The 72,089-nt window shown below is 37.3% G+C and overlaps 3 protein-coding genes and 1 pseudogene across 3 annotated transcripts; 2 read left to right on the top strand and 2 right to left on the bottom strand.

Annotated features, from left to right (window-relative positions):
• Positions 1 to 24,275: 24,275 nt before the first annotated feature.
• LOC126691226 (polygalacturonase-like) lies at positions 24,276 to 25,237 on the bottom strand (annotated as a pseudogene).
• Positions 25,238 to 28,408: 3,171 nt separating this feature from the next.
• Positions 28,409 to 31,126, top strand: LOC126691225 (major allergen Pru ar 1-like). Its single transcript, XM_050386284.1, has 3 exons — positions 28,409 to 28,450; positions 28,557 to 28,641; positions 30,915 to 31,126. Exons 1-3 carry the CDS (start codon positions 28,409 to 28,411, stop codon positions 31,124 to 31,126), a joined length of 339 nt encoding a protein of 112 aa, XP_050242241.1.
• Positions 31,127 to 37,599: 6,473 nt separating this feature from the next.
• Positions 37,600 to 38,319, bottom strand: LOC126692976 (uncharacterized). Its single transcript, XM_050388806.1, has one exon. The coding sequence runs from the start codon at positions 38,181 to 38,183 to the stop codon at positions 37,827 to 37,829; it is 357 nt and encodes a 118-aa protein (XP_050244763.1). The 5' UTR covers positions 38,184 to 38,319; the 3' UTR covers positions 37,600 to 37,826.
• A 25,052-nt stretch (positions 38,320 to 63,371) lies between these two features.
• On the top strand, positions 63,372 to 65,347 carry LOC126692974 (vacuolar fusion protein MON1 homolog). Its single transcript, XM_050388804.1, has one exon. The coding sequence runs from the start codon at positions 63,488 to 63,490 to the stop codon at positions 65,303 to 65,305; it is 1,818 nt and encodes a 605-aa protein (XP_050244761.1). The 5' UTR covers positions 63,372 to 63,487; the 3' UTR covers positions 65,306 to 65,347.
• The last annotated feature ends 6,742 nt before the right edge of the window (positions 65,348 to 72,089 follow it).

Here is a 72,089-nt window from a genome sequence, read left to right as displayed (position 1 = left end):
TGGGTAACGGAATGAGGTGGTGACAGGCCAACATCGATGGGTCAACTGTCTTTGGGCGTTGCAGCTAGCTAAAAGAGAACTCTAGAGTAATATCCTTGTTGAAAGTGATTCAAAGAACAGCATTGATGCCATTCTTGACAACATGGGTTGCTCGCTGTGGACCATTTCCACCCTTGTTTCTGATATTTGTTTTTTGGCAAAGTCTTTTGTTCTCTGTTTGTTTTGTTGGGTTAAAAGAAGTGGAAATGCTGTTGCACATGAGGCAGCACAGTACGCATTAAGAGTCTTGTGTCCTTTTTGTTTATCCTCAGACATTCTTCTAGATTGTGTTGGTCTTGCTTGTAAGGAAGATGTCCGAATCTGTTAGTTTTTTTTTTTTTTTTTTCCTTTGAATATTATTGCAGTTTATCAAAAAGGTTTGAAAAAAATTTGATTTGAGCCAGATTCATATTCTTGGGTTTGAAATAGCATGTTTTGATCTTATTTTCTTTTCTTCTCTTTTCTTTTGTTTTTCTTGCTGGTCGGTTAGCTCAGGGATTGGGCCTGTGTTGGATATTGTTTTTGGATTCAACTTCCTGTAATTTTTCAGATTTTTGGTTCATGTTCTTCATGTTCAAGATTTGAGTGAGAGTGTTTTGATCTGTTTGGGCTTCTGTTTTTTACATATTCTGTGTTAGAGTAACGGTTAAGGGAGAGGTGGGTTACGACATAGTAACGGTGGGAATCACAGGTGGCTAAAGTGTCAAAATTTAAACCACGGGTAGGCACATCAAATTAGAGGCAAACCACAAGTGGGTAAAGTGTAATTATCCCTAATTTATTTTAGATTTGTATTTCAACAATACATCATACATCCCATACTCTATTTACAATATATTGCATTAAAATAATCTAAAAATTCTACTTTTATAATGAGACCAAACTGAATTCACAAACAACAAAAACACAATACCCAAAGCATTATTTAAAAAAATTGTAGGAAGATCTAAATATAGATCTTCATAGTAGCATATTGTATTTATTTTTGCTGTCCCACTCCATTTTAGCTCCTCGAATGTTGTAGTTTTGTGCATTTTTGTGAATAGTAAGAGTTATTTTGGCTCACCAAATTAAAATGCCGGTTTGAAAAAACAAAAAGAAAGAAGCTATTTCTCGTCTGACCATACACAAACCCCAAAGAGATTTAAAGTTTAAACAGGTCCAACCCTAAATAGTATTTCATATCAAATGATACTATATTAATGGTCTCAAAATACGATAAGCTTAAAACATATTTACTAAAAAAGTCCAAATTAGACATATATTCAAAAATAGATATGTATTACAATTTTAATATATCTTTTATTTGTTAATGAGATAATTATATATATATATATATATATATCTCTTGTTTATTAAATTTTGATTAAGCATTATTTGGTAAGCAATACAAAATACTTTTCTTAGACGAGGACAGGCTAAGTGGGTAGTAGGTGACGTCATTGAGCCAACGTGGCAGACGAAAATAAAGAAAGCCTGTGAACAAACAAACGCACAAAGAGAGTATGTATTCACAAGGGACAAATGTATGTTTGGATTTGGTTTCCATGGATCCATTGAATTGAGTTATGGATGACATGCGTGCCAACTAGCAAAGCTCCTAAAAGTGGGTCTTGAGATTTCATGTTTAAAGACGGGTGTGAATTCGCACCAAATCATATCTTGGAGCAATGCTTGATGACATGGACAAACAAGAAAGAAAACATGTATGAACAAGAAAAATAAGTATGCAAAGGTGCAACCAACATAAAGAGATCACACAAGATGGAACAAAGAAAGACAATAATCACAAAGGAGGCAAAACATGTTATCACACTCAAGGATAAAAGCTACTCATGTCATAACATACAATTAAGGCTAACATGAGAAACCCTAACATGCAAAGCTAAGCAAGAGAGAGAGGCAAGGTAAAAGCATGCCAACATCATCAAGATATGATCTCAAACAAGCGATTACACCCAACACAAGCAATAAAGGGAAAAGATGCAACCAAACATAGGCAAGAAAAAGCACAAAAGGCAAAGGAAGCGTGTTAAAGATGCAAGAAGCGAGATCTAAACATGCAAGCAAGGATCTAAAGATGAACACGGATCTAAGCATGGAGTATCCAAACATGGCATCACCAAAACCCAAACCCAGCAACCCATGGCCAAGGACACCCAAACAATCACCATAGAATCTGATCATTACATATCAAAGTCAAAACCCTGGCTTGGCCCATGGAGAAGCTTTGTGCTTCAGTGAATTTTCTATTACAAACCTTGTTTTAGGTGGCTATGATTTGTTAAGTTTGGGTTTGGGTTTTGTTGAAGGGATCGAGACCACAGCGAATCTTTGGTCATTGTTTGGGTGGCAGTGGGTTGATGGGTTTTTGAGATGGGACGAGACAACGACGGGGATGGGTTTCGGTTGCTATGGGTTGGTCATGGTCTTTTTGGTTTTGGTGGCCATGAGTTGGTTTTGATTCTAATCTTGAGATTCAAGTAGGTTTGGGCAACCATAGAGATGGCTTTGCCCTTAAAGATGGTTTGCAACTATTTGGGTTGATGTGGGTTAGTAGGATACATGGAATGATTTAATTAGGGAGTCTAAGAAACTACAGGCAGGGTATTGTATCTAAAACTCATCTAAAGTATTAATGTCTATTTTTTCTTCTAATATTCACTTTTCTTTTGCTATGTATTACTCATTAATATTAGAAGTATTTAAAGCATGTGTTTATAAAACACATGAGTATTGAAGGTCCCCTCCATTTAAAAAAAAAAAAAAAAACATTTTGTACATATACCCATTTAAGTATTAATGTCTCATTTTTTCTTCTTCTAATATTCACTTTTATTTTGCCACATACAAATAATTTATTTTAAGAGTATTCAGAGCATATATTAATGAAAAATCATTAATTTTAGAAGTATTTAAAACATGTTTTTTATAAAACACATGAGTATTGGAGGTCCCTTTCATTTAAAAAAAAAAAATGACAAAGTTTAGCTACAAAATTGGTTGTACCTAAGGCTACAACTTCCTTTAATAAAATTAACATTACTACATATTTTGAAAATCTAACTGTTAAATTACATGTTCTTTACGCTTTTAATTCACTTGTCAAATTTTGTGTTAATCAAATATTATTACTATATAATCTATAAGCTTATATTTTATGGATAATTTTAAACTGCAAAAACTTGAATTTAAACAATTTATTGATAACATAATTATTGATCTTTAATTTTTTAGAAATTTTGTAAGCATGGAGGATATAAGAAGAAAATGCAATCTAATGGTGGATTTGTACTTCAACAATACATCATACATCCCATACTCTATTTTACAATATATTACATCAAAATAATTTTAAAAATTCTACTTTTATAATGAGACCAAACTGAATACACGAACAACAAAAACACAATACCCAAAGCATAATTAAAAAAAAAATGTAGGAAGATCTAAATATAGATCTTCACAGTAGCATATTGTATTTATTTTTAATGTCCCACTCCATTTTAGCTCCTCGAATGTGGTAGTCATTTGTGCATTTTTGTGAACAGTAAGAGTTATTTTACATTTTGGCTCACCAAATGGAAATGCCGGTTTGAAAAAACAATACAAACACAAAAACAAAAACAAAGAAACAATTTCCCGTCTAACCGTCCACAAACCCCAAAGAGTTTTGAAGTTTAAACAAGTCCAATCTTGGATGGTATTTTGTATCAAATGATATACTATATCAACGGTATTAAAATTCAATAAGCATAAAATATGTTTGCAAAAAGGGTCTGAACTAGGTCTAGTGTTTCCAGTGTGCTGGACTCGGTTGGATGGTAACACGTATTCAAAAATGGACACATATCACAATCCTAATATATATATATATATATATATATATATATATATATATTTTATACAAGATAGAAATTCTACTCTAACCTAATCTAAGTATATATGTGTGTAAAGCTCTCTCCTAAAAACTTAAACCTCGACACTTGCCCTCCACATTCCATAAGCACTTATACTTATAGAATAATCATCGCACCAAAGGTGTACGACGGTCTAGTATATTTTTCATTTGTTAACGAGATAGTTATTGATGATGCCGTAAATATCACCAGTGAGCTACACGATCTTCGCATGCTCGTAACGATACCTGTACAGAAAAGAGAGAAGATCTAATAGAGAGCACCGGTGTGGTGCTGGCCGAATATCCTCTGAAGGTCAAGTTAGGACTATTCTCACAACTCTAGAGTGCTAGAGAAGGGTAAATTATATGTACCTTGATTTGTAAGGGTATTGGGGCTTTTATAGTAGTAGAAGGTTGACCTCTCCTCCTTGGTGTAGAAGTCTTTTCCTCCTAGGAATCATCTTGAATAGTCCCAAACGTGATGGACAAGACATTTCCTTATAGAGAAGATATTCATTAATGCGCGTATCATCCAAAATCCTCTTTGTGATAGAATTCCTATTTGCCTTGGGGTCCTATGGTGGTTAAGTGTGTGTTGCAAGTATTTCCATCTAGGGCTTCTGGCTGCCACGTGGATGTTTACGTGGGCACTTGATCTGTTCCTGTTACATCTGTTTATGTAGAATCAGCCCATAACAGACTTTTGCACAATTAGGCTCACCCTCTATCAACCCTCAGACGTGGATCCGTCAGGCCCACTTCATCTAGGTCCATCAACCTAGATTTTTACCCTCTTCCGTTGCCCCCTCACCCTATGGGTTCATCATCTTTGAGTGGAAGGACCCGTGGGGTAACGGTTCAAGGTTTAGGGGATGACAGTTCAAAGGCCTGTGGTTTGACGGTTTCAATACGGACGTCGTGAATTGTGCCAACCCCTAATAGGCTGTTCGGAAGCCATTTATGACGCGTGACACGTGTCACTCTTCCATTGGATCTTATCTTGGATCAAAGCATTGCTTCGTCTTCCGTGCACTTCCTCTATAAATATCATACTCCTTCTCCTCTCATTTCTCTACTTTCCGCTAAAACGCACTGTCAAAGCACATCTGTCATACTTGTTAAAGAACACTCCGTTCAGTTTCTGCATCCGTCATCAACGACCTTCATCCGTTCACTTGCTAACTTGGTAAGTACTCATTTCTTCACAAGTCTCTCTTATCCTCGGACATACTTTTTTTATTTTCCTAGACTTTATACACCCGTCACCCCTTCTAGACCCATCAGAGTCTTAGATTTTGTTGTCACATGTAGGCAATGTCTAGTGTGTCAAGTAACCAGTCAATTGTCCATGACGGGGCGAATTACGAGGAAGTATATCCGTCAGGTCATAAAGACCAAGAGAGTTCAAGTGAAGACAGGAGTCTGTCTGCCTTTTCCTCGTCCTCAACAAATGAGGATATGGAGATGGCTGATCCAGAGGTTTTTGATGACGTCGAGGAACTAATAAAATCCGTCGTAGGTGCTAATGGACTTAGGGAGTTCATTATGCTATCGGAGTGGATGGTGCATAATTTTAGGTCCACCATCAAGGAGAAACACTTCAACATTCTTAGGGCCAATTTCCAAATTCTAGATAACATCCCCATCCATCTGCCCTATAAGTCCGAGAAATGCTACTATGAAAGGGTATATTTGAGTAGCTCCCTTCACCGTGAGCTTCTCAAATACCTAGGCCTATCTGTCAACTAAGTTTCCCCAAATGCCTGGAGGGTCTTCATAGCAATGGAGGTCCTATACGACATTATGTCAAATGGTAAGAGAAGGTTGACGGTGCGAGAATTCCTTCACTGCTACCGTCCAGATGAAATAGACAAATCAAAGGGGATGTATAATTTTGCGCCTAGGAGTCCATTGTTGAAGGTTATATTTGAAACCCCAGACTCTAATAGGGATTGGAAGAGCCGTTATTTCTTCCTAGAAGGTGACGAGTGGATGTGTCGTCCAGGGGATATGGAACACATGCTCGTCGACACGACTTGGGGCATATTGCCTCCATCCAATATGCACCCGTCCTAGTGTGTGAATTCTTTATTACCGTTCGGTTTATTACAACATTTTTAACCGTCTACTTCTTTGCAGTTAAATGTCGTCCACAAGTTGAACTTGAGGAGTTCAGCTTTCTTGAGAAAATTTTTGCTAAGACCAAGCCAGAAGAAAGGACTTGGGCGAAATTAGTTACACTAAATACCATCCATTGGTATTGTGACGGACCTAAACCAACACCAGCAGCCATCAAGTACGATGCCAAAATTTGCAGATGTAAATCCGTTGTTCTCGTTCTATTTGAACGGTTTTGTCTTTTTTATTTTTATTTTTATTTTTATTTTTTTTTTATCTTTAGTAATTAACTTTATCCATCCACCTTTACAGAAATGGATGACGCTAAAAGGAGGGTAATGATCAAGATGCAGGCTACCAAGAAAAAGGAGACCAGCAACGTGGCTCCCAAGGGTCGGCTCAAGCAACCCGTCCACAAAAAGAAAGTAGCTGCCAAAAGGGGACCGTCCTACTAAGAAACCCAAAGTCCCTTTGGAGCTCGTTGTAGGGTTAATGGCCGAGGGTGCGAAGACGGTCACCCCAGTGAAGCACGGGGCTGGCAAAGGCCCTATGAAGGCTCTGTCCACCCATCAAGAGAAGCCGCCTATCCTCCTTCGTGAAGACTCTAAATATGCCTTGGAGCAGCTTTCGTCCATCATGTCGGAGGAGGATTATGAGGACTTGGGCAATCACTCCACGGAAGCCATTGGGGAGACGGGTCTTTTTGCAATCGCTCAGGTAATCCTGCCCGTCAACTTTCAGTCTGTCCTTTCCACTTGGTTTTCCGTCTAACCTCACTTTTTTCTTAGGTTTCAAGCCATGATTATGATGAAAAGGCTGATGGGATGGTGTCTTACCCACGAGACAGCCTTGGAGTGCGTACGGGCTAAGGCAGAGCTGACAAAGGATGAGCTGAACTAGCTCCAAAATTGGAAATCAAAAATGGAGAAGAAGTTTAAACTTTCGGAGAGGGTGAGAAAAGAGCTTGAGCAGAAGACGGAGGAAGCGAAGAAGGCCCTTGAGGATAAGGATAAGGAGATTCGATACCTAAAGGATCAACTCCGTCAGGTTAAGGAGGTGGCGAAACGCGAGTACCGTGACTCTGATGCCTTGCTGTCCGAGCTCGGAGATTCTTATCTTCAGGGTTTTGACGATGCCTTCCGTCAGGTTAAGAAGGCCTACCCTGATCTAGATGTTTCAAACATTAAAGTTGAAGATCAAGCACAAACCTCTGTCATGCCCGTCGCCTCAGAGAACACTGACTATCTTTTTGCTGAGGATGTAACTCAAGGCGACAGAGAGTCAGCCCAGGCACAAAATACCCAAGGTCAAGTCCAAATTGTGGTTGATGACACTCGTCAGGAGAAGGATGTAGACCCTCAAGAGTAGTGATTTTTTTTTTTTAAATTTTTATTATTATTATTATTATTTAATTTTTTTTTTTTTTGTAAATTGGGAGAACAATCTTTAATTTTATCCGTCATTACATTATCTATGTCGAACAATTTCCCTTCAAGGGTTGTATATTTCAATCTGTCCATTTTGGTTTAATTGCTTGTTTCATGGATGCTATGAATGTAGTTGGTCAGTTTTTATTCGATCTGTCCACTATATGCTTTAAAGGCCTTTAATTTTATGGCCATTTAGTTAAAAGCCCGTCCTTTAAAATGAGTCCGTCCATACAATGGTCTGTCTTAATGTCTAGAGGGACCGTCCTCCTTATGGACTGTTAGACTCCCTTCCTTAATGGACGATCCGTCCACTTTATGGATTATAATTTTCATCCTCCTTGGTAGAACCGTCCACTTTGCAGACTTGAATAGAATTTGCATCTTGTATGGATGAACCGTCTACTTAATGGACTAGGTAGTATTTTCATACTTCATGGGTGAACTGTCCACTTCGTGGACTTTAGTTTATTCTGTCCATTTTTGGACTTGGAATTTTCATCCTCCTGGGATGGTCCGTCCAGTCTCTGGACTCTAGTCCATACCCGTCCACTTTTGTGGACTTAGAATATTCATCCTCTTGGGATGGTCCGTCCAATCTGAGGACTTTGTTTATATCTGTCCACTTTTGTGGACTTAGAATTTTCATCCTCCTAGGGGGATCCGTCCAGCTTATGGACTTTATTTATATCCATCCACTTTTGTAGACATATCCGTCCACTTTTGTGGACTTAGAATTTTCATCCTCCTGGGATGATTCTGGATAGAGGTAATAGGGGGGTTATTCCTTTTAGAGCTTAAACAACAACCAAGGAGTCGCCTTCAACGACTATGTTTTTTAATCCCTGGTCCCATGCTAACATAATTCATTCTTCCATTGCTTTCGCTTCAGCCTCAATTGCTCCCAAAGGGAAGTGGATTTTCTTGCTCATTGCTCCCATCAATTCTCCTCGGTCATTCCTGATAACTACTCCCACACCAATCTTTCCTCGATCTCTAAACACAACACCATCCACGTTGACTTTATACCAACCAGGCAACGGAGGTGACCACCTCTTGGGGGGTGGTGTGGCCTTTGGGGGATTGATAGGTATGGTTGCACGAAATTCTTTGACATACTTCTGCACTTCCGTAGCTATGACTTTCCCCCTGTTTGCATTGCCCACCATGTCTTATCGTGTTCCTGTTATTCCACAAGCTTCACGCATTAGTGGCTATCACCTCCCAATCTTTATCCCCTTCATCTTCCCAAAGCAACCAAACCACGTCAATGAACCTTCTATGGATGCATTTAGGTTGGTGACCTTGATGTTTAATACATCCCACGTCTCCCTAGCGATCTCACAGCTCCACAGAATGTGCCCTAATGTCTCTCTTTCCCCACATAAGTTGCATTTGTCGTCCATAATCACCTTTCGATGCTGTAAGCAATGCTTTGTGGGTAAGATGTTCCTACAAGCTCTCCACACAAAGTGCTTAATTTTGCTAGGGCATTTTAAATCCCAAATAGCTTTCCAAAGTGCTCGCATTTTGGTATTGTCTGAGCATCCTGGGATTACTGTCCATCTCCTTAACTTCCTTGAGCAACTTAGATGTGACTTTGTATGTGCTGTTGACTGTAAAAATTCCATATAGGGTTTTGGCCCACACCTGAGAGTCTCTCGGAGCCATGGGGCTTATGGGGATACATAGAATCACATCTGCTTCATATGGTAGAAAGGTGTTCCGAACTAGGTTTGTGTTCCATGCTCCTCTCTTTTCATTCAGTAAACTTGATACCATTTCTCCTCCTCCGCTGATTGGGACTTTTGGGCTCATTACTTTATATGTTTTCGCAACTAGGATCCATCTGTCATTCCAGATATGCACATTCCTCCCATTACCAATCACCCACCTATATCTCCCCTTAATTACTTCCCTAGCTGCTAGGATGCTCCTCCATATGTAGGATGGCCTTTTTCCCAATTAAGCTTCCATAAAAATGTCTTCGTGAAATACTTTGCTTTGAACACTTTGTGGACTAGTGAGTCTAGGTTTTGTTGGATTCACTAGCCTTGTTTTGCCAATAGAATATTAAAAGCCTTTAAATCCCTGAACCCCATTCCACCTTCAATCTTTGGGGAGCAAAGCTTTTTCCACAAAACTCAGGAAAGTTTTCTTTCTTTTTACTTTCTGCCCCCACCAAAAACTTCCCATCATAGAGTTCAAATCTGAGCACAGAGAGTCCGGGAGCTTGAAGTAGCTCATTGTGTATATGGGGGTAGCCTAAGCCACCTCCTTTATTAATACTAGCGTTCAACTTGCGCAATGCGCGGGATCATTTTATAATTTAGGCTTGCCTTTACTTCGCTCACACCATAAAACTCCTTTGATAGGTTTGACCTTTGTGTTGCATATAAGACATGAAAAAATAATACCCCAAATATTGTTAACATTAACAATCTTGGCTTTGCACGTCACCAATTAATTTGATCTATCTGTGATAAAATTGTATATATGTTATGATTATGCTATTCCTTTTTATTTATTTAACATATTAACAGCTTTCCTAATACTTGAACAACTTGGACTTCAAAAAAGGAAAAAAGTAAGAGACCGAGCACAATAGACTAATAGGTTTCCTGATATTTAGTTTTCCAAAAGTTGGCGATCTCCTGTAATGGTTTTCATTTTGATTTTCTCAACTCCAAATATTTGCCTTGTTCATGGCCTTCAGTTGTTATTTGTATAATATCAACCTAAAAGGTCAACAATCAAGCTCATTACTTAAAATTAGGACTCAGATTCATTACTTGAAATTAGAAGCTTTTTAATTACTTAAAATTAGGACTCAGATTCCTTACTTGAAATTAGAAGCTTTTTAATGTAGCACCTATAAAAATGCATACTCATAGCATTCTCAATTTCATCAATCTTGTATTCCCAAAATAAGCTGCACTGAATAGTGCGGCAATCTAATAGAGGCAAATGAATTACAATCTACACTTATGACTGAGTTCAAAATTAGAATCACATATATTACAACACTTAAAATTTGTGTTGATATAAGAGTCTTAGGATGCTCAGATTACAAAGCCATAACCTAAATACAGAAAATTAAATCTCTCATAATCTGAAATAAAATAGAAAATTAAGTAAATAAGAAAAGGGTATGAAGAAAAGAACTTGGTGCATAATTCTTAAGAATTTTTTATGCTACAATTAAATGAATTTAAATTTCAGGTGTAAATTAAGTTGTATAAGCACAATTAATATCTTTGTCTCTAAGTTCCATTCCAAGTCTTCTATTTCAGAACTGTTTTTCTATTATGTAAGAAAGTTATCCATCCAGCCATTTAGGAGGTCCTTTTGGCATAATTTCCTTTGTGATTTTTGGAATGTCAAAGTTGATGTAGAGCTTTGTTGCCCATGTGAATGATAGTCGATATTACCTTCAAAATTAAAAAAAAAAAAAAAGGTATTAGGATTATTGATGTTGAGGCATTATATACTTTTTAAAGAAATGTTACGTCTATAAGTTTTCACAATAGTTGAAGTGACTATTACAATGAATGACCCTTAATTTGTTTTATAGAAACCATCATTCATGTCTTATCTACCTTTGTGCTTCTACAAAAACATGTGGAAAGAAAAAAGTTTTAGAATGCATGAGGCTCTAGAAATAAATTTCATTTACTGTCTATATACCAGGTTAGCAATTATAGTTATCTAAAATCTAGAAAAGCTTACTGTGTTTAAACAAATGAACCATAAAAACACTTTTGAACTTTGTTTAAGACCAAACTCAAGTTTGACTACTTAATTTAACATATATATTTTTTGATTCGTAGATAAGTGATCAATAAAATGGAACATAGTGGTTATAATGAAGTCCATACATATTAGAGTAGAATACTAAAGTCACAAAATAAAGTATATATTCTTGGACAATGAAAATGAAACTTAATGTTATTTTGATTACTGAATTAAAAAAAAAAAAAAAAAAAAAAAAAAAACCATAGAACTCCATATCCAATCATTTTGATAGGAAGCCAACTTATCTAGAACTAACGCCTAAAAATTAAAGAATTAAGATACCTACTTTAGCATTATAGGGTATCTTAAGAATTTCAATATCATTGGAGTCCTAAATATGCTTACAACTGCAAAATGATGTAAAGAATATTTTACATGGTATTGACATGCATTGTGGAAGATCGAAACCTATAGTAAACAAAGATGACCCACTATCCAAACATATATGATCATAGCTACAAAAATAAATAAGTATCAAAACAATTCTCATTATGGTCAAATTTTCTTTAAAATACTAATTTTCAATTGGAAATCTTATAAATTATATGTTAGCAATACTATTAACCACTCTTCAATTGGCATATCTGATCCACATAAAAGAAAACAGATATAATAGAAAAAGCTTTGAAATTACAAACTAAGAATAAAATATTTTTTTGATAAGTAACTATGGATAAAATTGGACAAACAATAGTTAGTATTACTTTTTTTAACCACAGTAAAACACATATATGTTCAATCTACAAACCTCACCAATAATGGAGGATTTAGAGAATTTAAAGGTTCTCTCAAAGAGAATGCATCAAATTTTTTATTTTTTTAAAACATTAAAGCATAAATATTTTCAATTGGTGAAATTCCCCAACAATGGATAATTAAAAGGCTTTCTGAGATATAACTCCCAAAGTAAATGAATATAATCTATTCTAGCATGTTCTTATGTTGCAGTTAGCCATGACGATGAGCCCTACTTATTATCCATTTTCCTTCATATCAACTCCTGGAAATGTGCTACAAAATTTAAAAGATAAGTGGCAAATGTGAACCCAAAACTTTTTTTCTAATTAAAACATGATAAGTCACTAACCAAATTGAGTTTTAAGAAATGAAAATGATCTCTACCATATTTAGATGTACCAAAATCAAGGGTTCAAATATATGGTAATCCAATAACAATAATTAAATTGAAGATCGTAATTATAGCATTTGGCAATCATAAGCTCATAAAGTACTGTCTTTTGTCTTTTGTAATTATAGTTGTAATGTGAATTACTAAATTTTAGGTATAAACAACACTTCATGTGTGGGAATTACTAAATTTTTTCATAAAACTTAAATCATGCATTTTCAACACTTATAGAATAATCACTACTAGAACTCAAAAACCTTAAAAGAAAGACAATGTAATCATTGAGTTAGACTGAATTGGAAAAACTCACAAACACACAAATAAGCCAACTTGATTACAAAACATAGCAGAAAAAAAAAAAAAAATCAAAGAGAACTCTAACTATCTATTTGGCTATCGGAAGAAGATTGAAAAAGATTAATGGAATCATAATAGTGTTATAGGTCAATTGAATCCAGAACAAAAACCAATTCAAACCTGAGTCTACTCACACCTAGATATGAAAAAACATCTTGATCTACCTTAAAATTAGCACTTGAATCAAACCACACTTACAAACCAACAATTTTGAGTATTACACTACTTATTTAATAGGAAGAACAGTAGCCTGAGCCTATATGCAAAAATTAGTGAAATTAAGATGGATGCACAGAGTTCCAAAATTAAGATACTCAAACTTGTAATAAATATTTGGTTATTTGAGTTTTGTCATACATTAAAGCATTCATTCAGGCTGTGTTTGGTTTATGTAAAATATTTTCTGGAAATGCTATTTTCGGGAAAGGAAAATATTTTCAAGTGTTTGGTTGCATTCCAAAAAATGCTTTGGAAAATATTTTCTAGTGTTTGGTTGTGTTGCTGAAAATAATATAGAAAACACATTTTCTTCTTGTTCTTCACATTTTCTCAGCTTCCAAACAAATATATAATACCATTTCTCAATAGATAAACACAGAAACAAAACCCAACCAAAAAAAATTCATCAAATCTGGTCAAATTCATCAAAACCTAACCATTTCTCAATTGCGATCTCAGTGCGATCAGTGCTGACAAAGTCGAAGGGTGCGATCTGGGTGCAATTCGAAGTCAAAGTCGAACGGTGAAGTCGAAGGGTGCGAAGTCAAAGGGCTCTGGGTTCGCCGGTGAAGTCGAAGGGTGCGATCTGGGTGCAATTTAAAGTCGAAGTCGAACGGCAAAGTCGAAGGGTGCGAAGTCGAAGGGCTCTGGGCTCTGGGTTCGATCTCTCTCTAGGTGCGATCTCTCTAACCGGAGCTTGGCTGGCCGGGGGGTGTGCTGTCTCCCTCTTTCTCTCTCTTTGTTTGTGTTTTCCAAAATCCATTTGAAGGTAAAATAGCAATTGAAATTGATTTCCGGCTTGAGAGGGGAATTTTCGGTCAAAGCTGAAATTAATTTCCGTTGACCCTATTTTCCTGTGCTTACCAAACACACATTTTTACGGAAAACCATTTTCGAAAGTGGTTTGAAGCCAAAACAAACGCAGCCTCAAATACAAAAACAATATATATAGTCTGTTAGGACATATATGATTCACTTGTTAGGAACATATGCCACTATTTTATGTAATTGGCTAATCCTTTAACAAAACGCACTTTACTTGTATTTGGGTAGATCTAGAATGTGTTTAATACTTCAAGAAACTATGTTTCAAGATCAAGTGTTGAAGACATGCAAGTCTATCCAAGATTCAAGCTGAAGAAGTGTTGTTCATTAAAGCTTGATAGCTAGCTCGATAGTTAGCTATCCATCGAGCTTAAGAAGCTGTTTCAGCCACGTGGCTTGACAGCTGCTCAACAGCATCTCGATAGACAGGTATCTATCGAGCTTTATGAAAAATTGAATTCCAGTTCTATTTTGAATCCAATCCGGTTTTATGTGTTTGGGCTTTCTTTTCTCAGAACCCTAGACATATAAAAGGATTATTTTAAGGGTCGTCAAAGTGTTCACAAGTTGCACAAGTGTTAAGCAAAGTTTGTTCAAGCAAATTGTGACCAGAGACAGAATTTGCCCTAGTTCATCGTTTGTGAAGAAGTTGTTGTGTTTATGCACCGTAGGGTTTTGTGACCAAGCATCTTCTTGATCTTCATTGTTGGGATGAACTAAAGAACTTTGTAGCCAACAACCTTCTCTAGTTGGTGATTGAATTCGTGTACTGGGATCCACACAATTAGTTAGTCACGTACTTGGGAGCTGTGCATCGAAAGGAGAAATTGTCACTACAGAATAAGTCCAATTGGGTATTGGGGTAAGGGTTCAACTGTAGGTTGGTATAAGGTATTGAAATTCTTTTACTTGTAATCGCTTGTTGTGATAATAGTGAAATTTCAGAAGTGGTGACCTGAAAATCACTTGGTGGAGTTTTTGCCGTGTTGGTTTTCCCCATTCGTAAACAAAACACTGTGTCAAATTTATTTTCCACCGCATACTTAGTTTATTGGTGATTTGTTTGTGCTACCATGCGTTTGCATGTTAATTAACTTAATTAATTCACTTGGCTAAATTAATTGGTTAATTTATCACAAGGGGTCAATTTGTTTTTGGCCTATCATAGTCCTTAAAATATATATATATATATATATATATATATGGAGTCTTTTAGGATAGAGAAAACAAATAGTGCCCTTAAAGAATAAAACCTCTAATTGTTAGTCTTCCAAGGAGAGAGGAAGAGATTGGCATTAAATAGTAGACATCTTTTGTATTTGCATATTCCTCTTTCTCCTATCGAGGCGAACATTTTCAGTATTGCATTCAAACTAACCAAGCTTGATTTAAAAAACTGGAGTTGTGACGGTAAAAAAGGGTAAGAATGTGAAGTCTTTTGCTATTAGCAAGAGATCTAGAATTGATAATATTTGAATTGTAGGCTAGATATATTTCATGGGTCCCTAAAACAATTCCAGTGAATAACAAAACATTAACATTTGCAAAGGAAAAAACAATGATATCAAAAAATCAAAACAGAACAAAGAGCGTGATAAATTTTTTGGACAACAAAAAATAAAGGAAGAGACATAGAGAGAAGGAGACTAAATTTCATACCACATTAAAAAAACCCTATTGTCTTCTTCGTGAACTTCAAAGTTCAACCAAAGCCTCTTTCTGTTGCTTGCACCTACTTTGTTTACATTTCTTTTCCTGCTCTCTTTGCTGCCGTGTGACCTTGTACAATGTAAATGAAATCTAATATAAATTAATCAAATATAAACTAAAAGCCTAAATCTAAACGAATCTAATGAAAAAGAAAGACATAGATAGGTAATTTAAGAATTTACTTTGATCAAAACTCTGTATAAAAAAACTTATTAATCAGTATCATGTTTTATGAGTACATCAAGGGTGACATCCAAAAACCCCATATTTGCTTATTTTTAATATTCTGTAGGGGGAAAAAAATTCACTAAGGTTATATCAAATTTTGAGAAAATAAGTAATCTTTCAAAATAAATCACTCAATGCAACATGTATTAGAAGTGTAAATGAACCTAAGTGCTGACAGTAAATTAGTAATCATCCTCCTACCTATTTTCGCAATAAATTTATTAGAATTATTACATGCTTAGGGCACAACATACTGATCGAATCTAACACTTTGAAATTGATATCGACATAAAAACTTTTACAAATGTAATAGTGATCATAAGGGTCCATGTTGGAAGTGCATTTGCCCATAGAGGATAAAAGAAAACAAATCAATGAAAAGGTAGCAATAATAAATATTTATAAAAAGAAAGAGTCAAAACAAATGAAATACAAAGTGGAAAACATAGAATTATATATCAAAACCACCATGGAGTATATGGAGCAACTGAAACTTTTCTTCTTTGGAAGTTTTAGATAGAGATAGTATGTTGGGGTATTTTTTTTTTCTCCCTTAAACTAATCAAAGATAACTTGCATTAAATACTATTCATATTCATTACATCAGTGTTTAGCCAATCAATAAGCAAGTCACACTAATAAATACCTCTCACCTAGAACTGCTTTACCTTCCATGGTTTGAACAAATTCTGTTAGGTTCTAAAGATTTAGGATTTTATGTATTTAGAACTCTAATTTGTATTGTTGGCAAACCATGATCAAAGCAATGTGTTTAGAAGTGTTTTAGTCTTGCTCAAATTTGTGTGTTTATGTAAAGTTGGAATCGAGCTTAATGCAGAAAAGATTAATGCATTTCGGCCTGGCTCGATCGATCGAAGCTTAGGCTCGATCGATCGAAGCTCGGGCAGAATGTTTTTCTGCAGAATTTTCCAACTCAGCCCTAGTTGTTTTAAAACGTTTTTAGGGTTTCTTATTTGTCCTAAGTATAAAAGGCAAACCCTAGCCACGTTTTAGTATTGCTCATATTGCGGTTTGTGTAAATCTCTTGTGAGATTTAGAGGAGCTTTCCTTTACACAAACTTAGGGTTTTCAAGGAAAAGATTTATCTACACCTTGATGATCAACTCAGTTGCTGCCATTGAAGTTTAAAGAAAACACAAGCGGGTGTGCTTGTATTTGGTGGTGAATCCAAGAAAGAAGGAGTCCGTGGATTCGGAGTTTGTACGTGGTCGTGTCAGTAAGTTCTACTGGTTGGTAGTAATAAGAAGTCAAGCGTGGAGGCTTGTAAGTCTTATTGTATGAACTTCGATTCTTTCAAGATAGTGGATTCAAGTTTACCTTGAGGATAGCTAGGTCAAATCCTCCTTAGGTTTTTACCGGTTTGGTTTTCTAGGTGATCATATCTTGTGTTATTTATTTTCTGCTGCTTTGCATGATTTGATCTTTGTTATTGTGATAATCTAGACTTGTTAAATTGGACTAAGTAACAACTTGGCTAATTACCTAGGTTAAATCAATTGGTTTTAAGGGTTCTAAAAACTATCAAGTGGTATCAGAGCGGGTAGCTCTTTTGTTGTTGATCTTTTGATCACTGAGCTGATCCTTGACCCTTGTTGTCATGGAACACGGACACTCTCTAGTTATTCCTCCTCACTTTGATGGGAATAATTATGCTTATTGGAAAATAAGGATGAAAGCATTCCTGAAATCTATTAATGAGAGAGTGTGGAACTCCGTTGAATACGGATGGGAGAAGCCCACTACTCCTGTTAGTGAGTAGGAAACTTCTCAAAAAGAAGCAGCTGCGTTTAATAGCAAGGCTATGAATGCTATCTTTAACGTTGTTTCTATGGAAGAATTTAAGAGAATCTCTAATGTTGAGGTTGCTCATACTGCTTGGAATATCCTCAAGACTGTGCAAGAAGGCACAAAGGCTGTCAAGATAAATAAATTGCAGCAATTGACTTCTAAATTTGAAAGCATTAGGATGTCTGATGATGAATCTTTTGATGAATTCTATGCTAAATTGAATAATATTTTTAATTCTGCTTTTAACTTGGGTGAAATTTATGATCAACCTAAAATTGTTAGGAAGATACTTAGATCTTTAACTGAAGACTTTAGACCCAAGGTGACTGTCATTACTGAAAGTAAGGATGTGGACTCCATCCCTGTTGATGAACTTGTAGGATCTCTTCAATCTTATGAGTTGGATCTACCCAAAACTATCAAATCCAAATCAATGGCTCTCAAGTCAGTTGATGATGTTGAAGGAGGTGGATTTGATGATGAGCTCTCTGCTACAGAGATTGCTTATCTTGCCAAGAATTTTAGAAACTTTCTCAGGAATAGTAATAGAAAGGCAAGAGGTACGAACACTGCTGAACCTAGAAACTTTAGGAAGCATGATCCCACTAAGGTTAACAATAATGATAAATCTAGAGAAAAAGTAGGTCAAACTTCTAATAATTCTTTGGGTTCTCAGTGTTTTGGATGTCAAGGGTATAGTCACATGAAATCTGAATGTCCTACCTATTTGAAGTCTAAGGGTAAGGTTATGGCTGTAACCCTTAGTGATGGTGAAGTTTCAGATAATGAGTCTGATTGTGATGAGGATGGAAACTTCATTGCTTTCACCGCTACTGCTATAGTCGATGAGAGCATATCTGTTGAAGAGAACCCTTCTGATGGGGAACTCTCTGAAGATGCAGATCTTCAAGAGGCTTATAATAAACTTTACAAAGTTGCTGCAAAGGATGCTATGAATGTTGAACTTGGCCTGAAGGAAATTGAATCTCTTGAGCTTGATAAGAAGAATTTGCTTGTTAAACTGTTTGATGCTAATGAACTTTTGAACAATGTGAAAACTGAGAATATGCTTTTGCTTGATAAAGTTAAATCTTTGGAACTTGATTTATCTGTTGCTAGATCTGCTAGTTCTAAACTTGATCAAATGTTGAGTGTTCAAAAGTCTTCTTCTGACAAAACTGGATTAGGTTATATTGAAAGCATCTCTGTGTCTGCTCCCCATTTCACAAAGTTTGTTCTTTCATCTTCTTTTGAACCTTCTGTGAGTGAGATAGTGAGTGAAACTGTCAAACCCCCTGTGAGTGAGGTTGTCAAACCTATAGAAGTTTCATCATCTAGGAAGATTAGGGTTGATCTGAAAGAGTTTAAGTCTAAGAAGCCTACCCTATCTAAGGACAAGACACATGATAAGCCTGCATGGGTTTTGCATTTTTGTGGAAAGTCTGGACACATACGTCCTAACTGTTACAAGTTGCAAGCTGCAAAGAAAGCAAACAAACCAAAAGTACCTGTGCCTCAAGCACAAGATCCTATGGTACTTATTGGTGAATTGGTAAAGGCTTTAAACCTTTATTCCAATCCTGGAGTTGGTAATCATTCCCATGTGAATAAGAACTCCAATGCTCATGGTGCATCTAAAAGGTTTTGGATGCAAAATACTTGAACTAACTGAGTGTTTCTGACATGGTCCTTGTGCTTCTTTGTTCTACCCTTTGTGACCATTGTTCTTTGGTTTTGTTCTTTTTGTTTTTCTAGGATTTGCATTGCATAACATTCATGCATTTCATTCTAGGTGTTTTTTTTTTTTTTTTTTTTTTTTTTTTTTTTTTTTTTATAAATAAAAAAATAAAAAAAAGGAAAAAGGGAAGAGAAAGGAAGTAAATTGTGTTTTGTACTATTCTTCTTGGTTTTTGAGAACAAGGTTGGTCAATTTATTTTCACATAACATATCATTTGTACCTTGTTTAGCTTTGATGAGCTTACTTTTTGTACTTTACTAGTTGAAACTTTGTAGTGCATGTTGTGTGGGAAAGATGTTTATGGTTTTTGATTACTCTATCTTAATTTTGAAGTCACATGTTTTTGAAGTTGGACTTGAACTTTTAGAGAAAGGCATAAATAACCATCTCACCACTGTTCACTAGCCAATCATGAACACCTTAGTGCATATCATAAGATTTTGTGCTCGAAAAAGTGTAGCACATGCACAAAAAGAACATAAGGTGAAGCCTTGGTTTAAATTGCTTAATACTTAAAATTGGTGTGTACTATTAGGTTTGATGCCAAACTCACATGACTTAAAATTGGTGTGTATATTATGAGGCATAAATTCAAGAAACTTACATGATTGCAAGCTTATGATCTAGGAGATGTGGGAGTTATATGATGTAACTCTTTAGGTGATAGTCTCTTTTAAATTCTTTGTGATGAATTTTGTAGACTTTGTGATTGATTGCTATTCACATATTACCTCACATGTATCTCAAACTTTTGCTAGTTGCACACACTACACGAGTTACTCTTTGCTAAATTTTGTACATGTTATTGTGTGTGTTTATGGTCTGACCAACCAAGTTTTGCAAATGCTTTGAATTTTGTGCAAAATTAATTTGTTGCTTGAAAATTTAGGGAGAATGCAAGAAATTTATTTTTGGGAAATTTGGGCTTAAAATTCTTGTTTTTGAAAATCACATCATCACATACTCATGCATTTTGTTCTTAAATTTCAATGCTTTGAGTTGATTCTAAATGTTTTTCAAAAAACTGTGTTTTTCCTCAAATTTAGTGAGCCTCTGTCCATTCTATTTTTCAATCAATCGAAAATTTTTAAATATGTTAGAGAGAGCCTCTGTCTGTTTCGATCGATTGAGGAATCATGTTTTTTTAAAAGTCAGATTGGACTTTTTCAAAGACACTTTTTCAAAACTTTTCAAACTTTCCTCTCTCTCTCTTCGACTTGGCTAGGCTCCACTAAGGATTTTTTCTCGTTTTCCTCCGGAATTTTTGCAAGGTTTTTGTCTCCCAAGGCCGGTAAGACCCTTATGCCCTTCCTTTTGCATTTTATTTCATGTTTTCATGCATTGCATTGGGTATTTTCGGAACTATTCATGTTTGGGGTTTTTGATGTTTCAAGCCATGTTTTCTGAAATTGATCATTGGGTTTTGTCTCTATATTGTTATATTAATGATATATGTTGGTTAATTTGATCAATTTGGTGGTTTGTGAAAAATTGAAAATTCTAGGGTTTGTAATTGCTCCGAATTGGGGATTTTGTCAAATTGGGTTAAATTGATGAAATTGGCTTGTTCAATTGATGTAATTGGTCATTATTTTCTGAAATCTATCTTGTAAGATGATCAATTAGTCAATATCTTTCAAATTGATCAAGTGGTTTTCCAAATTTTGTGGTTTTGTGTTAATACCTCTATGTTCAAGCCAATTTTGTGAATTTGAACTTATTTGGACTTAATTGCACTGCATTAGGACATGCATCATACCATTTAAATTGTTCATGCATCATATAAATTTTTGTTTTATATTTTTTTGTGCTAAGTTGCAGTCTGCCCTTGGTTTTTTCTTTTGTGTTTTTGTTCCTTTGCTCTGTGTTTTGGTCCTTATCCTAGCACCATGCCTAGGAAAACTAGAGCCCATAGGACCCCTTCCACTTCCTCTGAGTCTCCCTCTGGGAGTGAGGTGTTTAGGAATGATAAGTGTAGAGAGGCCTTTGATACTTTGAACAGTAAGCGTAAGATTTAGGCTGAGCGTGCTGTGGTTTTAGATGAGATTGATCTGGCCATTAGGGCTAACTTTGAGTCTAGAGGTTGGTTGCCTCTCTTAGAGATAGATCATCCACCCTCAACCGCCCTGATTAGAGAGTTCTTCTCGAACTTCTCTTGCCACATCTATGATTCCAACACCCTTGTTAGGAGTTGGATACGAGGTGTTGAGTTCACTATTACCCCTCGGGTAGTGGCTGAGGCTCCTGGGATTCCGGTTGTTCGGGAGCCTGACTATCCCTATGATGAGTTACCCTCTTTAGATGTTGTCCTGTCATACATCATTGGGTCATCTATCCAGTGGGGTTCTGATCCTCGGATCATGTCCGTTGAGCTTATTGAGACTGCCTATCTTTTCTTTAGGATAACGTGTCATTCGTTGTGGCCTATTTCTCACTTCCACACTTTCCCTCTTGAGCGATGTGTGTTTTTGTATACTTTTGTTTCTGGTGGGTTGATCAGTTTCCCTCATCTGTTCCTTCGCTCTTTGAACGAGGTTCATAGGAGTTCTGCCGTAGGGCATGCGCTTATTCCTCCTATTTTTATTCATAGGATTTTGCTCTTTTTAGGTCTAGATGGTTTCCCGTCTGGTGAGCCTGTGCATGTCGTTGCTCCCATAGGTGCCACCTTTCTTAGACAGAGGGCTGCTCACTTGAGAGTTGCTCCTTCGCGTCCTAGAGGTGCGACATCTAGTGCTGTTCCCCCTCCTCCCTTTTCTACAGGTGCTGATGCTGCTGAGACATCGGGTGCTGCTGCTGTTGCTGATGCTGATGTTCCTCCATCGATTACTTCGAATGATTCGGACATTCGACGTACGTTGGATCATGTCTTGACCGTTCAGGCGGCTCATGGACAGATTTTGGTGGACGTGCTCGATGAGATCCGTGCCTTGCGTGTGGAGTTGGCACAGTTTAGAACACCTCCCTTTTGATGATGGTGTTTGTTTGCCCTTTGGCATTCCGTCACAAAAAGGGGGAGTACTTTGTAGAGTTTTTGTTTTCAGGGGAAGAGTATTTTCAAACTGTTTATTGATTTATATTTATGAGTTATTCATTGATATATGTCTTTATTGTGTGTTGTTTGAAATCAAGAATTTAATTTGTTTACTTGTATTGTTTCCACACATGCGGTTATGCATTTTGTTTAATGTTTCAGGAAATATACAGGTTGATTCAATTGAGCTGCTGTCTACACTTACAACTGATGGATAGTAGTTAGGATTGAATTTGTTTTATGAGCATTATTTTTGTAAAGGGCTTTTATTTTGTAAACTTTGAGCTTCTAAGTTGTGTTTTGTCACGGATTGCCAAAGGGGGAGTTTGTTAGGTTCTAAAGATTTAGGATTTTATGTATTTAGAACTCTAATTTGGATAGCGTCTTTAGGTGTGGTGTATATACTTAGGCCCTTCTAGAATAGAAAATTTATGTATAATGGCCCAATACAATTAATTTGTTAGAGAGTGAGCTTCTGAGGTTAACCTTGATATGCTTATATGGTCTTAGAAGCAAGTGAATGGAAAAATATAACATAAGTTACCAGAGAGTAGCAAATTCTTAGATTAAAACTTCCTTGGGTTAGGTCGAGGGACATCAGTTCATATAATATTCAAGTTTCAATTACAAGATAGTGCTACAGAGGAAGTGTTTCTTTTCAGTTTTTTGTCCCTCGTTTTAGAGGGGTTTCCTTTCTTTATATAGTCAGCTGAATTGCATCCCAGCTCTCCATTTCTATAGTCATTGACCTTCCTTTGGATGCTTGTCCCTTCAGTGTTTTGCTAGAGATGGAAAAATGTGTTACAAGCTATGAGGACACTGTTCAAGGGTCATTCCTCCATTAATGCAACAAGTTGAGTTGGTGCATTGCATTGAAAGCAGAGGTGATGGCTGCTTTATCTATATATTTTCCTTATTCTTTTCTTGCACATCTCTACTATCTTCTTCATTATTTTGTCTTCTGGTGCAAGTGGCCTGCTCGAAGTAATCTAAGGAACGCTCGCTCTTCGGGCTCCTCAGGGAGTTGGTCTCTTCATCTCTCCTCCTCAAATTCTTATCCTTGTGTTGAGTCAAGACTGATGTGTGGGTGGGCCCCTCCACCTCCTCGGACTGGGCCCATGGGTTCTATTCCTTACTCGGACCTTACCCTCCCACAGCGTCAATGCAGTCGAGCCAATTGCAAGTTTTTTTCAGCTCAAGGCTAGCATCCAAAGATAAGGTTGAAGGAGTTTTGTATACCTTCGTCCATGTCCAATGCTTTTGCCAACATCCTTCTGCCTAACTTTGGATAGTTAGGTGTCAAAGCTCCTCCTAGAGACTATACAACAATAATTGGAGATGGAATTTCAACTAGATCATAATTAATTGTTACTTTCCATGTAAAGAGTAATTTTTGTCAAGGAAGAAGATGGTTACTTAAACCATAAAAGGAGTGGATGACCATATATTTACAAATTTCTCAATTTAAAAAAAAAAAAAAAATTTGACCCAACTTATGGGAAAAGTTATCACCACTTACCATGCCTTTGATCACAGAAAACCTTAGATGAGATTCATAAGAATGTGTTCTATATCATACATGATACATCTATAGATACATATCTTTTACTTTTTTCTTTTTTTTTCAACAATTCAATATTCACAATAATGAAATAGGAGGATTCAAACTTTGATTATCCTTACCTCATAAAGAGAAGAGAGGGGTATGTAACATGCGAATAAGCATTTCCAAAGCCCAAACCATTGGGTCACATGCATTTTATTGATAAGGAATAGGAAATCAATACATATAAATACAATTTAAGTACAAAAACTAATAAAAAATTAAATGACACATAACGGTTTGACCTCGGTTGAACCCTGATCCAACCTCAAAATCCTCTAACTTCTCCCTATTCTGGTTTTTTAAACAATCCAGATTTCAAAACCATGCTCATGTATGCCACTATCATTTTATGTACAAACTTGAACGAAACTTAAACAAAGAAATATTATTTACAGTTGAAGGCCTGAAATCAAGAGGATTGTTCTAGTGTCTTGATTGGTGATCAGACCATCTCATGTTAACATTTTCAACCTCCAAACCTTCAATGTTTTCCATGATGATCCCAGCAATGCTGTGATTAACAAGTCCCTGACATCCTGGTTTGTAATCTATCAATCCACTAGAATAATTTTTCCATCATCGTAAGTCAGGTTCACATTTATGAATCTCAAATTGCTTATTAGCCCATGTTTAGAACCTGATAAGAACACACCATTTTCAGAATTTGTAGTGATGTTAATAAAAACTACATTTGAGATTGAACCCTCCTTTGCACTGGAGTACCTTGGGCATGTTGTCACATATATAGGCTCCACTCTTCCCCACCAAGAAGGATCATAGTATCTTGTGCTTATGTTTATGTTTGAGAAGGTAATCTCGCTTACATTTCCTACACAGGGTGAATACTTAAAACTTCAGAATTAAAAAAGAAAAAAAAAAGGTGTAAAAGTGAAATGGAGCTTAATTTGTTAATCATTCAAGAAATATTCTCAATAATACAAGAAAAGCGTATTACCTCCATCATGTATCTGCAATTCCATCCCTTTATGAGACTGTACAATTTTGATATTGTCAAAAATTAGACCCTTAAAATCGAATGAACTAGCACTACCAAGTTTGATCGCTGAAGATTTTGTTCAAATCCAACAGTTTGTCACGGTCAAGTTATAAAGGGGGGCAGTGTATGTCTTTGGACAGATAGCATCATCTCCAGTATCGATGTGACACCTTGTAATGACTGTATTTTTTGAATCCTCCATATCAATCACATCATTGTTAGGTGTATTGAAGTTTCCATAAATCGAAACATCATGAATTGATGTGTTTTCACACCGTACTATATGCAAGCTATTCATTGAATTCATGGCTATGATTAAGAGTGAAACAATAGAAAAACAAAGCAATTGACCAATGAATCATAGTTTATAAATTGAATAGCAAGTTGCAAGCACAAATACATAGAAGAGGAAGATGAATGACTCACGGACTAAAAAACCAAGGCAATTGCAATCAAACTTGACTATCAACAATATAGATTATGAACACCAGCCTCACAAACAACGCTCAAAAACCTTATAAACACAAACAACTCATAATCATTCATAGACACAAAATAACTCAAATCCTGATCCACCCAAAGCACACTCAATTCAGTTACTGTAGGTATCTTTTGACCCCAAATTGTAATAGACATCTTTCAATCTCAAAAATATATTGATCATATATCCATGGATCACATACTATAAATCTCCCCAGGGCCTTTTGTCTCTAAAAGCACCCTTCATTCTAAATGCTTTGGTATCCATCTAATGCACTTTTTCAATCTTGTACTACAGTACAATGTACACCAACCCAATTTCAAGGGGAAAAAGAAAAGAAAAACTATGAGCAACTTATCGAAAACCTCTATTCCTAAAAGTGAATCTTCTCTTTCAAAAGTTGGCCTTGGTAGAAATAGCAATCATAGGCCTATGTTCTCACACTATGCATAGATTTTAATGCATGCATCTTTCAATCTAAGTAAAACTACAAAGATTTTGAGCAAAAATAAAAATAAAACTACAAAGTTACTTCCCAGATAAGGGGGAATATCTTGGATTGGACTTTGGAGCCACCAAACTCTTAACAAAGTAATTATATGTAAGGCTTTGATTTTAATTTCTTAGTAGTTAAGTGATACCAAATTACTTCTTTAGCAAATAAAATACTTTCCTTTCATGACCAAAAAAAAGAAAAAGAAAAAAGAAAATGTAATGAGTAACAAAGTTAAAATAGCAACTTGAGGCAATTTCCCATAAATCTCCACCTTAACTAATCTTCTTTATTGTAGTGACATCTCCACATTAATCCAAGTAAAGCTCTCTTTGCACAAGACAATCATTGTTTCTGTTGGGTATACACGTTTGAGTGAAGTCCCACTTTAAATAATAATGAAAAAGAATGAGTGGTTAATATAACATAGTTGAGCTCATACCCATTGGGCTTAGGTCTTTTGGGTTAAGTGTGTCTCTATATACTATATTAACTACTCAAGGAGCCTCCCTAAAGTGTTTATCTCCACAACGAAATGGTATCAGAGCTTAAGTGGTGAGTATATGTTATATTAACTATACGCAATAACCTAGTAAACCACAAGCACACTTACAATCCCTCACCAACACAAACTAAGGAAAATCTCAATACATATAAATCACACCCTAAAAGTTATTAGGCATCTTCTAGCATCCAAACATAATCACATTTTGCATATATTTCAACCCCAAAATTCCTATTATGATCGAGCCCACCAAACACATAATAGCAATGCCTAAATATAAAACTTTAATTCCTATTTCTTAATGGAAAAGAAATACTGACTTATTTCTATGTAAAGAGAAACACGTTCTTTCTATTGCAAGAAAAGTCTAATAAATAATCAAATCAAATCATATCTATAATGTTTTGAAAGTTCACATTTGTCCTCATTATCATTTCATATGTGTGTGTGTAAGGGAGAGAGAGAGAGAGAGAGAGAGAGAGAGAGAGAGAGAGAGAGAGAGAGAGAGTTACAAATAGTGCTAAACTATGTTAGTTTAAACTAATTTGAACTCACTATCCTTTGGTATAAAACAGCCCAAAATTTAACAAATTCTAATTGAATTAGGTTTCTAAACAAGTTCTAATTGAGTCAAGTATGTTCTTTTTTACAATATGTAAATATAAATCTTTTTCATTGAACTGTCCTGCATAGGTTAGTGACTAGTTTAAAACAATTTCCAATGCTCTAGTAGTCAGTCTCTGTCCCACTACCTAACAATTAAGTATTAACATCTTAACCCCTAAGGAAATAAAGGATAAAAACATAAGTATTAAATTGAAATATCAATCATCTCTTCTCTCTTTTCTTAATATAAATTATCAAACTTAGTAATAACATTTTGCCTTAATCTCATCATATCTTCTCGATTAAATGATTAAATTTTCTAATCCATTACTAATTTCATATAGGTTGTTTAACAAGCACCCCCCCCCCCTAACCTTGCCCAAAAAAATTGGACGTCCTAGATTTAATCATATTTCTTTTGTGTTTCAAAAACAAAAGCTCATTGGCATGATTTTGACCGTTCCCCTTAGTCAAATCTATTCACAACCAAACAAAACTGATTAGTAAACTTCAAAACTCGAATATCAATACCAGAAAAGGTCCCAATCAAAAGAAAATTGACTTGAGGATGTTTTGTGAAAAACTCCCTCTTTGATTCACTATTTCTAGTGAATCTTAGGTTTTCCCTTCGGATTTTCTGTGTCTTTGAAATATACCATGTAAGGCTTTATATAATTGAAAAAATGGGGGTTTGGAACAGCTCTCAGATGATGTGAGATTCATTCCAAACCTCAGCTTTTAATGCAGAAATCTTCATTTCATAGCTTCTGGAAACTTAGCTACATATGCAAGCCTGTGTATGCGTACACATACATTAAACCTGCGTACGCATACATGTGTATTTGTACGCATGCCCTAGGGTTTCTATGGCATTTATTTTCCAAAAATAGCTTTATTTTATTCATAAAAGAGTTATATTTTCCATAGAAATCTTCCTCAAGTCAATTTATAATTTGATAGGGCCCTAAACCAACCTTAAGCTTTAGCATTTTACCATTATTGGGAAACGGGGTCTCGAGTCATAAGGGGTACAAAATGCGGTGTCTACAACTTAGGACCCTTGTATTGGGATTGGATAGACAAGTTGTTGAGGTTAGTTGTGAGGTGGTTTGATGTGCCAGAATTTGCAAGCCATTTATTTTATTCATAAAAGAGTTATATTTTCCATAGAAATCTTCCTCAAGTCAATTTATAATCTGATAGGGCCCTAAACCAACCTTAAGCTTTAGAATTTTACCATTATTGGGAAACGGGGTCTTGAGTCGTAAGGGGTACAAAATGCGGTGTCTACAGCTTAGGACCCTTGTATTGGGATTGGATAGACAAGTTGTTGAGGTTAGTTGTGAGGTGGTTTGATGTGCCAGAATTTGCAAGCTATGGATCTTGAGTGCCAATGATTGCTGCATTGGAGGCCATAGCCATTGCTGCTAACTTGGTAGGTGGATTCTTGCCTTGATAGGCAAAATCCATCCTATGGTAACTATCAAGGGCTTGGTGACCTAATTTGCGACAGATCTGACAGATTAGGCGTGTATTCTCAGGTGAATAGTTCTGATGTGGAGAATAACCTTGATTCTGAGGTGAATAGCTCTGATGTGGAGAATGACCACCATTGTGGTTACTATTGTATCTTCCACCACCTCTACCACCTCTATTACCACCATTTTTGCCTCTTCCTCCACCAGATCCATGAGTCTGAGACTAGGAATGGCCATTAGATTCGCTACTAGAAGCAAACATAGCCAAGGCATGTGGTATTGTCTCTGAGTTCTCCACCATAGCTTGTTCCTCACTTTGTAGCATGATAGAGAGTTGCTCACAAGTGATGGGATCACTTTAGGTTCGTATGGTAGAGCATAAGTGTACAAATTCCTTAGGTAAGCCTCGAAGAACAATATAAAGTAGTACTTCATTGTCAACAGCTACACCAACTGCAGCAATTTATCTCTTGCAATCTTGATTTTCTAAAAAAAATTGTTTACAAAATCACTTCCTTTCTTTATGCTTTGAAGTTCAAGTTTCAGATTCAAGATGTTTGCTCTTGAGGTGGAAGTGAACCTATGTTAAAGAAAATTGTTTACAAAATCACTTCCTTTCTTTATGCTTTGAAGTTCAAGTTTCAGATTCAAGATGTTTGCTCTTGAGGTGGAAGTGAACCTATGTTCAAGAGTATTCCAGACCTCACAAGAGCTTGTGATTCCTACAACAAGTGAAAACACTTATGGAGTCAGTGTTGAGTTTATCAAAGAAAGAAAAACCTTATCTTTGATTTTCCTTGCTTGGAATTCAGGATTCACACTAGCAGTGGAATTTCCTTGTGCATCAAGAACAAACTGAGAAGGTTGTAGCATTGTGCCATCAATATGCTCTATGAGAGAGTAAGCCTCAAGTATTGTAACTAGCTAATGCTTCCATGTTATGTAATTGGTATAGTCAAGCTAAATTAACATGAGATTGGACATATTTGAGAGAAGTAGAAAAGAGGAATGAGATTGGGAGTTGTGTGTAGTAGGTTGAGAGTTAGTGCTTGTTGAGGATGAAGAAGCAGAAGTCATGGTTTGAGCTCTGATACCATGAAAGAAGATGAGCTTCAAGAAGTGTAACATTGGTGGACTGTAAGTAGAGAGAGAATTCTAGAGTACGGAATTCTGTGAAATTATATTAAAGCTCATAAGTTTGGATACAATATAGATTAGCTCTATTTAATACTATGAAGCACAAGTGCGTTTCGGGACTCGGGTGCGGGTGCGAGACTTGACAATTTTTGAAAAAGGTGGGTGCGGGTGCAGCGAGACTCGGCGATTAAAAAATTATTAAAAATATTTTTATATAGTGAATTTAATATTTTTATATAAAAAAATTCAAATAAATGGTAGAATTTATTATTAAAAAAAAATTATTTATGATTTGTTTTTAATAAAATCAATACTTTTGGTAATTGTAAATAAAAAACCACATTTCAAGTAGGTTCCTTTACTCATTTTCCAATTCCCAAGCCCACCCACATTAAATAATTGACTTTTCCACCTACTTAATTTATATTTTTTCTTTACATACCTTTATTTTTCTACCATCCTTTGTTTTTTTTTTTTTTTTTTTTTGTGTTTTTTTTTTTGTTTTGTGTCTTCTCATCTTCTCCTTCCTTCTCTTCTTTTTTTTTTTTTTTTTTTTTTTTTTTTTTTTTTCCTCTCACAAGGCCACATGAAGTAGAAGAATGGCAGCCGCTGCCCATTTCGGCGGCTGTTTTCGGCCGGAATCGGCCTATTTTGATGGCCGTTTCGATCGGAATCGGCCGTATCAACATGTTTCAATGGCCATTTCAGCTGTATCGATTCTTGTTTCCGTCGGAATCGGCTTGTTTTGGCCCGAATCAACGTGAATCGGCACGAATCAAAAAAAAAAAGAAAAAAAAAAAAAGAAAAAGAAAAGGGAGAGTCGGCGAGTCGGACACCAGATGCCGCGTCGGACTCCGGTGCGGTGACCTTGTAGCCGCGTCGGTGCTTTCTAGCTATTTATAGAGCATACATTAACACTAATTCTAGAACCTTCTAGAAGGTTCTACTCTAACTAACTCCTAACAGATATGTAACAAACTCTCAACCAAAACTAACTGTACTACAGCTGTACTACAAAATATCTGGGTGGAAAATATCTGTTGAAGTTAAGCTTGTGTAACAGAGAGGCAGAGAGGTAGAGCAAGTCTGGAGAGGCAAGTCCATTCTAAACACAATGACAGAAAATGGCGTCGTCTTCCTTCAACATAAACTTAAAACATTTAGACCAAAACGATGCCATTTGACACTAACTCAAACGTCATCGTTTAGGCTAATGTTACTATTGCAAGATAGCTGTTGAAGATTCCTCTTTCTCTTCGTTTGAATTTGTGTTACCTTCATCAGCTTTGACTAACATGCTCGAGAAAATCTCTTATGAGATCAAGCTTGTGGCATCCCCTGATGGAGGATCCATCTTGAAGAGCACAAGCAAGTACCACACCAAAGGTGACCACGAGATCAAGGAAGAGCAAATTAAGGCTGGTAAAGAAAAGGATGTGGGTCTTTTCAAGGCTGTTGAGGGCTACCTCTTGGCAAATCCTGATGGCTATAACTAAAGCTTTGTTTTCATTTTTGAGTGTCCCCTCTATTATGAGTTTAAGTTCACCGTTTTTTTTTTTTTTTTTTTTTTTTTTTTTTAATATTAGGCCAATTTGGCCATGGGATTGCTACTTGCTAATAAAATAGTAACAATGTTTCCGCTGTTGTAATCATATGCTTGCTTTTGATTTTCCTGTTGAAAAAGGAAAAATGAAATGTCAATGTTGCTTCACTTTTTTCTTTTTTGAGGGAAATATTCTATCACCTTTTTTTTTTTCTTTTTAGAAACTAAATGTTCTATCACTTTGAATACATATAATGGAAGTCATTTGAAAATCATAATGGTCCTTGCAAAGGATCGGTGCATAAAAAATAACTTATTTTGTGCAATATTATTGACATTGCAAGTGTTTTTATTATATAAGCTTACATTTGTCATTTGCCGTTCGATTTGGCCAAAGATTATGTAAAGTTGTAATTTACAACTATGTGTTTTGTTGGTTTTTATTCCGTGCCAAATTTGATTGTAATTTTATTCAGTCTTTTATACCCTATATTTATTGTGGGATTTAATTGTAAGAGTTGTATGATAGAGAGAGAGAGTGTGAAGACTCAAGCAATTGAAGACAGGAGAGTTTTCGCGGGTATCTCGCGACTAAGCATCCCGCGAAATGCTGCATGTGCCCTGAACATGACTGGAATGCGAAGAGTCAGGACAGATGGAGACAGCTGTGTTTCGCGAGTAGCTCGCAGGTAAGGCCTTCCTATGAGACACTCGCGAAACATTCTGTTTTGCCAGACTGTGCTATTTGATACACACTTTCTGTACCCACACTATATATACCCACATTACCCACAAAAGTTGAGGAGTGTTTCAGAGAGAAAATATTAGTCACAAACCTTGAGAGTTAGAGATTGTTATACCCACAATCCTCTACACAATTGCTTGTGGATTTTCTTCAACTCCTACCTTTCCATTTCCATATCATTGAGAGGTTGATAGCCCAAACACTTACCACACCCTTTCAGAGTATCAAGTGAGGTTTTGGTGCTGCTGGGAAGTATTGGAAGAAGCCAAGGATGGCAGATGCAACATGGAACTTGTTGCGGGATCTAGAGAGCTAGACAAGACATGGTTCCGAGAAGCCTTGTTGGAGTAGGAACTTGGAGGGCTTAGGTACATTGAGTAGATTAGGCTTAGAGGGTCTCTTGCTAACCCATCTATCCCAACTGATTGTCTAGTGGATTGATTACCGTTTGGAGGGTGGCTGAGAGGTTTTTCACCGAGTTCTTCGGTTTCCTCTTTGATAACACATCGGCATGTTATCTTGTATTTACATTCTTCTTCCCTACTCTTTTACCTTTCATTTTACTGCAGTGTTATAATGTTTATGGGTTAGAGTAGTTTGTTTGTTTATCCACTCGCATTTACTCTATTCTGCACTTAGTATTAAGTTAGAGTAAAATCAATCTAGCCATAACTTTAATTTGGAGGTCTAAATAGCTCTTGTGTTTTCACACATTTTCAAGCATTCAGATTACCTCATATAATACATTTTAGCATTCAAATACAGAGAAAATGCATAACGAATTAATCATAGTAAATGGTTATAGCTATCAAGTTAATTAATTTAGCCGCTGTAGTCAATCAAACATAGTATAGTAAGAGAAGGTTACAATATTATCACAAATATTGCTTGTAACAATGTAGTCATCAAATTCTCTCTACAGACTTGGGGATTGAATTCATTTGGCCCATTGAAAAAAGACAAAAAGAGAAGAAGAGAAGAGGTAGGAACACCTTCAAAAGAGAACTTCAACGGTCCTTTCCTAAACTCGTTAACTACTCAGCCTACTCTATTGGTCTTCCTCTTAAACCATTAATCCATTTAAAAACAGTCTTCACCTCCCTTGCTATCTTCAGAGTTTCATCCATAAAGGTTTAAAATATCTTTTACACTTGTTTAGAAATACTTTATTGTTTGATTCTTATTTCTTTAAAATTCAAATTTTAAATAAACGAAGTATAGGCTTTATGACATAAACTTAGATTTTTCTATGTTTGGAGTCTTTAGAGTTCTTCAAAACCCTTCGAACTTGATTTCAACAAAGTAAAAATATTTGAAAGAATGATGTGAACGAATCTAGACAATAACTTATAATAGTAGTAACCTCGTCATATGCATTTTGCACGTGTGAAGAGGCTTTTTTTATTTATTTATTTTTTTATCAAGTGTCATAATTTCCTTTTAAAAAAAAAAATTGGATAAGTTTGTTTTGAAGACAAATTAATAGGAGAGTGTACTACCTTCGAACTTGGTTTCAACAAAGTAAAATTTTTTGAAAGAATGATGTGAACGAATCTAGACAATAACTTATAATAGTACTAGCCTTGTCACACGCATTTTGCACGTGTGATCAGGCTTATTTTATTTTATTTATTATTATCTAGTGTCATAATTTCCTTTTTTTTTTTTTTTTTAAAAAAAAGGATAAGTTTGTTTTGAAGACAAATTAATAAGAGAGTGTCCTATTTTGTAGGCATTTTAAGTGGAGTTAGAGATTTATTTTTACTAAGTTGTCCTTAAATTATTCTTCTGTTAAATGTAAGGTTTAGAGGAATTTTTGAACTACATAAAAGTCCAGTCCAAATAGGAGAATCCTTTTATAAATAGTATAGCTAAATAATATAGATTCTAAGGAATTTTGTTATGATTAATGACATATAGTCTATTTTTAATTGATCAAAGTTAAAATTCTAAAAAGTTTTACTAAGACTTGCACTTTTGAATATTCATCTCTTAATATTACATAGGGCAAATGACATTATATATATATATATATATATATATATATATATATATATATATACACATCAATAGTTGGGGGTGGGAGGGTTTTAAACTCTAGATGTCTTTATTAGAAATATCAAAAGATGCTAACCAGTTGACCTACAAGACTCTTTGACACATGGCATATTTTAATTTACTTGTTAGTGTTCTTTTGTATCAAATGAGTGAGACATTTAAATCTAAGATTGATCACTATCAATTTCACTAAATCTAATTGATAGGATAATCTTCTAGATCTACTTGATGTAGGAGTTAGAAATTGGCTTTTGAATTTTCCACTGCCTGCACAAGCCTTCACAAACACTACATATTGCAATTTAAAGTTGTTAAAAACCGCACTCTATGACAACATTCATAGAACGTAATCAGATATATAAGCATAAAATTAAGTACACACATTCCCATCACGTCAGTAAAATGAATATAAGTAGATTCATTCTAAAGATTAGAGTATGCCTGCTAGTTCACTGGCAAAGTAAGTTAAAAGGGAGTAGCCTTATGCTGAATTTATTGGACAATATATGCCAAGAAGACACGAGGGAGAGAAACTAAAAGAAGAAAGACACATTATACACAAACACCTTTCAGAAAAAGACCACCAAGTAAACTAGAGAATCATGCTTATCAAAGATTCAAAGGTGTAGGAAAAATAGAGCAGTCAGAATCATAATCTATACTGACATCTAAACACTTTCCAGTTTCCTCTATATGTCGATTGGTAGTCACATTTTTTTTTTTTTTTTTGGACATTCTGTGCATGTTCTCCAATTCTGAACCAAATGAAGAGGTATATATAACGAGGACACATTTATGCACTTTATGAAATATGGAGAACATAATGTTTAGGACAAATTACATTCTTCAAATTTAAAGCCCGTTTGGTAAGAGATTTCTAATAACGTTATTTATATTTTTTAGAAATACACGTGAATGAAAAAGTGTGAAAATACGTTTAATATTGTTTAAACATTAAAAACTTTTGTTTAAACCACAGTAACAAACAGAAAATAAATCCCTCATTTTCAAAAGTTTCAAATTAATTCCTATACTTCCAAATCTGTTTCAATTCAAGTGATAACCCATTTATAGTGACGTCGTTAACTGAAAAAGGATTAAACAAAACTAGCTTCATTGCACGCTTGGCGCGCATGCAATGAGACTCCGTTTTTTTTGGGTGTAGTCTTTTAATTTTCTATTCATCATTATTTGAGATTTAAGTGTATATTTAATCATATTATGCATTTGAGGTGAATATATATATATATATATATATATATATATATATATATAGTGAGAATAGAAAGCGAGGGAAACGGAAAATTAAAAAGAAAAGGGTGAGTCTTCATAAAGCGGGGAAAAAAAAAATGAAAACATGAGTGACTGAAGGAATATAGGAGAGTTTGAGCAATTGGCCCGTTTGATAGAGGAGTTTTGGGTAATGTTGTTGTAGTTTTTTAAAATACGTGTGGATGAAAAAAGTGTGTGGAAATATGTGTAATGTTGTTTAAAAACTAAAAATAAGTTGTTTAACAACTCTACCAAACAGGGCAAATTTTCTGAATATTGAGTTTGAAAACCAAAGGAGAATTGTCCTATTTTGTAGGTTATGTTTTAGGTGAGAGCTAGAATTTAAAAGTTTTTAAATTAGGAATTTTACATATATATATATATATATATATATATAACTCTATTATTTAAGCTTTACAAACTGGTAAATTTGAGGGTATTTTTGGTATCAAAATTGATGATCCAAACAAAAGAAGCCTTTTAAATAGTAGTATACATAACACTAAGTGGTTATTTCAGCACATGTAACTATCATATATAAACATTCTTTCACTCCCAAGTCATACAGCGTACATTCTAAAAAATATTATAAAAGAAAAAGAAAAAAAGAGGTCATACAATGTTGTTTTGTTTAAGCATTTTATATTGATGGCTTCAAGCATAACAAGTTTATTATTGAATTAAAACGTTTTCGAAAGTGGGGAATTTAAATTGAAACTTTTGAAAATGCGAAGCTTAACTTAGAAGCCCTCTCAAAACTATTGCTAAGGTTTATTATACTTATTTTCAAAAGAACTAATTATCTAATATCCTCTTAGCTTCTTCAATCACAATGTAAATTGTGTAATGTATTGTATTGTATTGTTTACATCTTTCCTCTGCATACAGAATCTCATGACCACTTAAACTATCAATCTTCATCACTAGTTCCAACGGCTCAATCTCATGACGCTTTACTTACCCTGAAACCCCATAGAGAGGCGAGAGCATGGTGCAGCAATCAAAAGGAATGCACATAAAAAATCAATACTCCTAGTAAGACACTCGTTTATCTCCCTTAGAGAGAAAAGCACTCCTCCAACATCATAGTCCCTTCCCTGAATGTGACAATACCAGATCACATGCTACCTTTGATTCCATGGAAGCCCCCAACAGAAAACCAAGATACATTGGTGCAAAGTAAACATCAAACACACAGAAATTTTAAAAAAGCAATACCTGATTTGGTTTGGGAAATAACCTACCAAAATATAACCTAAGGAAGAAAAGAATGATGGTGAGGAGCTTCCTAGATATCATTCTCATGGAGTGATTATCAGCAAAGCTTCCTAGTGCTCATAATTTGTTTGATTTTCTACAGATTCACAAGAATTTGGCACAAAATACTCAAACTCACTTGTGCCAAGTTCATGCTTGGTGCTCTAGACATTGCTAACTATGAAACTGCCCTATTTTCTAAATGGATTGGAGAACATCAAAAGGCCAAGTCATACTTGAACCAAAGCAATCAACCTCTAGTACATGCTTAAGATGACAAAATGGAATATATGTATTAACCAACATTTATGCATGTTGATAGTGTAAACAAATAAATGGGAAATCATCTTTGATATAATCAGCCTTACCCACAATTTTCTTTGGAAACTTTGATTCCCAGACTCAAACCCACGCTATGCCGCTTTGGGTAGAAAGTACACATCATTGAACCAAAACCTGACCTCTAATGATTTATTAATATACAAGCATCCTTTCTAATGTTGTACTACCTTTCAGGCATTTAGCTAATGACACAAAATTGCATAATTGTGATTTTCAAGAAAATTAGGTCCTATTCATAACAGATACTCAAGATTACCCCAGCTATCAACGCTATCTAATGCACATTTTGAATTTTAGTCTACCAGCCATATAAAATTCAGAAAGGGAGATATTTTTCTAAGCTTTCTAGAAATTTTCAGAGAATAGGGAGTACTCCATCGCAAATTGGCAATGAGCAGTGAAATCAAATATCATTAAAAATTCAACCAACAACGCCAATTTCGCAGCAAGCATTAGCAGGGTAAAAGAAAATTTCTATTCAGCAAGCAAGACCATGGCTCTCACTCACTCGTATCTATTCATTATTTGATAATTCAAAAGATGGGAGAGGGGGAACATCTAGTTGGAAACACTAGGAGATGACAATTCAGCGAGCTACAAGGCTCTTGGCAACTCATCTCCTATCTATTATCTATACCAATCACTTTTTTGAATTTCTATGCTCATGTTAACTGCATAGAAATCATAAGCTGAGACTAAAATCAAAGTAACGCCCAATAAATTTCTCATCCAATCTAAAAATTAAAACCCAATTCCTAATCAACAGTGAGAACGTTGAATTTATGAAGCAATTGAAATATGATCAAGTCAGAATAACTCAAAATGAACCAAGGTTTGCAAAAGAGCCCAATTCAAAAACAACCTTATTCAGTTACATGACATACCATCATAATATAAACACGGGAAAAAAAAAAAAGAGTCTCCATTACCGTTCCTTCAAATTCCTCGTCATCATCATCGAACTCAAAATCGAATCAATTCATTCGGATTCGGTTGAGGCGGAAGGAGAGGAAAGGCTCTCGATCTCGAGGCGTTCGAGGGCTTTCTGGTGGGCCCAGGTCTCGATGGTGAGATCGGGCTTGGCGTTGAGTCCGACACCGAGGATGACGATGGTGAGGAAGCTGGTGATGTAGCAAGGCAACTCCCAGTCTTCCCATTTCCGAGACTGACCAGGTGGTGGTGGGGGCCTGTTGAAGAGGTAACCCTTGGGTTTCTCCTCGTGACCTGGGCTGCTCCACCTGCTCGACCCTGATGTCGCGGTGCCGCCGCGTGTGCGCAGAGATGAGAGGAGCCGCTGCCGGATCATGCTACTCATGGCTGTTGTTGGGGATGGCATTTGTTAGGTTTTGGTGTTTGTGTGTGGAGTGGACTTCCACAGAGAGAGCGAGAGAGAGAGAGAGTAGTGGCACACTGTCTCTGATTTGTTTTGTTGAGTGTGTGTGTGGGGGGTTGGCGTAAGTTTGGGCTTTCGTGGCCCAACTGGTACTTCACCGAGCTCTATTTGAGCTTCGAAAACAATAAGCCTGCCACATATTTCGGCACAATAAATGATACAACTCGTCTATTTGGTATGTAGTGGTTAGTAGAGAGATGTTCCTATATAGACCCACCATAACTCTTTCAGCAACTACAACTCGTCACATGGATGAGTTATAGCATTTGTTTTACCAAAATGTGTAGTACTAATCTTATTCTTATTCTTTGGAAAAAGTCCATCCACACTGAATGATATTTTTTGAAAAAAACACTATTCCTTTTGTTTTTTTTTTTAATAGATTGAAATTCTCTAAAATAGAAAAGTCACTCTATAAGAGTTTCACTGACTTTTTCACATCATCTACGTGTTGTTTATGGTGTGTGGTAGGTCCAATCGACCATTATCTCAAATGTTATGTGAGTAAGATATGAAAAAATCTTTCCAGTTTTCATAACAAAATTGTTTTTGAATGTTATGAGTGAGATATAAAAAGTCGGTGAAAATTTGTGTATATCTAACAAAATCGTTTTAGTTTTGAACACAGATGCTCATTCCACATTTGGCTTAGAATTTGTGTTTAATTTACAATTGTGGTTAAGGGTTCACTTGATCTTATTTACAGATACTACACTTGATCTTAGTGGTTAAGTGTTCACTATGCCAATAATGTCCATGCCTTTTTATAGTACCTTTCAAATTATTAAGAATGGTAGACAGATTTATTTGCAAACTCTAAAAGGAATTAGATTTTTACTATTTAATTAGGTAGGCTCAGATACCAATAATAAAACAAAAAAAAAAAAAAAAGAGAGAAAAACACTGTTATGAAAGAAAAAAAAAAGTTGTATTGTATTTGTATGTGGGCTAAAATCTGTTACCAACTGAAGATGGATGGAGAGTTAATGTGTGACTGCCAAGTACAATTAATTTATAGAGAATGTATTTCCGATGTCAACCTTTGTATGCTTTAATGATCTAGTTTCAATTTAATGGAAAAACATCAAGTTATCTATAAGAAAGAAGAAGATTTCAATATTAATTCTTCCTCGGGTTAGTTCGAGGATCACTAGTTCATATAATGTTCAAGTCTCAGTTATAAAGTATAGATGTGCAGGGTATATTTTTCTTAGATTCTTCGTCCCTAGTTTTGGAGGTGTTCCCTTTCTTTATATAGCTATTTGAAGTGCATCTTAGCCCCTCACTTGTACAGTCACTGATCTTCGTTTGGATGCTTGTCCCATCAGGGTTTTGTTAGAGGTGGTAGAATGTGCTGTAAGCTATGAGAGTACTATTCAAGGGTCACTCTACCATTAATGCGGCCAATTAAGTTGGTGCAATGCGTTAAATGCAGAGGTGATGGGTACTTTACTTGGATATTTCCCTTCTTCTTTACTTGCACGTCTCTACCTCCTTCCTTGGTATTTTGTCTTTTGGTCCAAGTGGCTTTCTTAAAGCCTTTCGAGGAATGTTCACTCTTTAAGCTCCTTGGACGGTTGGCTTCTTTGGATTCAATACTTGGGCTCTTATCAACATATTGGGCCAAGACTGATGAGAGGATGGGCCTTTCCATCTCCTTGGTTCGGACCCACATGGCACTATTCTATGGTCAAATCTTACCCCTCCCACAATAGCCCCCCAAAACTTCGCTCTCTTTGCCACTCGGGAGAGTGGGGTTTTGGTAAAGGGTAGGAAATTTGACACGTTTTGGATGCATTCCCACGTAGGAGTGTCTTTCACCTGTCTTATACACGCTCTTGATGCTTCAGCATCCATAACGCTACAGTTAATGTAGCAGGCACCTGTATGTCCCCTACATTCTATGGCGCGATGAAGATCCAATAGTTGAAATTTTTCTAAATTAATGGGCAGGAAAATTACCGCTCCTTTGTCACCCCTATATAAAGGGAGAGGGGAATCACTTTCCCCTATTTCAACAATCTTTACCTTTACCTTAAGAGAAGCCATCCGAGGAGCCCCACTTCCCAGACTTGTAAGTGTATTGAGCCCTTACTTAGTTTAGAGTTCTTCTTATGTTTAGTCATTAGGATGAGTAGATTTGCTAGCCTAGTAAGCACGCCTGAGGGGAGAGAGGTCTTTAAAGCTAAATATAATATTCTCGTTGGGATAGAGATAGAACACTGCCATTTAGGGGAATGATACACCAAGAGACCAACTGGTGCCATGGTCATTCCTATGATTGCCTTTATAGAAGGTGGAATGTAAATTCCTATGGGTAGGGTAACAAGGGATTTCTTGATCTTTATAGGCTTTACCCCACTCAATTCTCTCCAAACCTCTTTAGGGTGTTAGGTAGTGTAGATATGTTAAATCGAAAGATGGGTGTTAACCTTTCTCATCATGATGTCAACTGGGTTTACAGTTGCCAAAATAGCAAGGACACAGGATACTGCCTTAGGACTAGAGTACCTGCAGTTAGATTAATTTTTTGCCTTCCTGAGACCAACAAAAGCATGGACGAGGATTATCTGATCGTTTTGGATGACTGACATGATGGGTTACATTGTCCCACGTAGGATGGGGAACCAGGTGTGATGATCATAGGCCCGAAAAAGCAACTAACCCTTAGTTTATAGAGAATTCCTTCCCGTACTTCTAGCCTTTTTTGTGTTTGTTTTTCTTTTTCTTTTCTTTTTTTTAATGCCTGACTCCTAACTTTTTCTTCTTAAAATTCTTGCAAATAAAAATTTTACCACCACAAATCTTAACTTGGTGAACCGTAAGGATTTTAAGAGGACTTTGAAATCCAAGATTTTTTTCCACAAGGATGGTTAGCTCTGTGCCACACACGTTATTCTCGAGTACACTCTCATCTCGACTCGCTTTTAATCCCCAAAGCACGTGATCAAAGCCAAAGACCCTTAGATAGTAAGGATTCACGTTGCCGTTATTGGGTTTCTCACCAGTCCTCCTCCTTGAAGGACTCAAGAGGTTGAATTAACTACTCAATAAGTCATCGACCTTATTCAAGCAGAGGACGACGCTATAACTTCGAATGAGGAACTAGAGGAACCAGTACAGGAGCCCCATTTTATTGACCTCGAAGAAGACTTTGAGGTTTTCAACCAGCTTGATCCAGCTAAGCACTCTGAAGCCAGCTCCAGACTTTAGGCTACAATACAAGTCAGTATCAACCAAGAGGTCGCAGATATACTAGAAGTGATGGTTATCCAGAAGAAGACTTCCAACCTATTGACCTTGTTGGAATCCCACATTAGGGGAGCTACGCCTGAGGTCTTCATAGATTTGAGGCCTCCCAACCCCCCTCCCAGCTTGGCTCTCTCCTTCTAAGCTTGGAGAAAAGAAAAGGAAGAGGGACAAGAGGATCAAAAAATAGATCTCCGAGGAGGGTGAGATCCAACCCCAAGTGAAGCAAGAACCCCCCAAGGGATCCAAGGTCACTAGGGCCCAGCAAAAGAAGGGTGCCATTGAGGGCATGGGTTCCGAGATTGCAACTGACTAACGATCTAGGGTCTCTGCTTAGAGCCCCACATTGGTGTTTAATGAGGCCCCTCTTCCTTCGGACTATTCTATTAGGGATTTTCAACAAAGAAGAGAAGGTTATATGGCCGATTCCCTTGAGCAGGCTCTACTTCTTTCTCGAGACATGACTGAACTTAAACTTAAAGAAGCGCAAAGTGTTTCTCAACTTAAAGAGGGACTTGGCCTTGGTAAGTTCTTATTGCCGAGCTCTGAGCCTGCATCCTCTCATCCTTTTTTTTTTTTTTTTTTTTTAATTTCTCTTAAGATTTAAAAAAAAATATATATATATTTTATCCCCTTTTCTTTCCCTTTGTCATATACAGGTAGTTCAGGCATCTCACGTTGTTGAGGAGTGGGTGGACCATGCCTTGTCCAAATCCAAGGAAGAGGAGTCCTACCAAATTGTAGCCACCAAGGCCAAGCTTCAGCCGAGAAGAGGCACAAGGAAGCCCTTTTTAGGCTAGTCGGAGCTGAGAGAAGGAGAAAAAGTGCTGAAGCAGCCGTGGCAGGCATTGAGAAATAGGCCGAGGAGCAACGCGATCAACTTCAGATGGCTGAGGAACAATTGGCTCTCTCTCGAGAGGTGATTGAGATTGAATGGAAAAGGCTGGAGGGGAAAGAAGTATAGATAACTAAGGCTGAGCAAGCTACCTATGAGCTAGGACAGAAAGAGACCGAGGCAAGTCTTAAGTCCTAGCTTAGGGATGTGTGTTGTGGGTTTTGCCTTCAGGTTTGGGTTGAAGCTTTGAATGCTGTGGGATAGACCCTTCTTCAGAGCTGAGGAACCTGAAGAGGGTCATCTACCCTTCTGCTCTTAGGGATACTACTAGGTCTTTTGTTCAAGGGACAAGCTCCACTACACTGGCTTCTTAGCCTTCAAATGAGAGTGAGAAGGGGAGCTCCACTGCCTCAGCCCCTTAGCCTTCAAAAGAGAGTGAGAAGGGAAGCGAAGCTGCTAAATAAGGGTTAGGCAAGTATGAGGGACCATGCATTTTGTAATAAGACTCCCTGATTTTGTAATTTGTTTCAGCTGTAAGGCCCCCCTAATTTGTAATTCTACTTTCAATCAATATCAAAAGCTTAATGTGTTTCATATTTATGAATCTGTTCTTTGTTTATAAATGCTGTTTCTTATTAAAAATACATGAATTTACTCTCTCGGCTTAACATCTATTCATCAACTAATGCACTCCTTTTACAAATGATAATAGGCTTAGTTTTAGGGCTTTGACTCATTCCTTACTTTCCCAATGTTCTGCTTAACACTTAACCGTTTTTTAATTCATAAGAGTTAATTTACCCAAGGCAGGTGACCCGAGGAGTTGAACCTGGCCAATGTTCTATTTAACCCTTAACCATTTTTTGATTCATAAATGTTAATTTACCCAAGGCAGGTGACTCGAGGAGTAGAACTTGGTCAAGGTTCTGTTTAGCCCTTAACCATTTTTTGATTCATGAGAGTTAATTTACCCAAGGGAGGTGACTCGAGGAGTTAAACTTGGCCTAGTTTCTGATCAAGTTTCTATTTAACCCTTAACTATTTTTTGATTCATGAGAGTTAATTTATCCAAGGTTGGTGACCTGAGGAATCGGACCTAGCCGAGATTCTGTTTAACCTTTAACCATTTTTTGATTCATGAGAGTTAATTTACCCAAGGCAGGTGACCCGAGGAGTCGAACCTGGCCGACGTTCTGTTTAACCCTTAACTTAAACGAAATTAATAACATAAAGATGCTGGTAAGAGTAAAAACCTTTAAGAATAAAGACACGATATGAATAACACTAGTAGTCTACTACTTCTTATTAATAGTAATATCTTCACAGGTTATTTACATTCCACGATTGTGGGATAGGGATATCAATCAGGTCTTCTAAACGATAAGTCCCGACTCTTGCCACTGATGTGATACAATAGGGTCCCTCCTAGTTAGGCCTGAGTTTTAGCCATGTTGGATTCCTAGTGTTCCCTATAACCTTTCTTAGGACTAGGTCCCCTAGCACAAACGCCCTTGTCTTGATGACTCTATTGTACCCTTGTTTAAGCTTTTGTTGGTAGTGGGCCAACATAATGGTAGCAATCTCCCTTCTTTCTTTAACCAGGTCTAGGCTAGCAGAAAGGAGTTGTTCATTTTTGTTGCTATCAAACTGGTCAGTTCTTATCATCAGAAACCCCGTCACTAAGGGGATGACTGTTTCAAAGCCATATGTCATCGAAAAGGCTGTTTCTCCAGTTGATCTCCTTGGTGTAGTGCGGTATGCCCACAGGACATGGGGTAACTCATCTAGCCATCTTCCCTTTGCTTCGTTCAATCTCTACTTCAACCTATCCACTATAACTTTATTGGTGGCCTTAGCTTGTCTGTTGCTTTGAGGGTAGGCTAGAGTAGAATATTTATTCTTTATGCCTAGGTCACAACAGTATTTTTGAAAAGCCTTGCTATCAAATTGAAGACTGTTGTTTGTTATAAGAATATGTGGGACTCCAAATCTTGTGAGGATCCTCTACCAAACGAATTTCTTTACATCCTGATCTCGGATATTAGAAAGGGGCTCTGCTTCGACCCACTTGGTAAAGTAATTAGTCCTGACGAGGAATCATCTTTGGTTTCTAGTTGCTTTTAAGAAGGGTCCAACTATATTCAAACTCCATTGTGCAAAAGGCCATGGACTGGAAAGAGGATTTAGGATCCCTCCCGGTTGATGAATATTCAGGGCATACCTTTGGCATTAATTGCATTTTCTAGCATATTCCTAAGCAGACTTTTGCATGCTAGGCCACTAATATCCCTAAGTAAGAGTCCTATGCGATAAAGACCTTCCCCCGATATGACTACCATGGATTCCTTCATGAAGCTCTTCTAGTAATGCCTCCACTACCTCGGGATGGACACATAGCAAGTGAGCCAGTACTGTAATGCCTTTCTCCAAGCCTTGAGTACGATTGTTTGTATAACTTCTACTCTTCTGAGAGCCAGTATCGTGGTACCTTTCTTCGAGCCTTTTCAACCTTGTTCTTGTCTTCGATTAGTGTTCCATCCTTTAAGAATGACACCATTGGGTCTATCTAGCTCGGGTTGACATGTACTGCATTTACTCCGACTAGGACCTAGCTATTCTAGCTGGACATCACTAGGTCCTTTACCATTATAACCCTCAATAGGCCTTCTCCTAACGAGTGTTGGGAAATTTAGACCCCGGTTGATAGAATTAACAAGTTTTAAACCCAAGTTGTTAATTAGATTTATTATGAATAAACCTTGTTAAAACAAACTAACATCAATATCATACACAGCAGAAAATTAAATAAGACAAGATATGATGACCTAGGAAAACCAATGAAACAAACTAGTTTTACAGTAAAAAACCTGGGGGGAAACCTTTCCGAAAAGCAATCCACTATAATAAAGAGAAGATTCAGATCTAGTACAAAACCTTTGTCCCTAAACTCTACAATTCCCATAGATGAACTTACAATAGAAACCTTCTACCGCTTCAGAACCTCTGAACTCTTAATATATGAACGCCACCTTTTTGCATGGATCCCAGTACATGACTAATCAATGATGCATGGCTGCCAGTACGTGACTAACTCACCAACTTGAAGAAGATGTTTTTGGCTGTAAAGTTCTTCAATTCATCAACAATGAAGATCAAGAAGCACTTAGTTACAAAATCCTAAGGTGCAAAAGACGCAGTAGCTTCATTCAGAGAGAATAAGGCACTCGGTCACTTTTTGCATGTGTACTCCTTGTATTCTCTTATGTGACGACCTTTAAAATAAGCCTTACATATGTCTAGGGTTGTGAGAAAAGAAACCCTACACAAATACATAAGCATAGGCCAAAAATCATATTTGAAAAACTGATTTTTGTAATTCTCTAAAGATACAGCTATTGAGACCTTGATAGATAAAATTTGTCTAGAGCTGTCGAGACACATTAAACCTTGATAAATAGCTATCTGTTGAGAGCTGTTGGGAATCTATCCAACTTTAATGAACAGCCCTTCTTTACTTGTTTCTTGGTCTAATCTTTATGGCTTTAATACTTGGCTTGAACAACATGTTTCTTGAAGTATTAAACACATCCTAGACCCTATCCAATTACAAGTAAAATGCATTTTGTCAAAAGATTAGCCAATTACATAAAATATTTCCTTAACAACGAGGTAGCTAGGGTCACTAATGAGTCAGTATGAGCATTTCTGCTCTTGGGAACCTGCTTTACGGAGAATACCTCGAAGTTAAACTACAGTTGTTTTACTTGGCCTAGATACCATTGCATCCTTTGATCCTTAGCTTCAAACTCTCCTCTCACCTACCCTACGATGAGCCTCGAATCACAAAATACCTCAACGACCTAGCCTCTAAGTTTCTTTACAACATTCAAGCTGGCCCGAAGAGCTTCATATTTTGCTTCGTTATTCGTGGATGGAAAGCTTAACCTCAAGGACTTCTCTATGGTTATGCATTCAAGAGATACTAGCATGATTCTGATCCCTGAACCCTTCTGGTTAGCAACCCCATCCACATATAATTCCCAAAGTAGTGAACGTGACGTTATAATCATCAAAATCTCTTTGTTAGGCATATCTCCCTCCTCAGTGTCATCCTTTTCCATCCCTTCAGAAAACTTACTACCAGGTCAGCCAAAACTTTCCCCTTTACAACTGTACAAGGTAAGTACCTGATATCAAATGCTCCTAACGTGGTTCCCCACTTTGCTACTTTTCCTATATAATCTGACTGGAGATGCCTATAAAGGAAGCTGAGTGAGGACGACGACCGTATGTGCTTGGAAGTAATGGGGAAGCTTCTTTGTGGCACCCCTGCTTTCATTCAAATCAGAATTGAGCTTACTGCATGGGCCGTGACTGCTATATAAACTTACAAGACTTCTTCCTTCTCGGGTCTGGACAAAATTGGTGGATGGGCTAAGTACTTCTTCAACTCCTCAAGGCTCTGTCACATTCCTCGGACCAAGCAAAATCTTTCTACATGTGACGTAACTGAAAAAATGGTCTACAATGGTCATCCGAGCAAGAGATGAATTTGTTTAAATCCATTGTCATCCCGGTCAGGCGCTGCACCTCCTTTGGATTCCAAGGTGGGTGTAGATCATGGATGGCTCTGATTTGATTAGTGTTAACCTTAATTCCTCGGTGAGTGATCATGTGCCCTATGAATTTCCTTGATCCCACACCGAATGAGCATTTAGAAGCATTTAGGCACAACTTCTGCTTCCTCAAGATTGAAATGATTTCATCTAAATCCCCCAAATGCTCGAACACCTGTTTGCTCTTCACCACCATGTCATCTATATAAGCCTCCACATTCTTGCCTAGCTGAGCTTTAAACATTCTTGTCACCATTCTTTGATAAGTGGAACTAGCATTCTTCAGGCCAAAGGGCATCACTCGATAATGATAATTCCCGGTAGGGGTCAAGAATGCAATCTTTTTTTGATCTGACAAAATGCCAGTGGAATTTGATGGTAGCTTTGGAAGGCATCAAGAAAACTCATTCGAGGATGGCCGAATGTTGCATCGACAAGCTGATCAATTTTGGGAAGCGGAAAGGGGCCTTTGGGGTAGGCCTTATTCAAATCGGTGAAATCAACATAGACCCTCTATTTACCTTACTTTTTCTTGACTACCATAGTATTGGCCAACCACTCAAAATAAAAAACCTCGTTGATGGCCCCAGCCTGTTTGAGCTTATTAACTTCCTCTTGTACTACTTTGGCATGTTCCTTAGAAGATTGTTGAGGCTGCTGCCTCTTCGGTGTTTTGGCTAGGTTCATGTTGAGATGATGACATATGAACTTCAAATCTACCCTCGAAGCCTCATATGTTCTCCAAGAAAAAGCATCCAAGTTATTTTTCAAGCAAACCAAAGGGCATCACTCGATAATGATAGTTCCTGGTAGGGGTCAAGAATGCAATCTTTTTTTTATCTGACAAAATGCCAGTGGAATTTGATGGTAGCCTTGGAAGGCATCAAGAAAACTCATCCGACGATGGCCGAATGTTGCATTGACAAGCTGATCAATTTTAGGAAGCGGAAAGGGGCCTTTGGGGCAGGCCTTATTCAAATCGGTGAAATCAACATAGACCCTCCATTTACCTTACTTTTTCTTGACTACCATAGTGTTGGCCAACCACTCAAAATAAAAAACCTCGTTGATGGCCCCAGCCTGTTTGAGCTTATTACCTTCCTCTTGTACTACTTTGGCATGTTCCTTAGAAGATTGTTGAGGCTGCTGCCTCTTCGGTGTTTTGGCTAGGTTCATGTTGAGATGATGACATATGAACTTCAGATCTACCCCCGAAGCCTCATATGTTCTCCAAGAAAAAACATCCAAGTCATTTTTCAAGCAAACCAATAATTTTTCCTTCTCGGCTAGAGGTAGTTGCATTCCGATCTAAAAATATTTATCACTATCCAAACCAAGGACAATATTCTTCAATTCTTCACATTGTGCACTAATCTTTGCCGTTATGTCCGAGACCTCTGGCATTCCAACAGTTGGTTGCTATGCAATATGGCTCAAATCAAGGAGATTCACTTGCAGCGATTAATGCCTAGCAAGAGCAACCATACACTACCCAGCCATGGTTTGAGATCCCATTGGCTCCTTAACGCATTCCTCGGTTGGGTACTTCACTTTCATATGTAAAGTAGAAGAATCTACCCCCATAGCGTGGAGCCATGGCCTTGCCAAAATTTCAGTGTAGGGGGAATAGGCATCAACCACAATGAAGTCTACTTCAACTACTTCGCTGCCCGTCTACACCGGCAATTTAATCATCCTTTGGGGGTCACAGTTTTCCGATCAAATCCTACCAAGGGGATGTCGTACTTGTTGAGGTCCTTGGGTTTCAACCCCAACCTTTTATACAGGTCCAGATACATAATTTCAACCCCACTTCCTTGGTCTACCATTACTCTTTTCACATCAAACCCTCCAATTTGGAGTGTGACCATAAGAGCATCACATGGGGCTAGAAAGTACCAATCTTATCGGCCTCTAAGAAGCCAAGAATTGGCTTCTCCTCTGTCTTGATCCTCTTAGACCCTTTGTCCTCTCTTTCCTCAAGCTATGGTGAAATGGCCATTGCCTTGGATAAGGGACCAACTTCCCCATTTGGTGTAGAAAAACTAACATTGATGGTTCCCAATGGTGGGCGTGGTGCCACCTCTCTTTGGTAACCCGTTCCTGTCTACTCCCTTAGGCTAGGAGATTGATGCCTGAATTATTTCAACTTCCCTTCTTTGACTAGCTATTCTAAAAAGTCACGCAAGGTCTTGTAGTCCTTGGTTGTATGACCTTGGTCCTAATGATATTGGCAGTACAGGTTCTGATTCCGCTTGGTGGGGTCTCCTCCCATCCTATTGGGCCATTTAAAGTAGGGCTCATTTTTTATTTTCTTTAGTACCCGATACAGGTTCCTTGAACACCGAATTAACCACTAGTGTGTTACTCTGGGGGCTTAATTGAAAAATTCTCTCCTTGGTCGATTAGGGCCAAATCTATTAGACCAAGGATCCCTCTGCTCGGGCGTGAAAACCTTTGCTTTCCCTTTGCCCTGTACATGATCATCTTCAACTCTTTTATGCTCGTTAATGCAATCCATCAACTGATGCATGTTTCAAGCAGGCTTCATGGTGAAGGATTTCCTTCGGTCTAAATTCATGGGAAGCTCCACTTTGAAAGTTCTAACAGCCACATCCTCAAAATCCCCATCAATCTCATTGAAAAGCTCTCAATATCTATTCAAATAGATTTTTAAGGTCTCTCCCTCCCTCATGGCCATGGAGAGCAGAGAATCCAGAGGTCTAGGGATCTGCTGCAAGTCACGAATCTAGCACCAAACGCCCTAGTTAGGTCCTCATGGAAATAGGCCTAAGGCTAGAAGGGAACACTTTACACATGAGAGCCTTGTTTCTAGAGGAAATGGTCACCCTTTAATTAATATGGCTCACATGCCCCACCAGATCAGTCCTTCCATTGTAGATCATGAAAGTTGGTTAGGTAAAACTATGGGGGAGTTTGGCCCTCTCAATATGACTCAAAAAAGGTAACTGAAAGATCTGGCGCAAAGTCTTGCTCATAGCATCAATTCTCATATTCTCAGGAGGTGAATTTCTGACCATTCTTTGACAATGTCTCTCTCCACTTATTGAACGAAAGGATGTTGTAAAGGATTCGCTTGAAGGGGTTCTAAATCTTCGCCGATAACTTCTTTCTCCATCGGAACTAGAGCTTTGGCTCGATGAAGGGGTTCTATCCTCCCTGACATGCACTTTACGTCAAAGCTGCCTACGTAGATGATCAACCTCCTACCTAAGGTTACGTGTCTCTTGTTCACGTGATATGTGACTTCGAAGTCTCGAATGGCTTCATCTGATATGATCTAAATGAATGGACTCAACCCTGATGCTAGGAGACTAAGTCACATCATAGTCCCTTCTTCTTTCCAAGTTCATAAATTGATCTTTACACTAAGAGCCTATAGATTCTTCTCTATCTCCCCTAAAGTTTGCCATTTTTTCTCCACACATGAAACTGCAAGCAAGGATTTAAGTTGACTTTCCCATAAACGGCGCCAATTGTTGTAGGAAAAACATAGTTTGTATCGTATACAAAATATACGCAGCGGAAAATTAACGGATCTACTTCATTCGTAATTGATAACATGTACTATGTAAATTTTAGAATTTAAGAACAAGAAAGCGTACCTTGATGTGGTGAAATTCAAACCAAAAATTAGAAGTACTTGGGAACACTTTTAATCTTCACTCCAATTCCACTTATGCCCAAGAAGTGTGGTCTCTCAATCAATTTATATGTATGTGTTCAAGGGAGAATAAGATAGTGGCTTACACTCACATACACACCATTTCATTCTTCTAAAATTTTATATATTTATCTCTTTATATATAACTGATTATCTAACTGGACTAGCCTTTTGAGCCATTCCAATTGAGCTTTAGTATGTGGCTTAGAGTGGGACCAAAAGAGACAAATAAGACACTAGCTCCAATGGGTTTTCAGCCTTTCTGTCAACTCTTGACAAGCCTAAAATTACCATGAATTATATTTAATACTGCTATATGAATATGATTGCACTCTAGGCCTTATTAATAAATTATATCCTAAGATTTTATTATACATTCAACCCCTTCATTAAAATATTCGTAGTAATACAAAGTCATGAATGATGACTGCCACTTTGAGGATTACTACATCTTAATCCTTGAGTACCCGGTTTAATCCTTTAAGTTATTCATCATATATTTATGAAATCCAATTTCATAAATATATACTTTAGTAACTTCTTACTAAAGTGGTTAGACCTAACACTCTGAATAACCAAACCCATTAAACTTATCTCAAGGGAATATTTTATATATCCGTTAAGAGATTATGAATTCCATCTTGAGAATATATGTTCCTTCAATACTAAATGTGGCTGCCTAACATACTAAGGTTTTGATCATGACTTTAGATCACACTCCTAATATATCAAAGCAACCTACACTTAATGATCAAGTTCATTATTCTCTCAGGATTGAGAGTTCATGTAAATAAAAGTCGCAAGATTTATTATTTATTTGACAGTTGTTAATAGAATAATAAATCTCACAACGGTCCAGTTTAATATGTCTTAACACTTAAAACATATCAACATATCAACTAGAAGTCTCCACTTGTATTATCAAAACAAATAACCTTAGTTGATATATTATAGTCTTCGCAGATGAAATGTCCAATTTCATCACTGACTACGAACTAAAATTTTGAGTTTACAAAGAACTTGTACTTATATCTTCTGTGACTAAATCACATAAATCACATACTATGCATTTCATGGACTATATAATAATGTCCAAATATTTAAGTTGCCATTATTTTAGATAATAATAAAACAACTTTATTAATTACAACATAATGTCATACATAGTATCATACAATAGGATTTAAATGGCACATATTCTAACAATTGTATGAGGGCTAAAATCTATTACCAACTCAAGATGGATGGAGAGTTAATGCGTGACTGTCTAGCACAATTAATTTGTAGAGAATGGGTTTTTGAGGTTAACCTTTGTATGCTCAAATGGTTTAGTTTCAAGTTAATGGAAAAAGAGCAAGTTGTCTACAAGAAAGAAGAAGATTTCAATATTAATTCTTCCTCGAGTTAGTCCGAGGATCTTTAGTTCATATAATGTTCAAGTCTCGGTTACAAAGTATAGATGCACAAGGTATATTTTTCTTAGATTCTCCGTCCCTAGTTCTTGAGGAGTTCCCTTTATTTATATAGCTATTTGAAGTGCATCCCAACCCTCCACTTGTACAGTCACTGATCTTCCTTTGGATGCTTGTCCTATCAGGGTTTTGCTAGAGATGGTAGAATGTGCTGCAAGCTATTAGGGTACTATTCAGAGGTCATTCTGTCATTAATGTGCCCTACTGAATTAGTGCAGTGCATTGAATGCGGAAGTGATGGGTACTTTACTTGGATATTTCCCTTCCTCTTTACTTGCACGTCTCTACCTCATTCCTCGATATTTTGTCTTTTGGTCCAAGTGGCTTACTTAAAGCCTTCCAAGGAATGTTCGCTTTTCAGGCTCCTCAAATGGTCGGCTTCTTCAGTTTCAATACTCAGGCTCTTATCAACGTATTGGGCCATGACTGATAAGAGGATGGGCCTTTCCATCTCCTGGGGCCGATCCCACATGGCACTATTCTGTGTTCGAATCTTACCCTCCTTGCATCTCTTTGTATAGTAAAGTACAATGCTAGTAGATAAGAATTAAACAAAACGGAATTGCGTCATGATGTACATTGTGTCTCCATAGAATAGAGATAAAATAATATATCTTACTTAATATAACTTTTAAGAAATTTTATGTAAAGTAACTTTTATTTATTTATTTATTTATTTTGCCACATAAGCATTATCAAGTGTTTCATACTCCTAACTAAAGGGGTAATGATTTTCTCACACAACTTATTTCACTTTTGAACATATATATTTTTTCCTTTTAAAATGTTTAAATCAGTGCATGTCATTGTACTGGATATTGTGTGAAATAGTGTAAAGAAAAAAGAGTGTAACAGAATATTTACTACCGGAACTAAAAATAGAGTTTGTGACTTCATTGTCCCATGATTCAGTTAACTTTAAGAAGAGTCACTGAATAGTTTAAGCAATATGCTAATAGATTTGAATTTGATGTCACTCAATAGTTGAAGCAATGCAGAAACCTTCAACGATTTTCACGCAGATATCTGATAGAATTATAGTAGTTTAACTGATTTTAGAGTACAACAATTACACTACGTATCCGAGGACCGAAGGCAACTACAAATCTTTTTTACTACTTAGTACTTGCTACGAAAGAATGGACGTAGGGAAGTCCAATTTCTCCACACAAACGGGTCAAAATCTGAGGCAGGCTCGCACTTAATTCACGGTAGTTTGATGGTTTTATCATGTCAGATCTGTATCTTAACAGAAGTATGTCTCACAGAGATTGCTGACCCTCCTAAGACACGAACATTTTCAGCTGTTGTAATTTAAATTAGGGCTACAAAGATTTATAAATTCTTGAAACCAAAAAGAAATGGATAGCTCTCTACATCATGGCTAGGGCGTGGTCCTTGTTTTTGGTAACTGCTGTGAGATTTGTCAGTAAAGAAGTGTATATCCTGCTTGTTGCTTTTATCTTCATCCATAAATAATTTTCAATGTCGGTCTGCTTAACAAAAATCTCAATCAGACTAAGAGAACCCAAATGCCAAAGGAAGAGCTTAGTTCACAACCCTGAAAGCTAGGGGTTCCTTGCACTCCACTTAATTTTCACAAGCTCATGCTAAGTACTCAAGATGCTCCAAGAAATATTTGAGTCAAAAACCAACCTACACCCATCTCTGTGTCCATAGGTTCTTCAGTTTTAACTGCAGAATCTCCTTTTTTTTCTCTGAACTAAAGTTGTCTGTTCATCTCATTATTCAACAAGGAACAATTTCTACTTCTGTTCATTAAACAGTAAATAGTGTATGAGGACCTGCATCCTCAATGTCAATGGAGCAGTTAGATCATGTCCCATTAAGAGCCTTCTTTTTTAACCTTCTAAACCTACCAGTAATCTCCACAAGAACAAATTCGTCCTACGATTTGATGAAATTGGTTTTTATCCCTCAAACACACTTCTCTTCCATTAACCTTTGAGACAAATTTTGCAAAATTATGGCAATCAACACAAATCCTGAGGTTTTTAATGACACGAACGGGCACTCCTTTAGGTGTAGCAATCAGCCCAAAAGCCAAAGCCTGCTTTTCAAATCTGGAACATAACCAAATTCCTTAAATTTGACTGATAAATCCCTCACCTTTGCAAACACCTCTTCCCTTCTTGGATGTGATCGATCACGTGCATGGAAAGTGTTAGAATTGTGTGGTTAAATGATTAAATTTACAATATCCCAATAGGTTAAACTTTTAGAACAATCAGTAATTTAACATGGTATCAGAGCAAGAGGTCCTAAATTCAATCTCTGTCTCCTCCACTCTACCTCCCATTTAAATTCTCACATGTTGGATTTCACTTATTAAAAGGTAGTTTTGGCTCACATGTGAAGGGGAGTGTTAGAATTGTGTGTGTTGTACAAATAGCACCCATGACTCAAATCAATAACATTAAATAAGCGGAAATTAAATAATAAGTGAAAAATAAATAATAAGCACACACAAAGAACACAAGAATTAATTTACGTGATTCGGCAAAATGCCTACCTCTACGGTGACAATGGAGAAATTTCACCATAAAAAATTAGGGAGATACAATAGTGTACAAGAACACTCTCAAGAAACCCAAATCCCAATTACACCTGAACACTCTCTCATAGAAACAATAAGAATAGAAGCTAACTGCTTCTCTAATTCTCTATTTTCTGCACTGCTAGGTTATTAGAATATTTGATGCTCTTCCCATTGCCTCACATAACAACATATATATATTATGTGTTGAATTCCATACAAGCTTTGAATATACATCAATGGCAGAATGAAACTCAGAGAGAGAGAGAAGAATGAAGTCAAACTTGTATATATTGAAATTGAATATAAATTTACAATGCTCTGCTCTATATATAGTGGAAACAGAGCGGGTAAGCTGAGTAGCTGAGTAACAAACTAACCGCCTAACCAACCAATCCAAACTGTACACGTGGAATAGGATCTAACAAACTTCTTAACCTGTATACAAAAACTACAGCCGTTTATACTTGTATGCAAAACTAATCTAGTCTAAACTACTGTAGCTTAGCTCTATATATACAAAAGCTTTACAACAGAAAATACTGATCCTATAGCAAAACTCAATACTCCCCCTCAAGATGAACCATAGATGTTGATTAGGTTCATCTTGGAAAGAAGAAAGTAAAACTGCTTGTAACCAAGGGCTTTGGTGAAGAAGTCAGCAATCTGGTGTCTAGTAGGCACATGAAAGGTTTTAATCACCCCATCTTGAATCTTACTTCGAATGTAGTGACAGTCAACCTCTATGTGCTTTGTACGTTCGTGAAACACTGGATTTGCAGCAATATAGAGAGCTGCCTTGCTATCACAGTACAAAGAGGTTGGATGATTGTGATCTAAACCAAAGGTTCTAAGTAAAGCCAACAACCAGACAAGCTCACTTGTGACAGTAGCTATTGCACGATACTCAGATTCTGCTGATGATCTGGACACTACTTGTTGCTTTTTACACTTCCAGGATATAAGAGAGTCACCAAGGAAGACACAAAAACCTGAAACAGATCGTCTAGTGTCTGGACAAGCTGCCCAATCAGCATCACAGTAGGCTTTGAGTTTCAATTCAGAATTTGCAGATAAGAATAAACCCTGCCCTGGTGTCTTCTTAAGATACTTAAGGATCTTATAAACTGCTTGTAAATGAGGAAGCTGAGGTGAACTCATAAACTGACTCAGTTTGTGCACTGAGTAACAAATATCAGGTCTAGTTAGAGTCAGATAGAGCAGTTTGCCTATAAGTCTTCTGTACAAAGATGGATCTGGTGCAGCCTCTCCCATTGAACTCCTAAATTTGGTTGATTGATCCATAGGGACATTAGCTGGTTTGCATGCTAGCAGACCTGCATCAGATAGCAGCTCCAAAACAAACTTCCTTTGACATAAACTAATACCTTTCTCAGTCCTAGCAACCTCAAGACCTAAGAAATACTTCAAAGTACCAAGATCCTTGAGTTTAAACTTGGCATCTAGGAAAACCTTAAAGGTATGGACTGCCTCCACATTATTGCTAGCTATCAAAATGTCATCCACATAGACTAGCAATATGAGAATTGAACCCTTGCTAACCTTAGTGAAGACAGAGTAATCTGATTTAGATTGGTTGAAACCATGATCAAGGAGAGCAGATGAGAGTTTAGCAAACCATTGTCTGCTGGCCTGTTTCAATCCATAAAGAGATTTAGTGAGTTTGCACACCTCCCCCTTGCTGCCAAAACCAGGAGGAGGGACCATATACACTTCCTCAGCTAATTCCCCATGTAAGAATGCATTGTTTACATCTAATTGGGACAAATGCCAACCATACACAGCAGCCATAGCCAAAAGAGTCCTAACAGTCACAAACTTCACCACAGGAGAAAATGTCTCAAAATAATCAACACCCTCAGTTTGAGTAAAGCCTTTAGCTACCAATCTAGCCTTGTACCTCTCAATGGAGCCATCAGCCTTAAGCTTGATTTTGTAGACCCACTTGCACCCAATTGGCACTTTACCAGGAGGTAGTTTGACCATGTCCCAAGTCTTGTTAGCCTGAAGAGCATCAATCTCAGCCTTCATGGCAGCTTGCCACAATGGATTAGGTAGGGCTTCAGCATAAGAAGTGGGTTCCTTAACAATAGACAAGGCAACAGAGAAGACTCTATGTGCAGTGGATAGCTTAGAATAAGAAAGAGTTGAAGAGAGTGGATAGAGAATACCTGGACTGTCACTGGAGATTGAATCATGGGAAGGTAGAGAAGTGGAAGCCAAGTTGCAGTGATGATGAGGAATAAGAGTGGAAGCTAAACTACAATGGTAGTCATGAAGATAGGAAGGAGGTTTATGAGTCCTAGTGGACTTTCTAACAGGAGGTAAGGCAGGTTGAACAATGGAAAGGTCAGGTTGAATGGGAGGTTCTTGTTGGGAAGAAATAACAGGAGTAAGATGAGAAGAATCCAGATCAGGGTGAACAAGATCTGGAAATTCATCAGGAGGTACAGCTGTATCAACAGAACTAAAAGGAAGGGAAAATTCAGCAGAAACTGAAGCAACAGAATCTGGAAAATGTGACTGAGATGGAAAAATGTTGTGAGAAATTGAAGGAGAACTAGGAATAGATTTAGAATGCCAGTGTTTAAAAGGAAAAACATTCTCTTTGAAGATAACATCTCTTGACAGAAACATAGTTCTAGAAGACAAATCATACAACTTATACCCTTTAGTCCCAAAAGGATAACCAAGAAAAATGCATGCCTTGGCTCTAGGATCAAATTTTGATCTATTCCTAGTTAAAGTAGAGGCATAGCATAGGCAGCCAAAAGATTTAAGGTGCTGATATGAAGGGGAATGACCTAAAAGCTTCTGGTATGGTGTAAGATTGCCTAAAAGAGGACTAGGAAGCCTGTTGATGAGATATGTGGCTGTGAGAACACAATCTCCCCAGAATTTTAAAGGTAAGTTGGCATGAAATCTCAAGGCTCTAGCAACATTCAATAAATGCTGGTGTTTTCTTTCAACAACAGCATTTTGCTGTGGAGTTTCAACACATGATAGTTGATGTAAAACACCTTTGGAAGCATAAAATGAAGGAAGAGCAAATTCAGGACCATTATCACTCCTAATGACCTTAATGGACACCTTGAATTGATTAAGAATCATATGAAAAAAGGTTTGAAGTAGGGAAGAAGCATCAGATTTGTATTTCATTAAGTAAACCCAAGTGCATCTACTATGGTCATCAACCAAGGTAAGGAAGTATTTTGAGCCATTTAAGGAAGGAGTAGAATATGGTCCCCAAATATCAGCATGGATTAAATCAAAACAAGCTAAGGAAACACTTGTGGATTTAGAAAAAGGTAATTTGTGCTGTTTAGCTAAAGGGCAGATATGACAATCAAAATAGTTGTTATTATTGCAAAGATTCAGATCATGTACAATAGGTTTCAACAAAGCTAGTCTTTGTGAAGAAGGATGACCCAATCTATAGTGCCACAATTTAACAACATCATTTGAAATAGCAACAGAAGAAGAAGAATCAAGATTACAGGTATTGACCTGTTTATTACAAAGGAATGAAGGTAATTTGGATAATACTTCTGAAACAGAGGACGGCAAGGTGATGGAATCATTGCACTGCAAGATATACAGTCCTCCATGTCTCTTACCCAACCCAATCATCTTCCAATGCAGTAAGTCCTGGAGAAAACAGTAATGAGAAAGAAAGATGCAACAACATGAAGGGTTTTGGGTTAGTTTGCTTATGGAAATAAGATTGAAAGAAAAAGTAGGAATACAAAGGACATTTTCTAGAATCAATGTGGCTGAGATTCTAACAGTTCCAACATGAGTCACCTTAACCATTTCACCATTAGGGAGTCTAACAGAAATTTGAGCAGAAGAAGTAACAGAAGTGAAGAAGTGAATGGAGTGTACCATGTGGTCTGTTGCACCACTATCCAGAATCCAATCATATGAACTAATATGAGAGGTATTTGTACTGGAAGAAAAGACTGAATGCTCAAGGGAAGGGGAAAAACAAATACCTGAGAAGGCTTGGGCTTGAACATCCATTGAAGGCTGAGTAATGATGGTGGCAACTTGATGAGCATCTGCCAAACATGCCTCTGGTGGTGCTTGAGTGCCAAAATGGCATTGAGAGTTCAATAGACCAATCAACTGCTGATATTGAGCCTTGGTCAGAGCCACGGGTTCACTGATATGATCTTCAGCAGCAACAACATTGTTTGCAAAAGGTTGACCACCTTTGTTTTTGAACTTATATCCAGGAGGATAACCATGTAACTTGTAGCACTTGTCAACAACATGCCCCATGGCTCCACAATGAGTGCATTGTGGCCTGCCACTCTTGAACTTAACAAATGTCTTGGTATTGCCAGGTTTAGACCCAAAAGCTGCTAAGGCTGCTGAAGTATCAACCAAAGCCTTCTTCCCAGCACTTACTTTTCTCTGCTTCTCATCTTGCATTAGAAGAGAGAACACTCTGCTCAAGGTAGGCACAGGCTCCATAAGCAGAATTTGACTTCTGACAGCTGCATATGTCTCATTCAACCCCATCAAGAATGACATGGTACATTCCTCAACTTGATGACCACATGTACATGTCCTATAATTAGAGAATTCATCCCAAAGACCTTTAAACTTGGCATAATACGCATTGATTGTTAAATCCTCTTGAGTCAATGAACTAATTTCTTTTCTCAAATCAAAGATTGTAGGTCCATTTCCTTGCCCAAACCTGTTTTGCAGATCAACCCATACATCTCTGGCAGTCTTGAAATAAACTATACTTGACTGCAACTCCTTGGAAACAGAATTAAACAGCCAAGCTAGGACTGTACTATTGCATTTGTTCCATGCTGTGTAATTTGGATGATCAACAGATTGAGGCTTAGGGATAGAACCATCAATAAAGCCCAATTTAGTTTTAGCATCCAAAGAGATAAGAATCGCCCTACTCCAGATGTTATAGTTTTCTTCAGTGAGGTGTTGAACCACCAAAGAAACTCCTGGATTATCCCCACTGGATAGAAAATAGGGGCTAGACGTGTTTTCCCAAGGTTGGACAGTAGGAACAGAAGCACTAGAAGTACTCTCAGTCATACTTAACCAGAAGAAGAAAAAAAAACGAAAATTTCAAGGTCTCAAACAACTAAAACCAAGAAATGAAAAGAAAAATCAAGAATTGATTTTTCTTTGAGAATTCTTCAGGAATCAAGATCAGGAATCAAGAATTTGAATTCTATGTGACAATCAAGATGTAATTCACAATCTAGATGAAATCACAAGAAAACAGTGAATAGAAAAAGAAACAACCCTAGGATCGGGAGAAAAAAAAAATTGAATTGAAACCCTAAGATTGAAGATTTCAATTTCAATTATCAATGGAAGAACAAAGCAAGATTTCAACACATTAAAGAAATTGAAACCTCAGAGATGATGAACTTAATGCAAGAATCAACAGAAATACAACAAGTAAATTTCTAGTTGATCTGAAAGAAGCACTAAGAAATTGAAGAAGAACATAATTGAACTAGGAAATTCAGAATACCATACTTGAATGATCTCTGACCTAGTTCATGCTCTGATACCATGTTGAATTCCATACAAGCTTTGAATATACATCAATGGCAGAATGAAACTCAGAGAGAGAGAGAAGAATGAAGTCAAACTTGTATATATTGAATTATGGGAAGGTAGAGAAGTGGAAGCCAAGTTGCAGTGATGATGAGGAATAAGAGTGGAAGCTAAACTACAATGGTAGTCATGAAGATAGGAAGGAGGTTTATGAGTCCTAGTGGACTTTCTAACAGGAGGTAAGGCAGGTTGAACAATGGAAAGGTCAGGTTGAATGGGAGGTTCTTGTTGGGAAGAAATAACAGGAGTAAGATGAGAAGAATCCAGATCAGGGTGAACAAGATCTGGAAATTCATCAGGAGGAATTTCAGGAACAAGATCTGAATATAAATTTACAATGCTCTGCTCTATATATAGTGGAAACAGAGCGGGTAAGCTGAGTAGCTGAGTAACAAACTAACCGCCTAACCAACCAATCCAAACTGTACACGTGGAATAGGATCTAACAAACTTCTTAACCTGTATACAAAAACTACAGCCGTTTATACTTGTATGCAAAACTAATCTAGTCTAAACTACTGTAGCTTAGCTCTATATATACAAAAGCTTTACAACAGAAAATACTGATCCTATAGCAAAACTCAATACTCCCCCTCAAGATGAACCATAGATGTTGATTAGGTTCATCTTGGAAAGAAGAAAGTAAAACTGCTTGTAACCAAGGGCTTTGGTGAAGAAGTCAGCAATCTGGTGTCTAGTAGGCACATGAAAGGTTTTAATCACCCCATCTTGAATCTTACTTCGAATGTAGTGACAGTCAACCTCTATGTGCTTTGTACGTTCGTGAAACACTGGATTTGCAGCAATATAGAGAGCTGCCTTGCTATCACAGTACAAAGAGGTTGGATGATTGTGATCTAAACCAAAGGTTCTAAGTAAAGCCAACAACCAGACAAGCTCACTTGTGACAGTAGCTATTGCACGATACTCAGATTCTGCTGATGATCTGGACACTACTTGTTGCTTTTTACACTTCCAGGATATAAGAGAGTCACCAAGGAAGACACAAAAACCTGAAACAGATCGTCTAGTGTCTGGACAAGCTGCCCAATCAGCATCACAGTAGGCTTTGAGTTTCAATTCAGAGTTTGCAGATAAGAATAAACCCTGCCCTGGTGTCTTCTTAAGATACTTAAGGATCTTATAAACTGCTTGTAAATGAGGAAGCTGAGGTGAACTCATAAACTGACTCAGTTTGTGCACTGAGTAACAAATATCAGGTCTAGTTAGAGTCAGATAGAGCAGTTTGCCTATAAGTCTTCTGTACAAAGATGGATCTGGTGCAGCCTCTCCCATTGAACTCCTAAATTTGGTTGATTGATCCATAGGGACATTAGCTGGTTTGCATGCTAGCAGACCTGCATCAGATAGCAGCTCCAAAACAAACTTCCTTTGACATAAACTAATACCTTTCTCAGTCCTAGCAACCTCAAGACCTAAGAAATACTTCAAAGTACCAAGATCCTTGAGTTTAAACTTGGCATCTAGGAAAACCTTAAAGGTATGGACTGCCTCCACATTATTGCTAGCTATCAAAATGTCATCCACATAGACTAGCAATATGAGAATTGAACCCTTGCTAACCTTAGTGAAGACAGAGTAATCTGATTTAGATTGGTTGAAACCATGATCAAGGAGAGCAGATGAGAGTTTAGCAAACCATTGTCTGCTGGCCTGTTTCAATCCATAAAGAGATTTAGTGAGTTTGCACACCTCCCCCTTGCTGCCAAAACCAGGAGGAGGGACCATATACACTTCCTCAGCTAATTCCCCATGTAAGAATGCATTGTTTACATCTAATTGGGACAAATGCCAACCATACACAGCAGCCATAGCCAAAAGAGTCCTAACAGTCACAAACTTCACCACAGGAGAAAATGTCTCAAAATAATCAACACCCTCAGTTTGAGTAAAGCCTTTAGCTACCAATCTAGCCTTGTACCTCTCAATGGAGCCATCAGCCTTAAGCTTGATTTTGTAGACCCACTTGCACCCAATTGGCACTTTACCAGGAGGTAGTTTGACCATGTCCCAAGTCTTGTTAGCCTGAAGAGCATCAATCTCAGCCTTCATGGCAGCTTGCCACAATGGATTAGGTAGGGCTTCAGCATAAGAAGTGGGTTCCTTAACAATAGACAAGGCAACAGAGAAGACTCTATGTGCAGTGGATAGCTTAGAATAAGAAAGAGTTGAAGAGAGTGGATAGAGAATACCTGGACTGTCACTGGAGATTGAATCATGGGAAGGTAGAGAAGTGGAAGCCAAGTTGCAGTGATGATGAGGAATAAGAGTGGAAGCTAAACTACAATGGTAGTCATGAAGATAGGAAGGAGGTTTATGAGTCCTAGTGGACTTTCTAACAGGAGGTAAGGCAGGTTGAACAATGGAAAGGTCAGGTTGAATGGGAGGTTCTTGTTGGGAAGAAATAACAGGAGTAAGATGAGAAGAATCCAGATCAGGGTGAACAAGATCTGGAAATTCATCAGGAGGTACAGCTGTATCAACAGAACTAAAAGGAAGGGAAAATTCAGCAGAAACTGAAGCAACAGAATCTGGAAAATGTGACTGAGATGGAAAAATGTTGTGAGAAATTGAAGGAGAACTAGGAATAGATTTAGAATGCCAGTGTTTAAAAGGAAAAACATTCTCTTTGAAGATAACATCTCTTGACAGAAACATAGTTCTAGAAGACAAATCATACAACTTATACCCTTTAGTCCCAAAAGGATAACCAAGAAAAATGCATGCCTTGGCTCTAGGATCAAATTTTGATCTATTCCTAGTTAAAGTAGAGGCATAGCATAGGCAGCCAAAAGATTTAAGGTGCTGATATGAAGGGGAATGACCTAAAAGCTTCTGGTATGGTGTAAGATTGCCTAAAAGAGGACTAGGAAGCCTGTTGATGAGATATGTGGCTGTGAGAACACAATCTCCCCAGAATTTTAAAGGTAAGTTGGCATGAAATCTCAAGGCTCTAGCAACATTCAATAAATGCTGGTGTTTTCTTTCAACAACAGCATTTTGCTGTGGAGTTTCAACACATGAAAACGGTGCGTTTCACGCTGGACCAATTGCACCGGAGCAACTAGGCTCCAACGACTGGTAGGTGATACGTGGTTCCCTACGAAGTGCACACAGACCAAACCCCATTCTACGCTACAATTTCTGATTCCCTAAAATTTTCAAAAACCCTCAAAATTCTCAAATGTCCTCCGATTCCAGCTCAACCTCCGGCGACGAATTCACCAACCCTAACCCTAATTCCACCTCCAAACCACTCGAAGATCAATTCGCATCGGCCGCATTGACCGAGCCCGACAACGAACCGCCGGAGATTCAAGAATCCCCAAACGGTGTCGCGAATGGTTCCGTTGGCGAGAACAGTCACGGGGAGATCGAAAGCAATGAACGAGAAGGAGCGGTTGGGAGCAATTTGGAGGCGAGACAGAGTGTGAGGTGGAGGAGGACGAATTCGGAGGTGGAAGTGGAGGCGCCGTCGAGCCCGAGTAGCAGTGGGTACGCCGGTGAAAGGGGCAGCAGTAGTGGCAGTGGGAGTAGTGGCGGGTTCGACATGATTGGCGGTGGGATTGGCGGCGGCGACGATGAGGAGATACAGGAAGTCAGCAATGTCGATTCCATTCAGGATTCTCAGGCCTCCTGGATGCCTGGAAAGCGTCACGTCGACGAGGATGATGCTTCCCTATCGTGGAGAAAAAGGAAGAAGCACTTCTTTATTTTAAGTAACTCAGGCAAACCAATATATTCCAGATATGGGGATGAACACAAGCTAGCAGGATTTTCAGCAACATTACAGGCTATAATTTCCTTCGTGGAGAACGGGGGGGATCGTGTCAAATTGGTCAGGGCAGGAAATCACCAGGTGGTTTTTCTTGTGAAAGGACCCATTTACTTAGTTTGCATTAGCTGCACAGAAGAACCCTATGAGTCATTGAAGGGGCAACTGGAGCTAATATATGGTCAGATGCTTCTTATTCTAACGAAGTCAGTAAATAGGTGTTTCGAGAAGAACCCAAAGTTTGATATGACACCTTTGCTTGGAGGGACAGATGTTGTCTTCTCATCTTTAATCCACTCTTTCAGTTGGAATCCGGCTACATTTCTTCATGCATACACTTGTCTTCCCCTGGCTTATGCAACGAGGCAAGCTGCAGGTGCTATATTGCAAGATGTTGCCGATTCTGGTGTTCTATTTGCAATATTAATGTGTAAACACAAGGTTATCAGTCTTGTTGGTGCTCAAAAGGCTTCTCTTCATCCTGATGATATGTTACTACTTGCCAACTTTGTCATGTCATCAGAATCATTTAGGACTTCTGAATCATTTTCACCAATTTGCCTGCCAAGATATAATCCCATGGCATTTTTGTATGCTTATGTCCATTATCTTGATGTTGACACATACTTGATGTTGCTTACTACTAGTTCAGATGCCTTTTATCATCTTAAGGATTGCAGGATTCGTATTGAAATGGTCCTTTTGAGGTCAAATGTTCTTAGCGAAGTTCAGAGATCCATGCTAGATGGAGGGATGCATGTTGAGTATTTGCCTACCGATCCATTACCTCGTTCTGGAACTTTATCTCCACATCTGGGCCAACCCAGAGATTCTCTTGAGAGTTTAAGAGAACCATTTGTTGGCATTGGTGGTCCTGCTGGACTTTGGCATTTCATGTACCGTAGTATATTTCTGGATCAATATGTATCTTCTGAGTTCTCACCACCAATTAATAGCCCACGTAAACAGAAAAGATTATATAGGGCTTACCAGAACCTTTATGCTTCCATGCATGATAAAGGAATTGGGCCTCACAAAACTCAGTTTAGAAGAGATGAAAATTATGTTCTACTCTGTTGGGTCACCCAGGATTTTGAACTATATGCAGCATTTGATCCACTTGCAGACAAGGCAGTGGCGATAAAGACTTGCAACCGAGTTTGCCAATGGGTGAAAGACGTGGAAAATGAAATATTTTTGCTGGGAGCAAGCCCCTTTTCGTGGTGATACACCAATTATTCTGTAATCAGCATGTACTATAGTTTTTTTTTTTTTTTTTTTTTTTTGACAATCAAAATAGTTGTTATTATTGCAAAGATTCAGATCATGTACAATAGGTTTCAACAAAGCTAGTCTTTGTGAAGAAGGATGACCCAATCTATAGTGCCACAATTTAACAACATCATTTGAAATAGCAACAGAAGAAGAAGAATCAAGATTACAGGTATTGACCTGTTTATTACAAAGGAATGAAGGTAATTTGGATAATACTTCTGAAACAGAGGACGGCAAGGTGATGGAATCATTGCACTGCAAGATATACAGTCCTCCATGTCTCTTACCCAACCCAATCATCTTCCAATGCAGTAAGTCCTGAGAAGGCTTGGGCTTGAACATCCATTGAAGGCTGAGTAATGATGGTGGCAACTTGATGAGCATCTGCCAAACATGCCTCTGGTGGTGCTTGAGTGCCAAAATGGCATTGAGAGTTCAATAGACCAATCAACTGCTGATATTGAGCCTTGGTCAGAGCCACGGGTTCACTGATATGATCTTCAGCAGCAACAACATTGTTTGCAAAAGGTTGACCACCTTTGTTTTTGAACTTATATCCAGGAGGATAACCATGTAACTTGTAGCACTTGTCAACAACATGCCCCATGGCTCCACAATGAGTGCATTGTGGCCTGCCACTCTTGAACTTAACAAATGTCTTGGTATTGCCAGGTTTAGACCCAAAAGCTGCTAAGGCTGCTGAAGTATCAACCAAAGCCTTCTTCCCAGCACTTACTTTTCTCTGCTTCTCATCTTGCATTAGAAGAGAGAACACTCTGCTCAAGGTAGGCACAGGCTCCATAAGCAGAATTTGACTTCTGACAGCTGCATATGTCTCATTCAACCCCATCAAGAATGACATGGTACATTCCTCAACTTGATGACCACATGTACATGTCCTATAATTAGAGAATTCATCCCAAAGACCTTTAAACTTGGCATAATACGCATTGATTGTTAAATCCTCTTGAGTCAATGAACTAATTTCTTTTCTCAAATCAAAGATTGTAGGTCCATTTCCTTGCCCAAACCTGTTTTGCAGATCAACCCATACATCTCTGGCAGTCTTGAAATAAACTATACTTGACTGCAACTCCTTGGAAACAGAATTAAACAGCCAAGCTAGGACTGTACTATTGCATTTGTTCCATGCTGTGTAATTTGGATGATCAACAGATTGAGGCTTAGGGATAGAACCATCAATAAAGCCCAATTTAGTTTTAGCATCCAAAGAGATAAGAATCGCCCTACTCCAGATGTTATAGTTTTCTTCAGTGAGGTGTTGAACCACCAAAGAAACTCCTGGATTATCCCCACTGGATAGAAAATAGGGGCTAGACGTGTTTTCCCAAGGTTGGACAGTAGGAACAGAAGCACTAGAAGTACTCTCAGTCATACTTAACCAGAAGAAGAAAAAAAAAAACGAAAATTTCAAGGTCTCAAACAACTAAAACCAAGAAATGAAAAGAAAAATCAAGAATTGATTTTTCTTTGAGAATTCTTCAGGAATCAAGATCAGGAATCAAGAATTTGAATTCTATGTGACAATCAAGATGTAATTCACAATCTAGATGAAATCACAAGAAAACAGTGAATAGAAAAAGAAACAACCCTAGGATCGGGAGAAAAAAAAATTGAATTGAAACCCTAAGATTGAAGATTTCAATTTCAATTATCAATGGAAGAACAAAGCAAGATTTCAACACATTAAAGAAATTGAAACCTCAGAGATGATGAACTTAATGCAAGAATCAACAGAAATACAACAAGTAAATTTCTAGTTGATCTGAAAGAAGCACTAAGAAATTGAAGAAGAACATAATTGAACTAGGAAATTCAGAATACCATACTTGAATGATCTCTGACCTAGTTCATGCTCTGATACCATGTTGAATTCCATACAAGCTTTGAATATACATCAATGGCAGAATGAAACTCAGAGAGAGAGAGAAGAATGAAGTCAAACTTGTATATATTGAATTGAATATAAATTTACAATGCTCTGCTCTATATATAGTGGAAACAGAGCGGGTAAGCTGAGTAGCTGAGTAACAAACTAACCCAAAACCCTTCATGTTGTTGCATCTTTCTTTCTCATTACTGTTTTCTCCAGGACTTACTGCATTGGAAGATGATTGGGTTGGGTAAGAGACATGGAGGACTGTATATCTTGCAGTGCAATGATTCCATCACCTTGCCGTCCTCTGTTTCAGAAGTATTATCCAAATTACCTTCATTCCTTTGTAATAAACAGGTCAATACCTGTAATCTTGATTCTTCTTCTTCTGTTGCTATTTCAAATGATGTTGTTAAATTGTGGCACTATAGATTGGGTCATCCTTCTTCACAAAGACTAGCTTTGTTGAAACCTATTGTACATGATCTGAATCTTTGCAATAATAACAACTATTTTGATTGTCATATCTGCCCTTTAGCTAAACAGCACAAATTACCTTTTTCTAAATCCACAAGTGTTTCCTTAGCTTGTTTTGATTTAATCCATGCTGATATTTGGGGACCATATTCTACTCCTTCCTTAAATGGCTCAAAATACTTCCTTACCTTGGTTGATGACCATAGTAGATGCACTTGGGTTTACTTAATGAAATACAAATCTGATGCTTCTTCCCTACTTCAAACCTTTTTTCATATGATTCTTAATCAATTCAAGGTGTCCATTAAGGTCATTAGGAGTGATAATGGTCCTGAATTTGCTCTTCCTTCATTTTATGCTTCCAAAGGTGTTTTACATCAACTATCATGTGTTGAAACTCCACAGCAAAATGCTGTTGTTGAAAGAAAACACCAGCATTTATTGAATGTTGCTAGAGCCTTGAGATTTCATGCCAACTTACCTTTAAAATTCTGGGGAGATTGTGTTCTCACAGCCACATATCTCATCAACAGGCTTCCTAGTCCTCTTTTAGGCAATCTTACACCATACCAGAAGCTTTTAGGTCATTCCCCTTCATATCAGCACCTTAAATCTTTTGGCTGCCTATGCTATGCCTCTACTTTAACTAGGAATAGATCAAAATTTGATCCTAGAGCCAAGGCATGCATTTTTCTTGGTTATCCTTTTGGGACTAAAGGGTATAAGTTGTATGATTTGTCTTCTAGAACTATGTTTCTGTCAAGAGATGTTATCTTCAAAGAGAATGTTTTTCCTTTTAAACACTGGCATTCTAAATCTATTCCTAGTTCTCCTTCAATTTCTCACAACATTTTTCCATCTCAGTCACATTTTCCAGATTCTGTTGCTTCAGTTTCTGCTGAATTTTCCCTTCCTTTTAGTTCTGTTGATACAGCTGTACCTCCTGATGAATTTCCAGATCTTGTTCACCCTGATCTGGATTCTTCTCATCTTACTCCTGTTATTTCTTCCCAACAAGAACCTCCCATTCAACCTGACCTTTCCATTGTTCAACCTGCCTTACCTCCTGTTAGAAAGTCCACTAGGACTCATAAACCTCCTTCCTATCTTCATGACTACCATTGTAGTTTAGCTTCCACTCTTATTCCTCATCATCACTGCAACTTGGCTTCCACTTCTCTACCTTCCCATGATTCAATCTCCAGTGACAGTCCAGGTATTCTCTATCCACTCTCTTCAACTCTTTCTTATTCTAAGCTATCCACTGCACATAGAGTCTTCTCTGTTGCCTTGTCTATTGTTAAGGAACCCACTTCTTATGCTGAAGCCCTACCTAATCCATTGTGGCAAGCTGCCATGAAGGCTGAGATTGATGCTCTTCAGGCTAACAAGACTTGGGACATGGTCAAACTACCTCCTGGTAAAGTGCCAATTGGGTGCAAGTGGGTCTACAAAATCAAGCTTAAGGCTGATGGCTCCATTGAGAGGTACAAGGCTAGATTGGTAGCTAAAGGCTTTACTCAAACTGAGGGTGTTGATTATTTTGAGACATTTTCTCCTGTGGTGAAGTTTGTGACTGTTAGGACTCTTTTGGCTATGGCTGCTGTGTATGGTTGGCATTTGTCCCAATTAGATGTAAACAATGCATTCTTACATGGGGAATTAGCTGAGGAAGTGTATATGGTCCCTCCTCCTGGTTTTGGCAGCAAGGGGGAGGTGTGCAAACTCACTAAATCTCTTTATGGATTGAAACAGGCCAGCAGACAATGGTTTGCTAAACTCTCATCTGCTCTCCTTGATCATGGTTTCAACCAATCTAAATCAGATTACTCTGTCTTCACTAAGGTTAGCAAGGGTTCAATTCTCATATTGCTAGTCTATGTGGATGACATTTTGATAGCTAGCAATAATGTGGAGGCAGTCCATACCTTTAAGGTTTTCCTAGATGCCAAGTTTAAACTCAAGGATCTTGGTACTTTGAAGTATTTCTTAGGTCTTGAGGTTGCTAGGACTGAGAAAGGTATTAGTTTATGTCAAAGGAAGTTTGTTTTGGAGCTGCTATCTGATGCAGGTCTGCTAGCATGCAAACCAGCTAATGTCCCTATGGATCAATCAACCAAATTTAGGAGTTCAATGGGAGAGGCTGCACCAGATCCATCTTTGTACAGAAGACTTATAGGCAAACTGCTCTATCTGACTCTAACTAGACCTGATATTTGTTACTCAGTGCACAAACTGAGTCAGTTTATGAGTTCACCTCAGCTTCCTCATTTACAAGCAGTTTATAAGATCCTTAAGTATCTTAAGAAGACACCAGGGCAGGGTTTATTCTTATCTGCAAATTCTGAATTGAAAATACTGATCCTATAGCAAAACTCAATATTATGTGTGTGTGTGTGTGTGTGTGTTTTATTAACCAAGTCGGCAAAGGAGCATTCCTTTTACAATTTGGATTCGGTCAAATAAGGTGACCGACTTGGGCTTGGCAATACAAGCCACATGGGCCCACGTCAACAAATCTCCATCTTGGCTTGAATTGATCAAGCTACACAAGCAAACTCCTACATCGCCTCCACCTTAGCCCTTAAGAGCTCACAAGCTACAAACATCAACCAAGTCCAAGTAGCTATTGAACTTGTTTGTTGGAATTGGCTTTGTCAACATATCTAAGGTATTCTCTTCCTCTCTCTATGAATAATCCTTAGCCACTAACTGTGCCTTGAATTTTTCACCTTTATTTTCTGATAATGCTTCTTTCTTGCATTATACCCATTTGCAACCAATAGCATTCTTTCTCTTGGGCAATTTCACTTATACCCAACTCTTAATCTTCTTTAGTGACCCTATCTCTTCTACATCCTTGTAAAACGATGGATCTCTACTGCTAGTTATGAGAGCAAAACTAAACATGTTTTCAAAGCCATATCTCTGTGGTGCTTTGTGAACCCGCTTCTCTCTACCTTTAGTAATTGAATAAGGTTCTTCTTGTTGCTACTGTGGATCAATATCATTATCATCACCCTTATCACTGGGTGAACTATTCTCGTCAAACTCCACCTCAATAGTTAATTTCTCTTGTGGACTTTCATCACATGTCTTTGCTTCATTCTGTTTCAACATAAGGCTTCATCAAATTTGACATCTCTACTGGTCACTGTTTTCTTTGAGATTAAATCCCAAAGCCTGTAGCCTTTAACACCTTTTTCAAAACCAAGAAATATGCATTTTCTTGACTTCAAATCCAATTTAGAACGCTTTCCACTCTGCACATACACATAAGCTGGACAACCAAAGATTTTTAGACTGGAATAAACAACTAGTCTACCTGAGCAAACCTCTTTTGAAATCTTAAAATCAATGGCTGATGATGGAGATCTATTAATAATGAAACTTGCAGTGTTAACTGTCTCTATCCAAAACACGTTAGGCAACCCTGCATTCAATCTCATACATCTGGCTTTTTCTGCTAAGGTTCTATTCATTCTCTCTGCAATCCCATTCCGCTGTAGAGTTCCTTTAACTATGAAGTGATAAGTAATACCTTCTAATTCACAACATCTTATAAATTCTTTATCTCTATACTCTAGTCTATTATCTATTCTAAGGTATTTTATTTTTTTGCCAGTCTGATTTTCAACTTGTGCTTTCCAAAATATGCCAAACACATCAGACTTATACTTCATAAAATAAATCCATACCTTTCTAGAGTAGTCATCAATGAAATTGAAGAAGTACTGAGCATCACTATGAGAAGAAACTGAAACTGGGCCTCAAATATCTATATGAAAGTAGTCAAGAACACCTTTACTTGTATAAGAGCCTATCTTGAAACTGACTCTATGCTGCTTCTCATACACACAATACTCACAGAAGTCTAGCTTACATGTCTTCACCCCATTCAATAAATTTCTCTTGTGCAGCTCTAACATACCACGTTCACCAATATGGCCAAGTCGCATATGCCATAATTTTGTGTCGTCAGTGCTAGACTCTACCGAAGTGGTGACTGCAACTCTTCCTACAACTGTGTTCTCAATCAATCTATAAAGCATGCTTATTTTCTGTCCCCTCATCACCATCAAGTAACATTTGGTAATCTTCATGATTCCACCATTTGACAAGTATGAATACCCCAAATCATCCAATACTTCTAAAGAAATTAAATTTTTTCTAAGATCTGGAACATGTCTGACATTACTAAGAACTCTTATAACTCCATCAAACATCTTGATCTTTACGGTACCAATCCCAATAACCGAGCATGTAGCATCATTACCCATTTAGACCACACCACCATTGTAGGGCTTATACATGTCAAACCAATCTTTCTTTGGAGTCATATGATATGAGCATGCTGAATCT

The sequence above is a fragment of the Quercus robur genome, chromosome 7 (assembly GCF_932294415.1).
Source record: "Quercus robur chromosome 7, dhQueRobu3.1, whole genome shotgun sequence".
Taxonomy (NCBI): domain Eukaryota; kingdom Viridiplantae; phylum Streptophyta; class Magnoliopsida; order Fagales; family Fagaceae; genus Quercus; species Quercus robur.
The sequence above is the reverse complement of the archived record's forward strand: the minus strand, read 5'-3'. Positions and strand labels throughout refer to the sequence as shown.

Coding starts and splice junctions, on each gene's coding strand:
- LOC126691225 (XM_050386284.1), top strand. CDS start 28,409: ATGATTGCTGCATTGGAGGCCATAGCCATTGCTGCTAACTTG. Junction 28,451..28,556: donor TAGCCATTGCTGCTAACTTG/GTAGGTGGATTC, acceptor GTGTATTCTCAG/GTGAATAGTTCTGATGTGGA. Junction 28,642..30,914: donor CCACCATTGTGGTTACTATT/GTATCTTCCACC, acceptor TACCTTCATCAG/CTTTGACTAACATGCTCGAG.
- LOC126692976 (XM_050388806.1), bottom strand. CDS start 38,183: ATGCCATCCCCAACAACAGCCATGAGTAGCATGATCCGGCAGCGGCTC.
- LOC126692974 (XM_050388804.1), top strand. CDS start 63,488: ATGTCCTCCGATTCCAGCTCAACCTCCGGCGACGAATTCACCAACCCT.